Source organism: Mixophyes fleayi, chromosome 4 (genome assembly GCF_038048845.1).
Source record: "Mixophyes fleayi isolate aMixFle1 chromosome 4, aMixFle1.hap1, whole genome shotgun sequence".
NCBI lineage: Eukaryota > Metazoa > Chordata > Amphibia > Anura > Limnodynastidae > Mixophyes > Mixophyes fleayi.
In genome coordinates, this window is record NC_134405.1 from 62,293,722 (window position 1) to 62,365,810 (window position 72,089).

A 72,089-nucleotide genomic window follows, 5' to 3' on the forward strand; every position below is an offset into this window, starting at 1 on the left:
TAATTTAAGAGAAATGTTTTCATCAAATACTATAAAAGCACAAATGAAATAGATCTTGACCTGTATTATTAAGTTGTATATTTAGTGTTACTCAGGCATCTACAGTATGACCAAAGGAATGGGCTGATAACCTAAGTACAAAACTGATTTGCAACTTTTATAAAACGCTCAGTCGCGTCTATCTCAGGGTTGTTTTACTGTAATGTTACCAGGACTTTCACTGACATACATTTTGCTTTCAGTTCCTGCCATGTACAAACCGTGACTAACAGAGACAAGTCATACTGTGACACACCGTCATGACTAATGTCTTCTACATGCCGATACCTATAGTAAGGTTATTTTAAGGAAGGGTCTTTGTACAGTGTCAGATCTCAGTGAATGACTGTCACAAATTGATTTATTAATTTTAGCTCCATAGATAATCGCTTGTAAATAATTATCACAGAAGTTTTTTTGTCCATGATTACTTTTCTTTTGTTCTGTACCTTTGATGCAGTTTTCGGTAAATGGACTAGTTCTGTATGTATGGATCACTGCACACTTTAGTGTTCTGGATGCAATTCTTACTATCTGTGCTTATCCTATATGTAGGGACAATCGCACCACAGACAGGGTTATAAATTTGGACCCTATAAAATGCTACAAATGTCCTCTGTGCCATACACTAAAGTCAATCCTGAAATACACAGTACCACTTCCCTAGCAGTTTGTTAGAAGCAGTTCCGCTATTTGTTCTTATTGTTTGATGGTATAATTGTGTAAGTAATGTAATGGCTATTCATGTATGTAGTGTCCAGGTCACAGTATTCCGCCCGACATGAACAGTGGACATGATCATTAAACAATGTTATAACATATTCTCAACTTCAATGTTTAAAATAGAGTACAGAATAAGAGTAGATACTGAAAATTGTACCCCACATTTACAGAATCAGAGAGATAGAGAAAGTAGTATTGTGTAGTCAATTAATATGAAAAATAAGAAAAGTACTTACAGGGACAAATCTGAACAGATTTCCTAAATATTAGATTTTACCTGTGCATGGTTGCCCACTGTTTCTATCAATGCTGAGCAAGTAACATAGGTTTCGGCAAACTGTGGTTCTCCACCAGCGATAGAGCAACAAGTACCAGCATGCCCAGCCTGCCAGAGACTGAAGAACCACAGGTCACTTACTTGTTTTGAAATATAACAGAATTGTATTATGAGCACGTCTCCCAGATGTGACATTAGCAGGTAAGCCTGCAAAGCAGAAAAGTGTCCCTGCAAATTGGGTTTGTTTTGGCAAACTTAAAAAACCGCTTGCTAAAAACAGACAAGTTGCAAAAATAGTGTTTTATTATACAATATTTGTCTTTATAATAGTAATGGAAAAAAACAAGCAATTAACTGCTCTCCCCTTAAGTGTCCCGTCCTCAGATGGTATTGGTGTGTTTTATGATCCTTCCTGTTGGTTTATGTAATGTCCATCTGATACCTGTATTCATGTGTAAATACACATGAGATGCTGCAGTTAGTGTGAGGTTTTGTGTGATGTCCCTGTGTTTAGGACACTAATTGCAACAGTGTGCTGGTTTGTGGTGCATGGCAGTGGCCATCTTGAAATAGTCCATGAGGCAATCCAGGGCTGCTGAGAAGTGACTTTAAGATTTGGTTTCCTTCTCAGGTATGTCCTGACCCTTTATGACTTTACTATATACATGAACGCCATTCTCCTCTCTTTTACCCATCTCTTTATCTGCTTCCTGGAAGGTCATGTTATCGTATACATGAACGCCAATCTCCTCTCTTTTACCCATCTCTTTTTCTGCTTCCTTGAAGGTCATGTTATCGTATACATGAACGCCATTCTCCTCTCTTTTACCCATCTCTTTTTCTGCTTCCTGGAAGGTCATGTTATCGTATACATGAACGCCATTCTCCTCTCTTTTACCCATCTCTTTCTCTTCTCTCTCCTGCTGCTGTAATAACACTGCTCGGTTGACGTTAGGACCTGCGTATGAACAATGACCACAATCAGTCACATAATGGAATGCATGAAGGTTGGATTCTTTTTTAACTGTATGTAATTAATTTAATATCTGTGGGTCTAGCAGTCGGGGTGATCAATACTTAGCACCATTTGTACAAATTTATTGACTCTTTTGTTTTTTACTCTTGCTACTTACTGTCTTTAGGAATTTAGGAAAGTTTAGAAATCGAGTGAAAGTTGACAGAGAACACATGTGGCTTTAACAAGTTAAACCTCCCCCCCCCCCTTCCCTAGATCTGGGAACAATTGCATATGCACCCCGAGATACAGGCCCGGATATATAAATGCTCTATAAACCACTTTTCTCTGCTGTCCCATAACCTCACTCCGTCTACCATAATCTTCTACAGTCTCCACACCTTCTATATCCCATGCATATAAAATAAACACATGGGAATCATTTAGCCCTAATTTAGTCCATAGTTACATTTTTTATTTAATACATTAATTAATACTTTTTTAATAAATACATTATTATTGTGAAAAGATGAATAATGGTGTATTTCACAATTAATGCTTCAAATTAAATAAAAAAATATATATGGGAAATAATAATAGAAAACACGATTAGTGCTCAAGTGTACACTGGCCTACAATGTATACAAAGTTTATACTATTTTATTGTGTACGTATTTTAATATACTTTAGGAATAAAAAATAATCTTTCTATACGATTACTGGCCCTATTTATACCTTTATGTTCCTGAGCTATTGTGTACCATACTTCATATACTGCGATGCTCCATACACCCAAGACTGTAGAATACCATATAAGTCATCCACTCAGAAGAGTATATAACAATTTTATATCTGGTACATTCAGTTGGTGGTATTATTGGGCACATGATTTACAAAGTAGAACCTTACACATAGAATAGAACCTGACACGTTACAGAAGATCCCGATGAGGGAGTGAAGAAAAGATTTGTAGGTTTTATTGCCCATTATTATCTAATATGTTCCGGCTAATGGAGCGTCTGCTGTTAGATACACAGAGGAGGGCTTCCTATTTAGGGCAGTGGTAATCGGTATCCCGATGCTTGGGATACCGACACCGAATACACCTACAAAACAAACCCGAAACCTTAAATCAACTACCTCTTAAAATCTACACTTACCTTCTCACCGACGGAGGACATTACCGGAACAACGGGTATGCGACTGCTGCACAATCCGACCATGCTGGTTGCCAGCGCTTCATTGTGACATCTCTGAAGACAGCGACATGTACATTTAAACAGGTATGTTAATATTAAGGGTTAGGGTTATGCTACAGCTGCGTGAAAAGTTTGTGACGTCACAATGAAGCACCAAACTCCAGCATCTTCGCACTTTGTACCAGTCACATACCCGTTGTTTCGTTCATTTCCTTGGTCGGTGACAAGGTAAGTGCAGATTTTAATAGGTTATTGATTTAAGGCTTCGGGTTTCTTTTGGAGGAGTATTGGGTGTCGGTATCCCAAGCATCGCGATACCGTACCCAATCCATTCAGGACATGTTATTACAATGCCTATTTTAGCTCCTCTGTTAACCCAAGTGTATCAGTTAACCTACTAATCACACAGCCAATACTAACTTACCAAAGTAGCTGAGTGCGACGGGCAGGAAAATGAGGCCATGTACAAGTCCCAGCAAAGTTATGGTCAGATTAAGACGGAAGAAGAAAATCTGAATTAGCTGAGCTTTGGCAAAGGCCAGGACGATGATCCCAGGGAGGTTGGTCATTGCTACTCCAGCAAACACCTGTTTTGAAAAAAGGGAGAATGAATCAGGGACCAAGATAGACATTGTGTTAGCCTATGCATAGAAGTGATATTGTCTGTGATACTTGTCCTGCATCTATGTCATTTCTCCTGAAACAGCCAGTTATATTCTCTCCCCATATGCTGGCAGCCTATAGTTCCTCTGAACTGTTTCCATATCTGCTACTTCCCGTGCCTTATAGATCTTCCTATCCGAGCAACCTACACCATGTGGCAATTTTTTATCCTCCCCACAAACCCTGTACTCCCCCAGTTTCATGTCACCCTCACCACATACACCACCATTTTGCTGTAGATTCCATCCCATGTACTTACAGCACTGCCCATATAGATAGTGGCGTCTTTTGCTCGAGCCACTTTGGTAGGTTTGTTGCTCATGGCAAAGGAACGAGTAAGATGGGAGACAAACTCGACTGAGATCCCAATGGCCTGAAGGGAAAAGACAAGAAATTAAGTCGGAGGGGAAGGAAGACATAAGTCATAAGTGAGAGACATGTTATGAGAAAGGACAGGGAGGTGAGATAGTGGGGGCCAGTCACTTTGAGAGCAAAGGAACATTGGAAAGGAAACACAGAGGAAGGGGAGAGGGGCATTCTGAAATAAACTGAGGAACAGTTGTAGGGGCAGTAAAAGAAAGAGACGTACATAAAGTGAAAGGTAACTGAAGAGTGAAAGGAATTAAATCAGGGGAACAGATGAATAAGAGAGAAATAGAGACAAGAAAGAGAGAAATAAGAAACAAACACACACAGGCATTAAAATACCATCACCTACACATAGTGGAGGCAGCCATGTTGTGGGTTAAACCAATATTCAGGAGAATGAGAAGTGCTCATACCTCAGTGATGTTAATAGTTCCTAGTAGACTGATAGGCTTCATTCTCATTCCCACACAATGGCTGCCTCTGCTGTTTATAGGCAAAAAGTGCACTAAAGAGTGGTTACTGACCGTCACCAGATTGATGAGAGAGATGGCATTATAATCTATGCCCCAAAGAGTCATAACGCCAACAGTGTCTACGATGATCATGAAGATGGTAAACAAGTTAATGAAGCCGGAGCGCAGGTCCATGCCCAGCAGGATGCAGCAGACAGCAAAGGTTGGCAGCAGGCAGAGGGCCAGAGTGAAAAGCCCCTCTTGTACGATGGTCAGATACTGCTCATAGAACAAGTATGTGATCCTGTGTAAAGAGGTGTTGTGAGTATCAGATCATGAGCACCACAAAGTATATATGCGTCCATATGTTTTATCCATGGCCCTGACACACGCAAATTAAACAATTTTTCCTGTTGTATGTGTGTCTTTTTTCCCAGTATGAATTTGTATGCAATTGCTCAAACACACCATTACAGTACTAGGCATACATTAGAACAGACCTACCCTCCTCCGTCACTTCTCTTCCATCGCAAAGAGTCATAAGTGCTAAATAGTAGTAGGTCTGCATAGCTGCCTTTGTACATGCACTTTCTTGGCATGCGCAGTGTCAAATACGCAAGATAAACTATGCAGGCGGGCGTACGTCGCACTCTGAATCACGTCCAATATGCCAAGAGAGTCACTGTTTGTATATTTTATAAGGCGCCCCCATAATTATGAATATTATACACTGAGCTTGGAAACAGACACTTTCTCCTACCAAACCAGTACTGATAAATAGATTATGGCACATTTTGTGCATGGAGTATATCACAGCCCTCCTTAACAACACCCTTCCCAAATTTCACAAGACATGGACCCCATGGTACAGACTTCACAGTTCTCTCGTTCCAGGCAGCATGTGAACACAAACTTCTGACCTTCCCCATCTCTGCTCCCCCCCCCCCCCTCCCCATTATACCTTCCACTCGCTTTTTTCCTGGCTCCTCTTCTGTTTTTTTCTAATTTATAATTTTATTGGAAAACCCGTTTTGTTGTATTTAACCTTCTTGATGAGACACAATGAAGAACCAATTCTATGTTATACTGTTTTATTCACTGAATGTTTTCTTCTTCTTGAAAAAAGTGTGAAAAATAAAGAGGTTTTTTAAAAAAAAAAGAACATTATACACTACAGAAACAACATACAGAGAAGGTACAAGTCAAGATGGATAGCAAAACTGAAAATGGTGCAAAAATATCACTCACGTGTATGGGAAGACGTAGAAATTCAGGTCTGTGCCATTCACCTTTCTTAAAGACTTTGTGATGTCCGCTGCCAGTTCTCGGGTGTATTTCATGGCAGCTGTATACTCTTGTGAGTTCTTTAAAGGAGAGTGATACGCCATGAAACGCGACGCTGCAGGAGAATTCCAAGTCAAAGTAAATATATGATGTGGGCTCCAGTGACAATTATGTTGCTTTATCCACACAACATAGAAAGAGCTACTTACCGATTATCTCTCCCTGATCGTTGAATTTAATAGCAGTATCATAAGCACCCAAACCCCTGCAGAAAAATAACATATTAGGTGCATATAGACTCTGCGGCACCAATTTATACAACTGCCCTTGACTGTGTGTAATACCATGCAAATCACAGGTATATTACTGTATGCACTCATTCAGAAAACTATAGTTCCACAGAGTGCCTCTGGGAAGTTAAATGCAAATTGTGTCGGACATTTTTGGGTGGACAGACTGCAAACTACAGTCCATGCTGCTCTCTAAAGCCCAATAATGTACTAGAAGGCTTCAGGGAGATTCTTGGGGAAAAGAGGAGGAGCCAAAAATGGACTGGCTAGAGAGATAAGTGATGTGTGTGACTGCTGGCTGAACTAATAAAGGATCTTCCCATAAAGAGCCACTAAATCTATGGCTGAATTGTTGTCCTGAGGGATGTTTGCAGCCAGCCCAGAAAGAAGCACCTTTGCAGTATAGGAAAAGACCATGAGATGTCAGCAGGACTCATATGAAGACAGATAAGTTTATTTTACTTTGCTATGTTCAAGTTATTTAAGTGAGACATCAAACTGTGTTATTAAAACCTCTGATTTGGACTGTAATATTGCTATTGAGAGGTGTTATAGCACTGGCTAAAGAAAGAGTTTTTTCCAGACAAATCTGCTGTATTTATGGTTATCTACAAGCTGACTGAAACTGCCTAAAATGGTTGCTGATGAGAGAATTGCAAGTTGTTTAACCCTGCAGTTGCTAGGAGAGAGTTGCTTATTCCATTAGACGGATTGCTAAGTAGAGTACTGATTTCAACTTGTACAAGTAAATAAGCTTCATGTGTCAGCTGAAACTTCGCTTAAACCTGTGGATTATAATTTACCCCAATGGGTTATGTATATCATAGAGTGAACTAGAAACCATCTAACCTGAACAAGATGGATTAATCCTTGTTGCATCTCTGCTGATTTTTGTCTGATAAGTATAATCGCCATAATTGCACTTGAAGTATTGTGCTGATTTATATTTGCATATTGTTGAATCATGATTCCTAAAATGTGATTTATTTAGTGACATGTTGAATAACATTGCATGCTGATGGTATTGTGCTATTACTTCACAATACTTCACCTTCGCCTCTCTACCATACCACCGGGCCTGTAGAATCCTTCCTTATACTACTTTTGGGGTGCCAACCATCTGCCCCGTTCCAACTGTATGTTGGACATTTTTTGATTATACCCAAAATGTTAGTACTAAGAATGTGTCATGTATGACAGGCACGTGAACTAGATAGTTTCATAAAAAGCTGTATGTCATATAACAAATGCATATAAGTATTATCATGTAAATAAATAAGACTAAATAAGTTTTGGGACAGATGAGCGATACGTACTGTCTCCGGTGCGCATGCACAATGCGATCTGCCCATAGAGTCTACTGTGCATGCGCTATTCTACTTTCTTACTGCGTATGAGTGCCGTGGTACTGCACGTCCAACTCCTTGTGCAATTATCCTGTTTCTCAAGACTGCTTACTGCATATACAGACCTGTATCCTGTATACAATAAACCAACATTCTGGTTAAGTGACAACGTGTGGATTAACCTCCTTACTCAAATCTGCTGACACCTCTTACAATCTAGTACGCATCTGCCAATTGGTTATGTGCCCACAGCTACAAGTGTGAAGAACACGTTGAACAGGAGGCGCAACTTCAAATCAGAGGAAACTACAAGTATAGCAGTGCTTTATATGAATTAAGGTGAAAATGTATACTCCAGGTGAAAGCATGGGCTTTGTGAAATTGAGAGGATCTGAGAATTATTCCATGTGAAATTTCGCTATGGAGATGCAGTTAAATCCTGAGAAATTGTGGAAGGTCATAAGTGACCCAGGTGACAAACCAAATCACCTCTTTGTCTGTTTTACCCAGTTTGTTTATTAGTTTACTATGTTTGTCCCCAATTGTAAAGCGTTACAGAATATGTTGGCGCTATATAAATAAATGATGATGATCTTAATGATGTGGATAGGGGCCATTGAAACCATTGGCTTAGCTGTGGAACAGCTTGTCTATTCAAACATCAAAGGGAAAGCATCAGCAGAAGATATGTGGATTGCTCTGCAGACAGCTTATGAAGATAAATGAGAAGAATAAACCTGGGGCACATCTAGATCAACAGATGTGTGAGAGTTGCAAAGGTAAACAAACCAGACATCCCTTCCCAAAGTCAGCGACAAGAGCCGAGGTGCCTTTAGCATTGGTGCATATGGATATATGTGGTCCTATGGAGACTGAATCAATTAGTAGTTACTGTTACTTTACGACATTGATGACTATACGAGGATGACTCAAGTGTATTTTCATAAAGTGAAAATTGTGGTCATACACAAGATCAAGGAATACAAAATTTTGGTGGAGAATCAAACGTGTCATAAACAAAAAAAATTGAGATCTGATAATGGAGGAGAATACCCGAATAAGAACTTTGTTGACTGTCTACAAAATCATGGAGTTCAACATCAACTGACAATGTCGCACACGCCTGAACAAAATGGTGTAAGTGAATGTGCAAACCATACTATTGTTGAAAGAGCACGTATGATGTTAAGTGATGCTGGCCTAGAAAATACATTTTGGGCTGAAGCAGTACAAATAGCGGTTTATTTAAAAAACTAAGCACCCACTGTTGCACTAAAAGGCAATACACCAATTGAAGCATGGTCTGGAACGTCAGTCATCTTAGGGTGTTTGGATGCAAAAAGCATCCCTAAAGAAAGAAGTAAATTGGACTCACAAGACTGTATTTTGCTTGGATATTGTCTTGAGAGTAAAGGCTACAGGCTTTGGGACATTGTAAACAAGAAACTTATTAAATCCAGAGACGTCATATTTCTTGCAACAAAATCATCACCTAGTGGAAAAGCACAAAGTGAAGTTGAAGGATAGGTGGTGATACTTGATATACTCACATTCTCCAGTACATTGATGTCAGAGATTTTGAATTTTCACAATCAGCAATAGAGAAGAGCTTATGTGAGAAGTAACATAGGGAAACTACTAAGGAGATATAGTGAAGAATATGCCAACACTGCGTTCTCAGAACCACAAAATTTGCAGGAAGGAAAATCCAGTGATAAATAGGAATGCTGGAAATCAGCCGTAGATAAAGAGATGACATCTTTAGGTGAAAACAAAACCTGGACCGTTGTCACTAGTCCAAGCCACTGTAATACAATTAAAAACAAATGGGTTTTCTGTAAAAAGTTAAATACAGGCGGATCGATTCCCTATTACAAAGCCCGTCTTATTGCAAAGTATTTTACTCAAAGGTCCGGAATAGATTACAGGAAAATATTCTTGCTTGTGGCAAGGTACAGTACACTTTGTTTTGTTATTGCCATATCTACATTGCATGATTTGTTGCTCTACCAATTGGATTTTGATTCTGCTTTCTTAAATGGGGAATTAGTTGAAGAAATCTATATGGAGCCTCCAGAGAATTATAATGAGAACAAGTTTCCAGAAGGAAAAGTGTGTTCCTTAAAAACAATATTTGTACAGTTTGAAGCAAAGTGGTTGATGTTGGTACATCAAGCCAGGCACTCTGTTGACTGACATGGACTTTGTATGATCAGAGACTGACCACTGTCTATACCACAGATTAATAGATGGAAAGCTGTTTATCAGTGTTGTATATGTGGAAGATTTGTTGCTTGCATGTCAGAAAAAAATCACATAGACAGTGTAAAAAGTCTGTTGGGAGAAAAATTCAGATTGAAACACTTTGGTCCTGCACATCACCTGTCGGGAATGAGAACTTCAAAAAATTTGAATGCTGGGACTGTACTTCTTAAAAATGGGATGATAGATGATAAACCAGTAAATACTACTGTTGATAAAAGTACAAAATTAACCAAAAGTATGTCACCAACAAGTGAATCTGGAATAGAGGAGATGAAAGAAATTCTCTATCAGAATACAATTGGAAGTGAGCTGAGTGAGTCAATTTGAAATAAATCCTGGGAAACAGCATTGGATAGCTGTTAAGAGAATCCTAAGATATCTGAAATGTTCATTAAAACAATGTTCTCAAAATCCGAGTCTTCAGAACTAGAGATTTTCTGTGATGCAGATTGGGGAGCAGATAGAAATGATCGTCGTTCATATATTGGTTACCTATATGGATTAGCAGGCACAGTGGTCAGCTGGGCAAGTAAAACAGCCTACATCTGCTCTTTCTAGTACTTAAGAAGAGTATATGGCTTTAACAGAAGCAGCTAATCTATGGATTAAAGAGACTTTGTGTGAATTATGTCTTTAGGTACAGTTGTGACAACATCAGATGTGACAACAAAGGTGCTATTGATTTGTCAGCCAGTACCAAGCTTCATGGCAGCTTCTCGAATTAAATTAAATCTAATGACAATATGCTTAATAAGATTAATACTCTTGTTTTGAAACTGGAGACATTCCTAAGCATGGGAGGGGTGTTGGGACGTCCTGTCCATTCTGTGTTACCTTCCATATTTACCCATTTAACAGGCCACACATTGCTCTGCCCCTAGGTTTCCCACTTACACCTTGGTTGAAACATGTTATTTAAAGATTCGATTCAATTTAGCCCAGGTTAATAGAACCGTGAAATAGGCGAGGAAAGCTGTAGCAGAGCACAATGTCCTGGAATAAATAGGTCATGTTGGGAGTTATACATCATGTGCTATTTACAACTATTACACAAATAGTCAACATTACTGTGGGTGCATTCCCCAAATGAGTGCAATTCCATAGAATAGATCCCCTTGTGATCCACTAACTCAGACTAAACACCAAGTGACTGGATCTGTCCAATATCACATGTGTGCTTGAGCCTATTGACTTATGACCCATGATCTAACAAGGTTTCTTGTATTACCTTATGGAAGTACCATGTAATGTTCCTGTTCACTTACCCCTTGGGACATTTCAGATTCGGATAGTCTCCTAGAAAAAGTGGCAAATAACGTTCAAATTCTTCCAACGTTGGTCTCAGGGGCCCAGTCGGAGTTCTCATACACCTTCTTATACATCCAGGAACCGCTGTTTTGAAAGGAAGAGGATAAATATAAGCACTTTATAAGCACTTTATATTGACAAAACCAACACACTACAGGTCACGGAAATCAACACACCACAAGCGAACTTCACTGTGTGCAGATGGAAAGTTCTCCCTCTGTATAACAGCAAGTATACTACAACCACTCACCACTAAGCAACATCTAGTGTTAAAATGTAAGCAAAGATTTATACTTCAATGAAGAATGTAGTGCCTACCTCGGATTTAGTTTGAAATATACTGTACATTTCTTTAAATGCATACTGTCCAGCTACTTTACTAAAATAATATTGAGTTACATTTGTCTCCATATACGTCACAAAAACAGACTGATGGAGTTCTTAATTTAGCTCTGTTGTATAAGTAAATTGTACTATTAGATTATTTGTTCATAATGTACAATGTTAAGTGGTGTAGTATTCAGTGATATATTCTTTATTTGAAATAAGTTAATTTTTCAGGGAAAGCTTGACAGATTGCATAATGCCTCAATTACCATTATGCCCAATAATTCTGGATGGAATTATTATCAGACTTATTGGTAAATGGGGTCGGAAGATGAACGTACACAGGAGACCCGGTGATGGAGAAATAATCATCCTGCTGATCTGCTGGATCTCAACAAATATGTCTACCCATATGAGATCTACTTGAGTAATCCAATCACTCGGCTCTTGGTCTGAGTGTCACGATGGCTATCTGTGGATGTCTCCAGCAGTACTAAGTAAGATCTGGGGTGATTCAACAACTATGTTTTATATCTGAGGAAATTAAATGATCTATTGAAAATATGAACTGTTAATATTGCAAATGCAATATTCCACTTACACTTACATAACTATCACCAGTACTCAACACTAAAGAAAATTTTTGGGGGAAAATAAAGAATAAATTATATACAAAATACATGAAATTTGAAAGGTTTAAGAATTATGGAGCAAGAGCCAAAACTAAATAGAACTGAAAAAAATCATAATACAGCCTCTACAATATTATTTCAGCAATATAGATAGCTAGCTACATCATGTTAAATGTTGTTGTTGTTGTTATTATTTTCATTATAATTATTACGTTTGACAGTTTCAGTTTACATGTATTTCTTTTAATTAAAAAGAACTGAGCCATGATTTTTCATAGTGTTTCCTACAAAGGTCTGTAGCAGTGTTTGGAATGTGTGATACCTCTCTACAATGTCCTAGTACTTACTGCTGGTGGAGGAGCAGAATGTCCCATTTAATAACAGTCTGCAGCAGTCCGATGAGGGGTTCAGCCAGTCTATGAAGTCATCCACCCAGGAGGATGCTGTGACGGCCAAGTAAGATCTGGGGAGATAGTACATAGTACAAGAGAATGATGTGTGTGTTCAGACAAGAGAAGGACAACAAAGGCAGTAGCAAATCAGGAACTGTTATAGGCCTTATAGAATAGCAAGCATGTGAGTTATTTCCTATTTAATATATATTTGTATTTCTATTGCTAGACAGAAAGAAGATGAGCTGGGTTAACCACACTCTGACAGGATAAATCTTCTATGCCACCCTGTCGTGGTGCTGGGGACCTGCTGGTCCTCCCTTGCCACTGTCCCTTTTCTTTATTTCTTGTAACCCCTGCAGGAGGGGCTCTGCTGCCACAATTAGGCTTCTTCACCAGCATCTAGAACTGCTTCCTTCTAGGTAACGCTTGCTACTAGTGTACCCCATTGCTGGGCACCTGGGCTGGTACCCCTGACCTCTTCCTTCAGATCAAGGTTGCTGTGGATGATTCCCCCTGGCCTATCACACTGGCCAGAGCTGCAGGTCAGTGGGCAGAGCGTTGGTACTATACGCTGGGTCCCAACTTCAGAACAGCCGGATAACGGATTAGATTGGTCTAATCTGTAGGTCACAGGAATTACAGCAGGTAAATAGGCATTAAAGCAGGATCCTTAAGCAGTGATGTTTATTAGTTCAAGAAGTCCTGAAAGGGACAGTTACACACTGGTTTGAGGTACTAGTGATCATCTAGAAGTTTCAGATGGAACAATACATAACATGGTCAAACTGGGCTCTTTTTATACAGTTTCTGAAGCACATGTTGGCAGGGGGTAACTCGACCCCCTTCCCAGCTGGCACCACACAGTCTGAGATATTACATCAAAGTTTTAGCTTCAGGATGTAATCTTATCTCTAATCTTGGATTTAACAAAAATTACATCAATCTGTGATTTCCTAAATTACTTTCTGGTAGGTTTCTTATCACTCTAAGACACAGGATGAAAAACTACACAGAATAGAAAGGTAATGACCCCCTGCTGTGCATTCAGACTAAAAAGATACAGATGAAAATAATTAATTAGGGATTACCTGCCTTCAGAAGTTACAAAAACAATTTTTCTCCTATATGACATACAGCCTCAGTAATCAATACAATTCCAATACAAAAATCAGTACATTTGCAAAGATATACATTGGCGCACTGCGCTACTAATTAAAATTAATTTATACAATAAGTTATCTATAAGTGATCAAGCAACACATGCCTACCAACTGAAAAAATGTAACTACTAGAGTAAAATATTAATTTAGTTTGAAGGGACATGGTAAAGGATACAGCTATGTGCCAGTAACAGGTGGAGGACACTATAAAATCCTAGATAGGGACAAACATTTCAGTTAGAGCTTAAACATAATGTCTAGAAGGCAGGATAGATAAATAAGCACAGAGACAGGAACCAACATTTCTGGGTTAGTTAGAACCCAATAAAATGCACTAAACTGCATTATAAAATAACTCTTAAAATTGGCTTTCAAATTTCAACTTTTGGGGGTATAGCACAGCTATAAGGTGAATAATATTTTACTACATCCATCCCTCTGTGGCTTGGAAGTTGCAAGTTGGATCCAAAAAATGAATGTAATATACAATAGCACAAGCTAGATGGCCCATCATAAGGTTCAAAGACTATTTATGTATTGTACATAATCAAGTAGCATGATTAGATTAGAGTAACTGCAGAAAGGTGACAGGGCTGTCTCAAGAGATAATTGGTGACTCAGGGTGTGAATATTAGATAACACATGGGTTAAAGGAGGAAAAATGAATAACACAGATAAGGCAGAGCTAGCAATGTCAGATTGACATGTAAGGTGTCTCTACACCACAGATTCTCAGATTCCATTCTCGGTGGCTGAACACGCAAGGCTTTTGTAATATTCCCACTTAAGATCCTTTGAATTCACCAGCTCTTGATTATGATTTAGCCCCTTGTTAAAGAAGAAAATCTGGAAATCTGGTCTGTGCGTCGCCACAACTGAGAACCAATAATCATGATTGCTTCACCTGGACATGCCTTTATGGGTGGAGCCAGTATAGGGCTATCTTTTCACTAGCGTTGAAAAACTCCAGCATCCTGATCATCGAGCTTGTTCAATCCATAAGAACGGCCTATACTTCCGAATTGCCAATAAGACTGGCGTTCATGGAACAATCAATTTAAGTTGCAAACACAAATAATCTGATCAAAATCCAGTTGGGAGCTATCAGATTTTGATTGCTCTCGTTGGAAATTTTGATTGGTTGTTGACAACGATTTGCCCATGTATGGATTTTGCTTGTTGTACGTCTAAGATTATGTACTATTCCCTACTGTACAGCGCTGTGGAATTTGTGGCACCATATAGTCATTCAACCTCTCACCGCTCCACATCTGCTGCATCACTTTGGAAATCCTTACACTGGCTCCCTGTGCTCTCCAGAATCAAATTCAAATTACTCACCCTTACCTACTAAGTCCTCAACAGCACTACCCCTGCATACATCTCAAATCTCATATCAAAATACTCTCCCTCCCACCCTCTTAGATCTACTTCTGACCTGCGCCTTGTCTCATCTCTGGTAGCCACCTCTTACTCCGCCTACAAGACTTCTCCCGTGCTGATGATTTCCTACCACACTCAATCAGACTTTCCCACACCCTTCAATTCTTTAGACACTCTTTGAAAACCCCATCTCTTTTTTAGAGGTGACCTTATCTCCGATAACACTGTCCATACTAATGCACCTTCACAACAGTCCCAATCTCCACTCTAAACCACATTTGCTCCTTTTGTTTCAACTATGCCCTCTTCCACTTAGAATGTAAGCTCTCTAATGAGCAGTGTCCTCCATACCCTTTGTTTTCATGTTTGCACTTATTTTGTCTACCTTTGTGTACCCTGTTTTATGTATGTACTGTTTTCCCTACTGTACGGCACTGCAGAGTACTGTGGCGCCTTACAAATCTATGATAATAATAATAATAATAATAATAATCACCTACTCACGTGGAACTGCACTGAATTAGGAGAACTGCTGGTGTGAGGCAATTGTACTAAAGAAGTACAGTGTCATAATTAAATCACATACATTTTTAAACAATTAAAATAAATATAATTTTATTGATAATGAAAGGCTTAAAATTTATCAAAGAGTCCCGGTGTATTGCTGACCATTATTAATGTAAACTCCGTAAACAATGCACTACACATACAGTAAGAAAATATATATATAAATCATTGTGAACCAATTTGTATCCACTTAAAACCATCTTTTATTACCTAATGCAATTGCAGTATCTGGTTAGGGTGCTCACTACTGGCTGTTAACAATATAACAATGGTTTTACCCAAACTCAGTAAATAATATGTTGTATACATCACACTTGCTTAGTAGAACAGCACAGTTGGAATGGGTTGTCTTGGGACAATGGGTGGCACTTACCGATCAGGATACTCAGTGGCATACCGTATCTTCTGTGTCATTGAGTTGTTATCGCAGCCAGCACTGGAGCAGATACCATTCATTCCTTCTATGCTGGAAAAGTTATACCCAGATGTGGTCACAAAGTATGTGGGGACACCAACCTCAAAATACAGGTTGAGATGGTTTAAATACTCCAGCACATAGGAGTCCTGTGGAGAGGTAAATCACGGAGCCATTAGCTGTATAGTAATTATCGATGTATAAATGTATATGGCTTCCATGTGGTCATGTTTACCAGGGAAGATCCCTTTTTTTCCAACAAAACATTTAACGTACAATACTTATTTTCCCAAAATGGTATCTACTGATGAATCCAAATAACCTAGACAAGTGGGAATAGGCTCTTATAACCATTTTCTCCTTATCTGGGACATTAAAAGACACATGGAGTTTTGAGTTATGGAGTTTTATGGCCATAGGACACTTCATGTTATATGGGTGTCATGGTTTTTCATGTCAGAATTGTGGGAGCCCTACAGAAGTAGTCAGGAGAGGGCTGCCAAATTTTAGCTTGGGGGGCAAGACTCGACTCTGCAGCCTATTAGGGATATTTTAAAAGGAAAAAAAGGCAGGTGGCCCAGTGACCCAGCCCAAGGTGGCTCACTATAGGACCGGCTAGGGGGGCACATGCCCCAGCCCAGCCTGCTCCTGGAAGTAGTTAAACAGAACCGCCATATATAAAGAGATACAAAAATTAACATGTCGCACCAATTGTTTAGAACTCCATTCCCAATCATTCAATATTTCTCAGAAATGTATTTCTTTCTTTTAATATTGTCTGGGGTGCAACCTTAAAGAGTATAACATTCAAACAAAAGAACAAGATTTTTGTTTAAAAGGTGCACTGGAGGAAAGCACTCTCCAGTGCACCTTGTAAATAAACTTCTTGTTCTTTTGTTTGAAAAAAATATATAAAAGGAGATGTCATATTTACCAGGGGTACAGACAGCTCCTGATTTAGACCCACACGAGAATGCATCATAAAATATATCCCACAGCAGAACAGGAAGATGAAAAGCACCATCTGTGGACAGAGGAGGAGACACCGGGAGATTAGTGGATGAGGACATGATGTGTACAGAGGATCAGCCAGAACTTGTGAAAGATGGTATAATAATTGACGAGGAGTGTAAAGTGATTTAAGGTAAGGCTTAGGTGATTTGTACAGCAGAGAACAGGGCATGTGTACAGTACATTCCACGGTAGGAATCATGGGTGCAGCAGTAAATTTGATAATAAAGGTCATAAACTGAGCAGTGGATTATACAAATAATTGCATGAAGTGGATAAAACAGTAAGGAACAGTAGCTGAGTACTGAATTACACAGTATCGGATATGAACTGTTGTGTAGTGGATTACACAGTATGGGATCTGAGCTGTTGAGCAGTGGATTACACAGTATGGGATATGAGTGCAGTGGATTACACAGTGTATGATATGCGCAGTTGTATAGTGTATTGCACAATATGGGATATGAGCTGTTGGGCAATGGATTACACAGTATGGGATATGAGCTGTTGTGCAGTGGATTACACAATACGGCATATGAGCTGTTGTACAGTAGATTACATAGGATATGGGTTATGTGGACTAGATTATACAGGAGAAATCACTACTCACCACTATGACCCGGCTGACAGGGTTGAGTATAATGGGGCAATACACCTTCTTCATGAATGAGACCAACAGCCCCTTAGACTTCTTCTTCTTCTTGGGTTTTTCACTCTTACTCTTGATGCAGCAGCAGATATCAAATCGAGAGCCCTGGTGGATAAGCACATGGAAGACATGGTCCCTCACACAGTAAGTGGTATTGTATGAAACACTTAATATAGCAAGTGCATAAAGCAATGAGGTATCCCCCATATCTCCAGATCACTTGTTTTACCTCTTGTCGCTTTGTATCCAGTGACACAAGAGCCACAAACATGGAGATTTGGAGAATAAAATCAAGCAGGATGGCAAGGGCCGCATTCAGGGCAAATGTTCGAACAGCGGGCATCTGTGTGAGGGCACCTGCAGCCAAGGTAAACAGACATTCACAATTACAATTAATGCACAATTACAAAGCAACTTATGGTTTTGTTGTGTTTAACTTGTGAAAAGGGATGGAATGACAGAAAGTATTAGTGGGCTGGACTATGCTAGCAAACATTTGTTAAAATGGGCTCTCCTGCATTTAATAAAACAGCTGCGGGATGTATCCACTGTACACTCTTCAACTGGCCCCCACTAATGTACTTGGTAAGCTGTGCTACCAATAGACTGATGTAGTTACCCTGTGAATGATGGAGCCCTTTGTGACATCATTAGACTGGACAATGTGTTTTTGGCTTCAGGCCCATAAACCAATTTGGACTGGTGTAGTCCATATGCCAGGACTGTTTTTGAGTCCAAGTCTAGCCCTGTTTGTCACATACAAACAGTAATGTCACTGGTTGTTAGTGAACTCTTTGTTTACTTTTTCAAGAATTTTGATACACCCCACTACATTCTCCTTTAAAGGAAAAGTATGGCTTATTTTAACAATTTTATATATTAATTATTAGACAGATTAAAAGTTTGTTTAGTAGTGAGCTATACTATTGCATTCTGTAGATGACTTTAGTGTTTGATATAAATACTTCCTACTTCCTGTGTAGCACCACCTACTGTCCGTCAGGTGACTCTACACCCCACCTATAAAATTAAATCAACAGCTATTGTAGTGTTATGATGCTGCTTCTGTGAATGTATTACCTAGAAAAAAACAAAGGGACTCAGAGACACTGCAAAGCAACATGCTAGGGGCCACTTGGCCAAGGACTCTTCCGATATGCTCCTCCCTTTGCTCACCCTCCTTCCGCTCATCTCTCTGAAAAATGAACAAAAAATATAGCAAATCACCAACAAGAATATAATGATGGAAACATGTTCATAATTGATATATAACGCTGAACCCATGCTGCTGCTCAGCCCATGTAAGATATCTGCATACAGGTTTGACAACATCAAATATCTGTTTATATTTCTGTCCACCTAATAAATTCACATACAGCAACTCCTGCCATGCCAGCCTTCACCCTGCACAAGTGCTGCTAGATGTACTTTACACTTTACAGGGACAAGTGTACATTGCATCCACTGGATCATCTATAGGTATATCTTGTAGGTGGATAAATACACATGGTTGTCTATTACAAGCTCAGACAACCTATGGATCTCTAGTGGTTGTGGAACCACAAATCCCAGCATACCCTGTGACTGGCAGGACATACTGTGACTTGCAGTTTTACAACACATGGAGGGCCAGATGACAATGTGAACCTCTGCTATGTAACAGCCACAGATAAAATATGACGGAGCGCTCAAACTTGGTCTTTGATTGAATCGTCGTACCTGTAGTTCCAGCACAAAAATGAAGATGTTGTCAGCTCCCACAGCTAGAACCAAGAACGGGACGACCTCCACAATGACAAGGGAGGATGGTATACCAAGGTAACAATAGAAACCCATTGAGGACAACACTGACCCCAGGACAACCAGTATTCCTCCAAGGCCTAGGGTCACTTTAGAGTCCACCTAAGGAGAAACAGGAGTGATTAAAGAACACAATCTGGGGCTTTTATCCATAGAGGAAAAATGGATTTGTTTATTATTTGGAAAGAGTAGATTGCAGTTGTTATAATGGGTGTGGCTGCCATCTGATTATTGAACTTGTGGTTTGGTTGTGATATGGGGTTTTGCTGTTAGTTAAAGCACATTGTGTAGGTACAGTGCAATGGGATCGTGCTAAATGTTTCAAAACACTTACTCTGTTAAAGAGAATAATTAAAATATTTTATAGTTTAGCAGTCCCCATGGAAGGAGTGTCATTAAGTCTATTATCTACAAGTATACCTAGCTCTTTATCCTAGCTTTATCCTATTCATAACAGACTTGCTCAACAATGTGTCACCTAGGATGTAAGCTGCATGCATATCTTACTCTCAAATGTGTGACCTCAAATTTATCCAGATAAGGACACCATAGGGTAGAGCCATTTTGAAATGCATGTGGACTTTATGTCAGATAGCTCTATGATGAATTAATCTGTACTTTGCATTTAATAAAGGAGTCTCTAAACAATCAAATTTCACAACAGGTTGAGAACAAAAACAAAATCGCTAAATTGCCATCTCTCACCAGTACCCTCCGGCAGCTGCTGTACTCCCCTAGAGCCAATGCTATGTACAAGAAGATCACCAAGTAACTGATGGCAAAGATGGGAATGTCTTCTGTGGTGGTTCGGCTGATCTCATCCTCCAAAGATCGCTATTGAAAAAACAGATTTAGAAACCAGATAGAGTAGAGCAGAAAGAGGAATAGGATGGGGTGCTAGGTAGAGTTAAATTTAAACAAAAAGAAATTAGGTAGAGTGGGGGAAATAGAGAAAAAGCTAGTAAACAACCCTGTAAAAAATGGTAAATAGAGAATGCATGTCACTTACCTCTGCCATATATGCAAAGGTCAGTTTACTATTTGGGTTACTTCGATATTCTTTCAAGATATCCAGAAATTTTTGTTCCCAAAGCAATGCGTAGTCAAACCGGGGGTCCGTACGGGCAAAGTTGTTAAGAGATATGGTCAAAATCAGAGCTTCTGATTCAGAGTAACGATAGTCTGTGGGGACATAGAAAGAGGATGGAGGTTTGTCAGACTAGCAAAAGGGAAGCAGCATTCTTTCTGACAGTCAGTTCATTATGTCACTGTTATTGCTGAAATGTCTGTTCTTTATGTGAATTGCCATTATGGGGAAGCAGTACATTTTATTGGGGATAAATGTGGCTACGTTTTGTTGCTAGTTATTCAAAAGAATGTTATAAACCATACACCTGGTGGCTGAGAGAAGGTACTGCACCCATAAGTGACATCTAAGAAAAAATCATACAATACAAGAAAAAACTCAGAAATTATTACATTTTTAGCAGCTCAATTACATTAGAATTTATTGACAGAATTATATGGACAAGAAATGTCAGTAAAACGACAGTAATTATGATAAAAGAATAAAACATTGATTTATTGGTCTCTTTTTCCTAAATACATTGCTTTATATAAACTGCTTCCCTCCAATCTTTTCAGCCACATGTTCATATTGACCAGCATAGTTATTTATACTTGTTGTCCTTGGATATTACGCAGCTCTGCTGTCATCTGTGCATTGGATACAATTTTATCCAGAGAACAGCTCTGTGTTGTATCCAATGGCAACAAAATAACAACCCTACATGATAATATAAATATAAGGCTACAAAGCACCAAAGAAACAAATAAAGGAATGTAGTAGTAAGTAATATTTACAGGAGCTCATGCACAAGTCAATACATTTTAGTAATCTAAAAGACCCCCTTTTAAATAGGGAATGCATTTAATGTGGATGGAAAGGAGAAAATGAACAATCTCATATAATAAGGATGTTTTACGTGGATGAGGAAATGTATAGGTGATAAGCAGAGGACAGACATGTGATGTGGAGTAGTGACTGACTCCAGAGGTTTATAGTGTGTGTAAATCGGATAGAAGTGAGAATTATAATACATAAATATAGAATGAGCTGCTTTTACCATCATAGCCTCCCACAGCAAGGAAGGGGAAGACAGGTGCACCATACTCAGATATGCAGCTCAGTTCCAAGTCTGTTATGTCCTTAAATGACAGCGGGGTGCTGCAAAGAGAATTCACAGAGATGAGTAGCTGAAATTAGATCGGGAGTTGTGCACCGATTTATTATAGGCCGAAAGGCCCTATTGCCGCCCAAAAAAAACCTGCAATACTGGTTATCCCTAGGATGGCGATAGTGGACAAGAATCATTAATTCTTTGAACAAAGTAAGTTTTTTAATGTGTAAAGGTTTTTAAATAATTCATTTTTTTAAAAATAGTTCATCTATTTTTTTAGCATCTTCTTTTCAGGTCCACTGCACGTGTGTGAAACAGCCAGCTAAATTACGCATTTGCATAACTACAGAGACTTGCCTGGCAAAGTGGTAAGTTAACCCTTACTGCTCCGGGCCAGTCTTAGCAGAACAGCTGGATGGACCATGAGGGCAGCACGACAAATTGCGGCAATAAGTTCAGATAAAAAATCATGCTAGTGAAGGTCTCTTTTTACTCAGTCAGGACAGATATTTCTAATAGTTCTCAGCCTTAGTCCCCCTACTCCCAGGCTCGTCTGTGACTTCTACTGCTGGAGTTCCTGCCAACCAGTTGTTCCCACTGCACGTACATTCCTTCCAAACAAAATGATATCTGTTTTACGACTATATATATATTACATCTGTGTCTATCTATATTTGCAAGTAAGCAATACACTATTATAGCACTATACCAATAATAAAATAATGATAATAACAATAATGATAATATACCACGTAGCCCTACTTGTCTTCTTAACCATCCCACCATTGCAAGAAGCTGCCTTCAATAAATGAATACACAGAGAGAGATTGTGCATAAGGGGGTTATAATATGTAACCTCATTTTCACCTAGAATGGAGGGGTTACATTCACACTGCAAAATGTCACACTCAAAGGTTTTCTATGAAATGTTCCTGCTAACATCAATCCCACTGCCAAGAAACAAGTGCAATTAAAGTGATACTATTCAGAAGCTAGATAAACAGATTCCAGCTAGAGACTTTCAAGATTACCTAGTATGGTATGACATGACATATTAGTTAGGCAATACAGGTTATTACCCAATTTCACTTTATTTCCTGCTTTTGTCAATGTACACAGTACAGTGTTTTGCTGCTTGTACTCTGATCCCAGTGGGAGACAGGCATTTACTTTTTCTAAAGGGAGTCGTACAGTTAGTACACATGGATATTGTTTGTGCAACCATGATACAATCTGTCTGTGCATTTATAGCTTGGTGAATACAGCATGACCAGCAATTCGAATAGATTATCACTGATCCCTATGAACACGATCAATACTTACAAGTATTCACCATGAATTTTGGTTGGACCATGAGGGCAACATGCCTTATTGCCTTGGTTCCATAGTCTGTCCATTTTTCACTCTGAATGTTCTGTTGCTAGTATGTTCTGTGCCAAAACCAGGAGGTGAGCCAGAAAAACAACATTTTTGTATTTACCATAAAATGTCTTTCTCTTAACTAGAGATGGGCGGGTCCGGTTCCCCGAGAACCGAACACACCCGAACTTTGGGTATCCGAGTACCGAGCTGAGCAGCTCGGTACTCTCCCGCCCGTTCCGAATCCAAATCGAGGCCGAACGTCATTGTGACGTCGGATCTCGGGGCTCGGTTCTCGCGATACTTCAACATTATAAATACACGCCTCCACAGCAATCCATCGCCATTTGACAGAGGGAGAGAGCAGGGTGTAGTCACAGGCTGATTAGAGCAGGGACAGAGAATCCAATATTCTTCTTGCAATTGCTCTAACAAAAATCGTTAGAGAAGAGAGGAGGATAGAGGTTTATTATTTTTTGTTAATATTTGGCACTCCCCAGTGCTTTTGGGGTGTCCCCCATAATTGTGCATAAATATTTCTGGCTGTCAAAAGTCATATCTGTCAGCAGTATCTACCAAATAATTTTTAGCACTCAGTGCTTTTGGGGTGTCCCCCATAATTGTGCATAAATATTTCTGGCTGTCAAAAGTCATATCTGTCAGCAGTATCTACCAAATAATTATTAGCACTCCTCAGTGCTTTTGGGGTGTCCCCCATAATTGTGCATAAACATTTCTGGCTGTCAAAAGTCAACTCTGTCAGCAGTATCTACCAAATAATTTTTAGCACTCCTCAGTGCTTTTGGGGTGTCCCCCATAATTGTGCATAAATATTTCTGGCTGTCAAAAGTCATATCTGTCAGCAGTATCTACCAACTAATTGTTAGCACTCCTCAGTGCTTTTAGGGTGTCCCCCATAATTGTGCATAAATATTTCTGGCTGTCAAAAGTCATATCTGTCAGCAGTATCTACCAAATAATATTTAGCACTCCTCAGTGCTTTTGGGGTGTCCCCCATAATTGTGCATAAATATTTCTGGCTGTCAAAAGTCATATCTGTCAGCAGTATCTACCAACTAATTGTTAGCACTCCTCAGTGCTTTTAGGGTGTCCCCCATAATTGTGCATAAATATTTCTGGCTGTCAAAAGTCATATCTGTCAGCAGTATCTACCAAATAATTTTTAGCACTCCTCAGTGCTTTTGGGGTGTCCCCCATAATTGTGCATAAATATTTCTGGCTGTCAAAAGTCATATCTGTCAGCAGTATCTACCAACTAATTGTTAGCACTCCTCAGTGCTTTTGGGGTGTCCCCCATAATTGTGCATAAATATTTCTGGCTGTCAAAAGTCATATCTGTCAGCAGTATCTACCAAATAATTGTGTAGCCACTGATACACAAATTGAGGATGCCACTTTGGAAATAGAAGAGGATGAGGGGGAGATTTATGGAGGTGACGAGGGCGCTAATGAGGATGTTGATGATTATGATGCAGACAGATACCAGATTGCCTTTCTCAATTTCTATTTATATTCTAGATTATACAACGGCTGAATAGTTTTCTATTTTATTCCTAGTGGAGAGGGGATCTGATGCAGACAGATACCAAACTGCCTTTGTCCATTTCTTTGTATATTCAAATTTCTAGTTCTACAGTCTATGCAGGCTGCTTTTTTTTTTCTCTTTTACTACACGTGGATGAAGGGGGGGTCTGATGCAGACAGATACCAAACTGCCTTTGTCCATTTCTTTGTATATTCAAATTTCTAGTTCTACAATCTATGCAGGCTGCTTTTTTTATATTCAACTACAAGTATAGGGCGGGAGGGCATAGATAGCCACCAAAGTACCGTGGTCCATTTAATTCTACTTTCTAGCTCCACAGTCTGTGCAGGCTGCTTTTTTTTTATATTTAACTACAAGTGGAGGGCGGGGGGGCTTAGATAGCCACCAAAGTACCATGGTCCATTTAATTCTACTTTCTAGCTCCACAGTCTGTGCAGGCTGCTTTTTTTATATTCAACTACAAGTGTAGGGTCTAATATACACCCAAAGATGATGGCTACATTGCCAATAATCAAAGATGGAGGAGGTAGACAACCAGGTTTGACTGTATAATTTGCAGACAAGTGTTCGCATTAAGGACGGCCTACCAGGGATTCAACTGTTTTTTCATAATTTATTAGCTTTAGAATGACCTCACTTATCTAAGAAACTGGTGGAGCACTAAATTAGGTTATTTTAGACCCAAAAAATTGTATTTTTTTCAAAAATAGCAAAACAAAACCAAACAAAACCAAAACCAAAACCAAAACACGCAAGGGCGGTTTTGCAAAACCAAAACCAAAACCAAAACACGAAGGTAATCCAGATCCAAAACTGAATACAAAACCAAAACACGGGGGTCAGTGACCATCTCTACTCTTAACACAGTTGGGGGACACTGCTCACTATGTGGTATAGAGGTGGCTGTGTGGAGTTAGGCACTAAAAAGACCTGTTTGGCCTGATCCCATCCCCTCTATGCCCCCTCTCACCAGAGATATCAGTTATTTATCTTACAAAGCCACAAGAAAGATGCAACACAATCAACAGAACACCCATGAACCGTTAGAAACAACAAACAAGTGTGGGATCGCAGTGTCCCCCAACTGTGTTAAGAGAAAGACATTTTACAGTAAAAATGTACAGTTGTTTTCTCTTGAACATACAGTTGAGGGTTACTGCTCACCATGGGGACGTTCCAAAGCTGCCCCTCATGGGTGGGAACACGCAGCCTGACCTGCGCACAAAACTTTTTCGGCCAAAACTAGTGTCTTTGGAGGCAAAGACTTGGAAACGTTAACATTTAGTGGATAAGTGGACAGACAACCATGTGGCTGCACAACACAACTGCTCGACTGAGGCCCTGTGCCCTGCTGCCCAGGAAGTACCAACCGACCTAGTAGAGTGAGCTGTGAGGCCCTCAGGAATCGGAGACACCTGAGAAATATAGGCCTGCCTAATAGTAGCCGTTTTCCACCTGGCTATAGTTTTGTGGCTGGCCAGCCACGTTTTCGAGCATCATACAGAACCAAGAGACTGTCTGTCTTGCAAACTGAAGATGAGCGATCCACATAGGTCCGTAAGGCTCTGACTACATTCAATTCCATTAGAGAGCCCTGACTGTTGGGTGAAGGATCTCTAGAAAACGTCGGGATCACTATATCCTGGTTTCTATGAAATTTGGATACAACTTTTGGTTGAAAGGAAGGCAGAGTCCTCAAGAGAGCCCTGTCATCATGAAAAACCAAGAAGGGAGCTCTACAGGAGAGTGCTGCCAACTCTGACACACGTCTTGCCGAAGAAACTGGGAACAAAAAAGCAACTTTTCAAAAGCTTGAAGGAAATAGATTCCAGTGGTTCAAACGGCGGTTTCTGTAATGCAGTTAGTACCAAGTTAAGGTCGCAAGGAATTTGGTCCTAACCTAAACTTGGTTAGGACCAAAACTTGGTTAGGACTTTTCTCCAGGGGGTACAGATCCCCTGGAGAAAAGTCTGGCAGCAGAGCCAGACGTCTCTGAAAATAAATTGACAGGGCCGACACCTCTACCTTAAGGGATGCCAGCCGCAAGCCCTTAACCAAACTGTCCTGAAGGAATGCTAATACTGTGGCTAAATGGAAGGAAGAGGTTGACACACTTTTCTGCTCATACCAACCTATATATGTCTTCCAGACACAATGATAATTTCTGGAAGATGTTGGTTTTCTAGCTTTTGTCATTGACCCTATCTGAGAAAGTCTTACGTCGGAGGATTAAGGTTTCAACCTTCAGGCTGCCAAAGCCAACCGTGCTAGGTCCTGATGAAAAAACGGACCCTGGCTGAGCAGATCTTTCCTGAGAGGAAGGTTCCAAGGTGCATCCTTTTTCATGGTGACAAGATCCGCCTACCAAGGTCTTCTTGGCCAATCGGGTGCCAGAAGAATGACCTCGACACCTTCTTCAATACCCGGGGTAACATTGGTATTGGGGGGAAAATGAAAACCAACCCGAACCTCCAAGGAACAGTCATGGCATCCACTAGGTACGCTTGGGGATTCCGTGACCTGGCACAACACTTGGTGATCTTGCAATTCAACCGAGAGACCATCATGTCCACCTCCGACTGACCCCACCTTTGCACAATCAGTGAGAAAACCTCTGGGTAGAGGGATCACTCTCCTGTGTGAATGGCATGGTGACTCAGATAATCTGCTTCTAAATGGGGATTTGACCTGTTCCACTTCGAAAGGAGCTCTTGCTGGAAGAGGCGAGAATAGAATCTTGCAAATTGAACTACTTCGAAGCATGACACCATGCGTCCCATCATCCTCATGCATTGAAGGATGGATACAATATCAGGGACAACAGAGCTTTTACCTGTTGTTGCATGGTCCGGATTTTTTCTGGGCCAAAAAACTCTTTGGCATCTGGTGTCGAACAAAAGGCCCAGGAAAACCATGTGTTGAGTGGGCACTAGACTGGATTTTTTGAAGGTTATAATTGCAACCATCACTGCCATGACTTTCATAAATACCCTTGGTGCCTTTGCCAGACCAAAGGGCAGAGCCAGGAATTGAAAGTGAGATTGGTCCACCATAAACTTGAGGAGGTTGTGATGTCCCTGCCATATTGGTATATGAAGGTAAGCATCCTCAATGTCCAAGGATGCTAAAAACTCGTTCGGTTCCATTGAATTTATTACTGAGCTGAATGATTCCATACGGAAACTGGGAACCCTGGATGAACGTTGAGGGACTTTAAGTTTAGAATGGGATGGTATGACAGGTCTGGTTTTTGTACCAGGAAGAGATGTGAGTGAAACTCCAACCCCCGTTGTTCTTTTGGTACCGGTACAATTACCCCTGACCCCAACAGGGAGAGAATAGCTTTTTAAAGAGCCACACTCATGGCTCCTTCTCGCGGAGGGGGAGTAACCATGAAACGCCACGGGGATGGTCCCAGAAGGTCTATGATATAACCCCTGTGAACTATTCCTTTTACCCAGGTGTCTTTGGTAGAACTGTACCATTGGTCCAGGAACATCAAGAGATGGCCCCCACCACCGTACTTCCGGAAGGGGGTGGGAGGAGTCATGCAGGTTGTTTGTCTGTTGTCTTTGGATTTGGGCGCCGCCCTGTCCAAGTCTGCCTACCTCGCTGTGCGCCTCCCCGGGGTACAGAAGAATAACCTCTGGTGGGGGTCTCTGGATTTCCTTGCAAAACGAAAGGAGCGAAAACGCCTACCTTTTGTCTTGTGAGCAGCCACTGGCAGTATTATTATTATTAATTTTTATTTATAAGGCGCCACAAAGTATCCGTAGCAAACAATGGCACAGTACAAGGTGAAACGCACCTTGTACTAAATGCGCAATGGGAGCATCCATGCTGGGGCAAAACCTTCTGGGTGTAACGCACTTCTTCCGCCAGTGGCCCGAGAGAATAATGCTGAACCATCATATGGTAATGCCTCCAAAGCCTTTTTGGCTTCAGCATCGGCCTCCCAGAATCTCAACTGCAGTGTGCGTCTAGCCGCCACTGCCAGGGAGGAGGTCCGGGATAATCCCTGACCTGTGTCAAGTACTGCATCTCCCAAATATTCGGCCGCTTCCTTAATGTGGTCGGCCAAGGAAGACAGTTCAGCTCTAGGAACTCCCGATTGAAGACCATCATTAAGAGAAGAGGCCCACCTTTACACCGTTTTATCACCCATGCTGCTGCCGTTATGGGACGGAGGGAAGCCCCTGAAGCAAAATATATAGATTTCAGGATGCCCTCACATTTCAGTAACATCTTTTAAGTTAGCAGCACTGGGTAGTGGAATAATGGTGGATTTTGCTAAATGCGCAATGGGAGCATCCGTGCTGGGGTGATTTTCCCATGACACCACTTCAGAGTCTGGAAACGGATAAATAAGGCAAAACATTCTGGGAATCAGATAGCTACTATCATTCTGGCCTCTTGCCATATCTCTGACAATTGTGGGGAGGATGGAAAATAAATTATTTGTTTCTTTTTCCGTTTCATCTCTTGGAGTTGCTGCGACGCCTGTCTCAAGGGAAGTGTGTCCTCAGATTGAGTCTCTAGGGCAAGAGAGTTAGGATTGTTAACATCTACCATCTCAGACCGTATGGTGTCCCGCTTGAGCTCCATAATAGAGATTTCCAGTTCCCTAGCTCAGGTTGGCTCCGGTACACCAGAGACCTCCCCAGATGAGCGCTGGCCCAGGTCCTCAGCCTCACAAGTGACGCATAGAGCATCCGGGTCTGACCATCCACAAGGTAATTTTGTTTGGCACTTTGAACAAGAAAAATATGATACCAAAGTGGTTTCGGCAGCCTTGGGCTTGGAACTAGTCCCTCTTTCTGACATGATGGCACCGCAGAAAGGAGAGAGAAATACAAAACACACTTTGTATAATACAATCTGACAATAATTCACACACACACTGACTTTTGTGTCAGAAAAATCAGTAACACAGATTATTGTATACACTACACAGTAATATTAGTACATATCCCAATATATATATATGGAAGTACTATATGCGATTGTGTGTGCGTATTTGTTTGAGGTAGTGCCCACTATATAATAAAGGTGGAAATATATCTATATAGGAAAATATAACATACAATCAATCAAGCCTATAAGGCTACCATTAGAGGCCGTATGATCAGCTTGGCCTCTCATGAGAAGAAGCTACATCAAAAGGCGGTTATTGATCTAGAAGCCCAAATACAAACTTTAATTAAACAACATCAAATATACCCCAAACGCAAAACTTATCTAAAACTTCTGGCTTTACGAGAACAACTTGGCAAGTTACTAGCTTCCAGAGCGGCCAAGACTCTTCAATGGTTGCAACAGCGCTACTATGAAAATGGGGACACAGCTGACACACTGCTTGCTCGTAGGCTTCAAAACAAACGGACCCGTAATCGCATTGTGTCCATTAAAGACCAAACACAACAATCATTATATGATCCCCAATCGATAGCTGATAGATTCAGCGCCTACTACACTCAGCTATATAATCTTCCCCCATTGGCAGGCTCTCTGGATGCTCTTCATGCTCAAATGCATGATTATCTTAATACTTCCTCCCTCCCCCGCCTTACTGACGCGCAGCTATCAATTTTAAATGCCGACATCACAATAAAGGAGATCAAGATGACCATTAAGACTCTTAGGAATTCAGCAGCACCAGGCCCAGATGGCCTTACGGCATTGTACTACCAAAAATTTGCCTCCGATCTTGCACCAATGCTTCTTTCTCTTTTTGAGGCAATTCTGAGTGGTAAAAAGTTTGAGAGAGACACCAGCAGAGCGGATGTCATTGTTATTGCTAAAGAGGGACGGGACCCTAGTCTACTCGCACGTTTGAACTTCTAAGAAACCCCGAAGCCATGTTCCCATTGTGGAACAATCTAGCTTTTCCGCCGGGACAACAATACTCCTCTTTCCAGCACTGGTCCCGTCAAGGCCTAAGGTTCATTACTGACATAGCGCCTATGTGGATATTCCCTGACTTTGCAGACATACAACGAAGATATAAAATCCCCCATGGCCATTTCTACCAATATCTTCAATTAAGACATCTATATCAATCCATGCCAGCACTCAAGCTCATATACCAACTCACGCCCTTAGAAACTTTTTGTAGAGGTAAATCCCTCCCCACTGGTTTAAGCTGTGAAAGATCGCTATGAACTGAAATGGAAAGAGGACCTTAACTTGGATCTGGAGGTAGAGGAGTGGGCTAAGATCAGGACACGAGTTGCCAAGAGCTCTATTTGTGTACGAACGAAAGAAAACTCGTACAAGATCCTGTATAGATGGTATTTGGTTCCAACCCGCCTGAAAGCTATATATCCCGGTTCCTCGAGCCTGTGTTGGAGATCATGTGGACAAGAAGGCTCATTTCTACACATTTGGTGGTCCTGCCCTAGGGTCGTGGGATTCTGGCGAAGAATTCATAATTTAATCCATAGAGTCACCTCTATACAAATTCCTCCCTGCCCCTCCTACTCCTTACTACATAGACCCATACCGGATACGGATAAATACACAATATCACTGGTGAGCCATATACTCAACGCTGCCAAATGTGCAATAGCAGCAAGCTGGAAACAACCAGAACCCTCCGCCTTACCTGAAATTATTAACAAAGTATGGCACACTTACCGTTGTGAACATATTACAAGCATTATTAATGACCGCCCCAACAAATTTCGAGCAATCTGGAATGATTGGCTCGTCTCTTATGAAGCGGACCAACCAAGACTTGATTAGAGCGAAAACTGATGTTTTCAATATCAGTTACGCACTATATACCTAGATGCCAGGCCAGACACCTGTTTTCCTTCCCCCCCTTACCATACTAACACTCCTTTCCCCTGACTCCTTCCCTTCCCCTCTCCTTCTTCGGAGAATTCCCTTCCTTCTTCCATTCCTATCCCCTGCTTTTCTCTTCCCTATCCTTACTTTTATTGTTACTACTCATATTGATCTTTTTTTGTAATCACTTTATATTTGTTGTTTGCGCAATGTGACTTATGCTATGTACTGTTTAAAATTTGAAAAATACCCTAATAATATATGTTTTTTTAAAAAAAAACATACAATCAATCACAGGCAAAAAGTATGAAATAGAAATTCACTCAGCCAGAGAATTCAAAAGTTTTTTCCCCTCAGGACAACTGTGACAGGCACCACAGAGACTGTGAGCAGTGTAAAATGGCTGCTGCTGTGAGGAAGGCCTGGGAAGGATTGTCTTCTTCCACTAGAAACTTCCTCCCGTTCACAAAATGGCACCTGTATCAGTCACAGAAAAACTGGTAGGAGCTGTGTGGAGCTCCCTGCCAGTGAACTGCCCCATGACTTGGTACCTGGCACCCCCTGCTGTCTGTCCTCAACGGAGCTGTGGTGCGCAGGTGTGGGCAGAGACCGCCAGCAGCTCCGTCTTAACCCAGCTGGAAATGGGAGACTGGAGCTGCTGCCGTGGCTACCGATGCGGTCCGTCTGCTGTCCCGGAGCAGCGCTGTGTCCCCGGTCACTGCCAGGGGTGTAACGCTGCATCACCATGCTTTGGAGCATGGTGATGCAGTGTTACACCCCTGACAGTGGCTTCATTTAAATCATCTGCTGTATTATTATAACTCACTTGATGCAGTACAGGAAATGATCCCTCCACCCCACACGACCAGTTTCTCCAGACATCGTCTGTGTCACCTCCAAGTTGAATCTAGTTTTGTTGTTCTGAAAGTATTGCATCAAGCTGTTCACACAGCAATCCTCTGCTGAGGGGTTTGAGGGATTCAGGGGCGCGTAGCAGATATCCCGTATCGTTATGTTTTTATTATGCTTCTCTGACCACACCTAGAAGGGAAAAAGAGAAGATTCAGCATGTTGCGGGAAGACCTTTCCAAGGTTGAGACATTGTGCACAGATGCGAAAGCTTGAAAATATTTCTTACTGACAATTGTATAAAAATTTACTGGCAGCTATAATTTGGGAGGACTCCCCGAAATTCAGGAGTCTCGCAGACATTCAAGGAGAGTAGGTATGAACAGCAGGCATACAAGCTACTTGCATAGTAAGGATTTTGAGACTTTTTTTCTGCTCATACTGTCCAACTGTCCTGACTTTCATGTGACAGTCCCTTGTTGTGGCAGCTAAAATGGTGTGGATTTTTGGGATTGGACTCTGGCATCCTGTGGAAAGCCAAGTCAGGGAGGTGTCTGGGTGGTCCAGGCAAGGGCTGGCTGGGCTAGGTGGCCGGGGGCATCTGCCCCATGTGCTGGTTCCATAGTGGGCTATCTTGGGCTGGGTCCCTGGGCCACCTGCATTTTTTCCCTTTAAAATAGACCGCTGAGTCGAGTCTTGCCCCCAGCTAAAATTTCCCAGCCCTCCCCTGGGTTCAGGCATGGCCTAATTTACCTGTTTTTAGGCAGGAATGTTGGGAGATATGCTTTCTATGTGAAAAATGACTTAATATGCTTAGCGGACATAATTATTAAACAATTATGTGCTGGTGCTGCTCAAAATACCTCTCTCCCATTATATTTAAATGTGAAATGAAAACATTTGAGAAAAACCTTTTTAAACAGAAACTATATCAAGCGGATGTATTGCCCAGCAGCTACAGAAAGTGGTCTGCACACTAAATATAGACAAAAGTAATAGTCAAATAAGGCTGTATCAGTTATGAAGCATGCTCAATGAAATAAATGTATAATAAACAACAAATAAACAATGACAGGTGTAAATGTATATATTAGAGGGAAAAGTGCTCCTATTTTGTCTACACTGTACATCACTTATGACGCTCCCTGGCAACAGATGGTTATTCCAGCGCACACCAAGGCGGCCACCTTCTCTATGTGGGAAATGCGTCTGTTATCTGGAAGAGCACCTAGATTTGTCCACATAGGCGCATTGTGCACTAATGCAAGCGTCACGGCAACCTAATCTACCACTGTAGAACCAGCGCTTTCATTGTATACAGTTTTTCTGTTTTTCTCCTAAAATACTTCTCAGTTTAGCTTCATTTATGGTTTAAATTAATCCCAAGAGTGAGGAGGGCATCGGGACAGCACTTTTGCCACATGTAATGTATATTTGTTTGACATAACCTGCCCTTCATGAAATCATGCTAACACTGTGTGTGTTCTGGAATTAATTTCTACAATATATTTCAGAATGACATACCCCACAATTTCTTCAAGCTATTTCCTACAATTCCCTAAATTACATAAATATAAGAAATAGTGGTTTACCAACTAGCATTTTAGTAGCCCTTCTCTGAGATTTTTTCTATTTAATTAATGTATTTTTGAAGATAGGGATTCCAGGACTGTACACAGTACTCTCGGTAATGTTTTACTAATGACCTGTAACATGACAATATAGCCTGTCTTTTCCCATACATCATAGTATTCTACTGATTTTCCCACTGCTTGACTAAAGTCTCATTTCTCTAAATTACTGTGCTTTTTTTTAGTCCTTCTATCAACCTGTTTGTACTATTTGCAAAATTACATACTTTCCCTTGTAAACCACAAGTAAAATGACTAATTAATATTTTAAACAAAAAACAGGACCCAATCCCCGATACCACTTTCTCAACAAAATCCTGGGTCAGAAATGGGAAAATGAACATGGTTTCAACCCGTGTTGCAACTCTTCACACTGAACTTTGGTCCTGGGTATATCCCGGGGCATTTTCAAGTTGAGCCCCTCCAATGAGCTGCTTTTAACTGAATCTAGCTCGAATAACCCGGGAACACCTATGCGATTTTTTGCTTTTGAATGAATTTATTGTGGACTTTGCTAAAATCTAAATAAGCTACAGCCACTGATCCACCCTGATCTATCACTGTACTTGAAGACTTAAAAATCCATTAGGTTTCTATGACATGATCTCCCAGCGGCAAAATTTTGCTGCATTGGTTCTTGCAATTAGTTTGAAAATTCTTTTTTTTAAAGTGACTCGTCTTTTTTAATACTCTTGGATGTCTACCAAAACCACTATTTTTGTCATCAGTTCTATTGGTCGGCTTTGGTCACCAGTATCTTAGTATGATGTCCTTATTTCTGTATTATCTTACCTGAAGATTTTACACCATTATCAGGAAAATTTAATAAGACTGTGGAAAGGCTTTATACAAGATGTATTTTCTCAGTGGGTGTGAATTGTGAATAAAAATGCTAATATATCTTAACTTACTTTCCAAATATAACAATTAGCATTTCAGTACAAATGTACAAAGATCAATGCAATTATCATTGTGAGCAAATTAAAAAATGAGCACTGAATATATTAGAGCGAAAAAGGCAAGATAATGTAGACGTTACTCACATACAGAATATAAGTGCTAAGGACTTTTAAAAAACGTATGTAGCTCCTAAAGTTGTTGTTGCTGGGTTGTGCTAGCTGCTAAGAGCAAAGATGGACGTGTTTTCACTTAGCTTTTCCATTGTCTTATTAAATAAGCATGTACTGTATGTTTTGCAATACTGGCTTAATGTGACATTATAAAACTGGAATTCACAGTGACAGAGTAGCTGCTTTTATTGTTGTATAATGTCACCTTCATTATTTATCACATCAGTCTATCCTCACTCCTTACATTTATTTCTTACTGCCCACCTCGGTTTATCTATCTACTGTAATACGTGACACACAAACTCCACAAAAATAATATTGCTTCTACTTTCGGAATATGTTGATGTGATCTCACTGGGCAAAGGCATTTGTCATCATGTTGTGCTTGTCTGTATTAACACACTTACTTCAATGTTCTGCAACTTGGTCTGAAGGTCCAGCATCTCCAGGAGGATATCTGGTGAAAGGATTCCACTAAAGTTCAGTTGCCCAAAAAAAAGAGAGTTATAGGTGTATGAAGAACGATTCGGCATTGTGATGATAAGCTGGTTAGTTCTGAAGAATGGATCAAAATTTGAATCGTGAAAGTCTTTTTCTTGTCTACCTCGACTGTTTGGTGCTGACCACAGTTCTACAGGGTCTGTAGTCAACTTAATTAAGGACATGCCGGCTGAAAGTACAACAACCACAATTACAGAGATACCAATGACTGTTTTAGGGTAAGTTGCCATGCGAGTGCCCCACCATTGGAATGTTCTCTCCATGGAACGGTTAGTCAACAAGCTCACCCTCTCGGAACAATTCAGGTCAGCATATACAACACGTGGCACTTCCTTCTTTTCGCCTTTTCTGCACTTATTTGTGGCACATGTTATGACCCAGAACATAAAGAAGAAAAAGATCAAAATGAGAAAAATGGCAATGCTCACTATCAAGTATCCATCAATATCTGCTAGCATGAATGGTTCTGGTAGAGGCTCTGGTGAAGGAATTTTTGGGCATGACTCTGTACAGTCCTGGCAAGTGCAGGCATTTTCTTCCTGTCCTCCAGGACCTTTGCTACAACTCCACACTGTGCTGTCATGTGGCACAATACCACCACCAACCTCAGTGCCACTGTCTAGTAGTCTGAAATCAATGATTAGAGGTGCTAACCCATTGCTGATGTCTCCTTGGAAGTCCAGCCAGCGCTGAGTGGTGCAAAGTTTTGCTCCATATTTTCCACACATTGTATCAAGAGCATATCCCCCTGTGGCAGGTAGACGCACATTAATGCAGGAGTCAAAGGTTTTGTCTGCAAACTGGCGCCGATAGAAGCACTCGTACTCCAGTATACCTAGCTCAGGCTTCCCATTTACAGTGGTGGAAAATGTACGGGTGACATTTATGAACAAGCTTTGGTTTGGGCTGCAGATATTCTGGCAATGCATGTTGGCAAAGTTTTCAGCACATGACGGACATCGACTCAAGATGGCCTTAGATAGTGCAAAGCTTTTCTGGATGCTCCGTAATTGATCGGGAGAACAGCAGGCATACGTATTATCATCTCCATTGTACAACATTGGGCAGATGTCCCTGAGGAGCAGTAGATGTGTCCCATTTAGCTTATTGGCCTTCTCGTTTGACACACAAGGGGTATTTGCTGGAATCAGGCTATTAGACACCTCCGGATTAATACCACACTCATCATATGTAGAACAATACCCCTCCTGGTGTATAGAGGTGAACCCTATAACCTGTATGGTAAAAACATAATGAAACATAAGGAGATATGTAATAAATTGTGTGGGGCTTAGTGATGTAGTAAGAATGTGTGGCAAAGTAGATAGAGGCTTTAAAAGCAAAGTGAACTTTATATATGGTTAGAGCGAGATCAAACCTATGGGGAAACAAGTTACAAATGACAAGTAAATCTGATTTCTCACTCTATAGTGAAAAGATCAATGGGAAGTTTTCACATATTTTGGTCACTGCTGAGCTCGAGGGATGGGTTTAGAGTCTGTACTGCACTTGGTCGTTCCTAATTTATTGATTAGTTAAACATCCTCTCCTCTATAAGGAGGGGAAAAATCCAAACAGAGAAAGTTAAAAACATAAAGCTATGCTGTACTTGCTAAGTGATCAGTGCAGTCCCAGCCCTGGCCCTCCCAAGTTACATACTGTAAATATAGCCCTTCAGCCTCCCTTGGAACAATGTTATGTATTGTGTGAAGTTATAGTCACAAAAGAAAATGGATTACCATTTAATAAGAGTACTCACCTGAAGGGGGAACACTGCCCCCAGTATTACCACTGTGATAATCCTGGGCAGCATCCTTCTCTCCTTAAAAATAGCCCAAGGAGGTGGGTGACAGGTAGACCGGATGGTAGCTGTGCCAGGAGCAGGGATGTTTCACTGTACAAGCAAAACTCACAATGTAGTATTGATCTGACTTTTTCAAGCTCTGTATTCTCCACAGAAGCCAATTGGGAGTGACAGATGTTATTAATCCTGCTTCTTATTAACTAGGAGAGGAGGGGGTAGGGGAGAAGTCCACACTTTGAACATGCTGCTTCCAAAACTATGAGAGAAGCAATTTCCCATCATACTCTCTGTGATCTGAATATAATAATTGTGCTTTATGAAATGTTTTCATATCGACTTACTATACTTATCAAACTTCAGCATTCAAAATATTAAGATCACATTATTGAGATGCCCCTAACATGGAAATCTATAAAGTAGGAATTCTGTGTCCGGGACTGGATGTACTTGCTCACCACCTCCCCGGGCTCATTTTGTGGTGACTCCTCGCTCTACTCATAAATACAGATTCCAATCTGCCCCAGGTTCCATATAAGTAAAGGAAGCAATTGTTTTCTATCAGTAAATAAAATGAGCAAGGCTTTTTATTGCTGGCAAGCCTGTGTACCCCCAAAGCACTAACGCTGAACCTCCAACTGCAGCCCCCAGCTCTTTCCTGTTTTATTGTTAGATTTGTTTGTTGTGGCTTATAACACTTGTTTTAAATGCTTGCTGTTTTGTTATTACAGTTAGGTGTCTTTTTTTATTAAATGTATTGTTTTAACTTATTACTGAAGTTAAGGATAATGTGTGGACGTTTTTTTGGAGGTTAAAGGGCCACATAATGTAGCCCCTGAAGTGTTTCAGGTTTGACTGCCTCAATGTCCACATTAAAGGATTATTTTTGTGTATACCATAAATCAGGTCTTCTTTGCTAGGCAGTATTAATAGAAGCATGCAAACTAGATGTAATTACATATTAGCCCCTAATGCCAAAATGGGTATGGCCTACCAAAATATAGGAGTGGTTACAGTAAATGGGAGTTGCAGATCAACTTTAACATGTTTCCACACTAGTTTGATAGAAGACTCACTTTAGTATTCTGTGCTGGAGGGACAGAGCCTGATAATCGGTAAAAGTCCTCTTACCGCTGCCGGCCATTTGTATGTTAAATTTCATGATAGAAGATTTCTTTAAGCAGAGATAGAAAATCTTCATAACAGCGGGCTCTTGTTAAATAGTCCCCTGAATACAATAGGTGATCTCAAATTCACCTAAAATTTATTCCCATTGAAACCAACACTAAAGTTGGTGAAGTTCTCACCTAATTTAAAGTAATGAATTGAAAATTGATGTCTGCAATGAAAAACATTGCACAATATGGGAATTGAGTCAAAACATACCATATTAGCAACGTACAAAGGTCAAAGTTATATCATGTTGGGACATCCCGGTATCTCTGGTCGGTTGAGACCTTTGGAGTACATTCTGATTTGTTTTTTATGAAGTTTCCAAGCCCAGAATTTTCTACTTGAATAGCAGAGTAGAGCAGAGGATATATTGAAAAACAAATACGCTTGGACATTATTTATTATTTTAGGATCAATACACTTGATCGGATTTTTATATTCTACACTGAGAAAATTCACATCACAATACACTATCAGTCATTCTTCTGATCTGACACCACCACATTTATTAGAGGAAGATGAGGAGCTTTGATTTCTCCTTCTATTTAAACAATTGTGAAGAGGAAGGACACCTCTTATCTTAGCAGCTTCCATACCCCCATTTCCACCCCAAAAGAGGGGATTGTTAATTAGTAACAGGAAACCTGGGGTTTATAATTATATAGGTATTATAATGATAAGGTACCATGAGTGAGCTGTGTGACACAGGGACAGGATTCCCCAGTGATGCAAGAGTAGACCTAGGGGTATATTTAGTAAACTGCGGGTTTGAAAAAGTGGTGATGTTGCCTTAAGCAACCAATCAGATTCTAGCTATCATTTATTTTGTACATGCTACAGAATAACATCTAGAATCTGATTGGTTGCTATAGGCAACATCTCCACTTTATTCAAACCTGCAGTTTAGTAAATATATATAGTATCAACCAATCATCAAGAACTTGTTAATCGTGTGAAGGCTATAGTAATTACCTGTCTCTTGTATAAATTATTACCTATATCTTCCCTTCCTATAATTAAATGATGGTAAATGCACCTACAACCTTGTCTGTTTATAGCCAAATAAGGTCTTCTATGAAATAGGTCTACGAAAATTACATATTAATCGGATATAAATGAAATAATTAAAAACGCAAATGTCTGCAAGCGAGATAATCAAGTACAAAATCAACCCTATTAGTGTTGATTGCGTAGAGGTACAGAGTTTTTAGTTAGAGGTATTAAAGGCAAAACACACATTTTGACTGAAGGGTGCACCAAGCCTCCCCTTTGCGAGAATGTAGTCCCAATGCTAGTAACCACTGCAACTCCGCCTGGTTACAGCAAGGCCAACCAGATTTCCACATCCGTAAGACGAGGCGGTAAGTTGGGTCGGCCATTGAGCTCGGCAAGAAAATAGACTTCATATGGATGCCAAGTCCTCCTCATAGATAAAACTTTGCTTCCTGGATGGATGTAACACAGCAAGTACCAGGCTGCCATTAAAGCCGGTTTCGGTGAAAGCCACTACCAGAAATTAAAGGCCTGCCAGCCAAGTGGGGCTCGATTTAACCCTCTACCCCGAAGACCTTCGTCAGGGATGTAATAGCCTACTGAACCCTGTCACCACACTGTGCCTATTCAGTCTATTCACTAGAAATAAGTGACATCACTGAGGCATGAGGCACAAAGTACCTTAGGTTCAGTAAATTGGCTGTACATCAATTCAGCTCACAAACTGTCACTTTGACCCTTTATCACTCCTGTTATTTAAGTGTAGTGCATGAAAAAATAAAATTACACCCACAGTTTCAAGGTCTAAGAGCCAGTGATATCTGTTCTGTAAATGACTATGCATTTGTAATTGTAAGTACCACAGAGTACAAACTTGTTCCATATGGGAACATACGACTTTCAAACTGTTGCTCAGCAATACTTACTTTGTTCTATGATTTCAGCTCTGGGTGGAGCAACTCTGAGGCATTCTAATTTCCAGGCTGAGATTGGAGGTCTGCGAAGATCACATAGGGTAATACTGGGTGACGTTGTATGGAGTGACTCTTATCCTGGAGTTCTGTTATTGATTGAAATGATATGTAAATTCCCATGTCATTGGGTTGTATTAACACGAACACTCGCTGCCTATCTGTCTCGTTATCAAATTGAGCTCTTTGTTACCAAACAAAGCTGATATTAGAAGAAATTGCAAGATTGACATGTGCAAAGGGCAGTGTAAAGTGGTCTATGTGTAAATCAGCTCAGGAATCTGGAGTGCTGCAGAAGTGTGTCTTTACTAGCTACAGTCATGCTAAAAGAAAATGACTGCAGGGTGTGTGGGTGTAAGACACTGTTCAGTTGTTGAATCCAGGAAAAATGTGCAACAAGACTAAACATAATCTCAAAGAATGGGAGGTTAAGTAGCATAGTCCTAGAATTTTGGATTAGGTCTGGAAATTCCCCCAGACCTGGTGACAAAGAAAGGGGTTGTAGTGTGTACAGTGTCTGAACAGGCTCACTATTGGGCAGGGGAATGGGACAGCCCTGCATCCCAATAGATGTTTCTTCAGGGTACTCATTGTCCATGATGAAAGGTGTTCTGACACCCTCAGTCGGTGTCAGGTGAGGTGGAGGTGTTGGCTCACACCCCCCTACGAGGTGACACCTGTTGTGCTCAAACAAAACACTATTGGAAAATCCCTGCACAGTCCCGACTCTGGATGGGATCCTGATGCGGACAGTCTGCCCAGGGGACAACAGTCTCAAACAATGGGATGTTAAGTGGCCTGGAATCCTGTAGAGTATCTTCCATGTTGTTCTTAACTTGTGGTTAAAGTTTGAGCTTGATTGTGGGAATGATTGTGTGGGTGCGCCTGGACAAAAGGTGCTGAGCAGGAGAAAGAAGTTCATCTCTCTGGGTATTTCTCAAATTGAGGATCGCCACTAACACTTCAGAATCAGTTCTACAACATTTGTCTTATAGGTGCCTCGCATAACATACGGCCTTTTCTGCTAATCCGTTGTACTGTGAATATGGAGGACTGCTGGTGACATGTGAAATGTCTCATTCATTGGTGAAAATCTGGAACTCACTACTCATGAACTGCATAGCACTGTCAGTAAGTAGCTTGAATGGTATGTCATGTGCAGAAAAGTGTAATTTTTTGTTGATGACTGTAGCACTTGTCAATTTGAGAAGATTATCTATCTCGAACCAACCGGAATATGAATCCAGGTGCACTTTCCCCCTCCATTCAAAGAGATCTACAGCAACAACGGACCAATGGAGGTCAGGAACCTCATGGAGAGTGAGCGGTTCCTTGGCATGATGGACCCGTAAAGCATTGCAGAGGGAAAAGGCAACCCGCTCAATGTCAGCAGCCATAGAGGGCCAAAATAGGGCATCCTTATGGATGCTTAAATAGGACATCCTTATCTGTATGGTGGCCTCATGCCCGGGGTGCCCCTAATGCTGTCATGCGATTTACTTTATCACTTTATCCTTCATGGTCAGAGGAACACGTCTGGGAGCACATATTGTGGGAGGAAAAGTCACATCTAGATGCATGTGATAGGTACCTGGGAGTTTTCCAATTGTATTGCAATTAAACAAATCAGCAAAATCTTTTAACTCTGGAACATTCTGTTGCACTTAAAGTTATTAGCCCTAGTTTTATGCTGTCCAGAAAACCTAGGAGCAGTTTGACATTACCGGCCAGTATATGAAACTGCAGCAGAATATTAGTGGAGTGCAGTGTGGCCACACCCTTGGTCTGGATTACTTGGCCACCATAAGCAATTAGATTCACAGTGTAGGTGCTTTGGGGTTTGTGCGCTGGAGGAGTTCACGTGACATGACATTAATTTTTAAGGCGTTATTTGTCTTCTTATCTATTATGGTGGTTAATATTGCACCCTTTTTGGCTCTGAGGTCAATATTTTCACAGTGTAGACCGATATCTGGGGTGTTGTTTCCGGTGAAACGTTTTCAGGTCCTTTCAGGTTGCAAGGAGTTAAACAATCGTGACCACAATGTTCAAATATCAATCTTTTATTGCAAACAAGTAAAAATATAATAATAATATACTTAGCTTGGAAAGTTCTTTTAGTAATATATTATCCAGGGCCCCACTCTCTCTCTCTTTAGAGCTGGATAGACAAATGACTGGCACCATTACAGACGGTCCAGGACGAGGCAACTTGTGTCGCAGCAAAACCAGCTTTTATAGAAAGGAAACTAAGGGTGTCAGATATTACTAACAAATAAGGTATAAACATAATTAAGAACTTCTTATTGGTACGGCTATGAGTAACAGTTTCACTTATTCTATGCAAGTGCAATAGCAGTGAAGTCACTTTTCAGTACATGTGCAGTTAGCACTGGGACAACGCCTAGCTGATATATGTATATCGACATATCCCAACTTTGCCTTGGATACTACAGCATTTCATAATACACACAATGAAAGTACAAAAACAATAAAATAGAGTTCAGTGGTCATTTTGTTTGGCCTGTCACCAGGGTCGCCGAGAGCAGGAGGGCGGGTACTAATTACCCGGGCCCGGCCTAGCGATAATGTGAGTATACAAATACTCACATGATCGCGGGGCCGGCGTCTCTCTTCACACTGAATGTCAGGCGGGACGTCGTAATGTCACACCAACATTCAGTGAGGAACGGCGCAGAGAGGACCAGGAGAGAAGGGAGAAGACATAAGAGAAGAGAAGAAAAGAAAAGAGATGAAAGAAGCCAATACGAAAGTAAGTAAAAGAATGGAGGAAAGCAGAAAGACACAGGGTGATGAAGAAGAGGGGAGAGCAGCATGGCATAGATCGATGAAGAAGAGGTGAGAGCAGCATGGCACAGAGTGATGAGCGGGGGGGGGGAAACAGCATGGCAGAGTGTGAAAAGCGGGGCAAAAACAGCATGGCAGAGTGCGAAGAGGGGCAAAAGCAGCATGGCAAGGGTGATGAAGGGGTGCCAGGAGAAGGAGGGAGCAAAAGCAGCATGGCACAGTGTGAAGAAAAGGGGGGCAGGTGAAGGGGGGAAAAGCAGCATGGAGGGTCTCTTTACTAAATGTGACTATGAATTATTTAAGGGCAGTGATGGTTGCGAGAAATAGGTATATTTATGAGATGTAAATACTATTAATATATTGCTGGGCACCATTTTTTTTTCCAAATAGGGCCCCCCAACATTCCAGGACCCAGACAAGCCGCAACTAAAGAAACCTGCAGCCACAGGTGGTGAAAGTGACAAGAACAGGTAGGAGAGAGCAGGACAGTTTGTGAAAAGTTCTGATTCTAGTGGGACAATCCCAATTTTTGGTGACAGTTCTGCCCAATGTAAGGTGCAGGCAAAGACTGTGAACTCTTTATGTACACACTGCATTATTTATATACTATACTGTGGTGCTAGATGTCCTGAAAGTCAGGAGTGTTTGGACATATGTCATGCTCTGGCGAATGCGGGGCCAGCGCTTTTCACCTGCTAACCATGCCCCAATGATGCATAGCCATGCCCCCAATAGTATGACCACACACAATCCGCGGCAGCGCATTTTTTTTTTTACCATGCTCAACTGTAAGGGGGGCCCAATGAAGTTGTACCGGGGCCCTGAATTCCTATTGGCAGCCCTGCCTGTCACAGATGTTTTCTGGTGGTGCAACTATAGCGTGGACTTGGTGCGGTGGGTTGCAGGAACGTGCAGTGTAAGGTTGTCTGTCATCAGCTTTGTGCTTGGACCTACATGCAAAATTATTATTATTATTATTATTATCATTTATTTGTTAGGCGCCACAAGGTATCCGCAGCGCCGCACACAGTACTAACAGTAGACTATACAGGGTGAAACCATACAGAACAATGAACAAAAAGTACCAATACTTCAGAAACTCCGGCTAGTCATATGCAGTAAAGACGGAGCGGAAGAACAGGTATGGAGACAGGAGGGGAGGGGGCCCTGCTCATACAAGCTTACATCCTAAGGGAGGGTAAACAGACCAGGCACAAGAGGAGCCAGTTGAGGCAAGAGGAGAGAAGGGAGGACGAGCTAAAGGGAGGAGATGGGAGTTAAGTAGATGGTTGGTAGGCTTTGAGGAAGAGGCGAGTTTTGAGTGCACGTTTGAAGGAGCACAGAGTAGGAGAGAAACAGATGGAACGAGGGAGGTCGTACCAGAAAAGGGGGGCTGCACGGGAAAGGTCTTGGATTCTGGAGTGGGAAGAGGTGATAAGAGTGGAGGAGAGGCGGCGGTCGTTGGCCGAGCGCAGGGAGCGGGCAGGAGTGTGAATGGAGAGGAGGTTAGAGATATAAGGGGCAGTAGAGTTGGAGAGAGCCTTGTAAGTGGTGGTGAGGAGTTTGAAAAGGATTCTGTAGGGGAAGGGGAGCCAGTGTAAGGCAAGGCAGAGAGGGGAGGCAGAGGAGCGGCGTGAGAGGAAGATGAGTCTTGCGGCCGCATTGAGTATAGAGCAGAGGGGGGAGAGACGGGAGTGGGGGAGGCCAGTGAGGAGGAGGTTACAATAATCGAGGCGGGAGATGATGAGTGCGTGGATGATAGTTTTGGTGGCATCCTGAGAGAGAAAAGGACGGATACGGGCGATGTTGCGTAGTTGGAAGCGACAGGCTTGGGCAAGGGAATGAATGTGGGGGGCAAAAGAGAGAGAGAGGAGTCGAGGGTGACACCCAGGCAGCAAAGTTGGGTGACAGAGGAGATGGTGGTGTTGCTGACGACAATAGAGAGGTCATGGTGGGATGGGAGTCTGGGCGGAGGAAATACAATGAGTTCAGTTTTAGAGATATTGATTTTGAGAAAGCGCTCGGACATCCAGGAGGAGATGGCGGAGAGGCAGTCGGATACCCAAGCGAGGAGGGAGGAGGAAAGATCAGGAGAGGAGATATAGAGTTGAATGTCGTCAGCATAAAGGTGATAATGAAGACCGAAGGAGGAGATGAGAGCACCAAGGGAGGAAGTGTAGAGCGAAAAGAGTAGAGGGCCAAGAACAGAGCCCTGCAGGACTCCTACGGGGAGAGGGTAGAGGGAGGAGGAAGAACCAGACGTGGATACAGAGAAGGCGCGATTAGCGAGGTATGAGGTGAACCAGGCATGGACAGAACCAGAGAGGCCGAGAGAGAGAAGAGTTTGCAGCAGGAGAGGGTGGTCCACGGTGTCAAAGGCTGCAGAGAGGTCAAGGAGGATGAGATTTTGAGAAAATTATTTTGTTTTGCCACAAGCATTGCAGTGTTTATTGAAAGCAGGACATTTGTGACCTTCATGGGAATGGCAACCACCACAATTTACACAGCGTGTTTGTGACTGCATGTGTTGCCGGAGGTTGCATATATCAGATTCTCTTTGGAACTCCATTGCACTTTTATGGGACTGCTCATGTAGAATGCATATGTGTATAGCAGTATCCAGTGTTAATGCCTTCTCACGTAGTAAATGTGTGTGAGTAACATCATTATTGGTCCCACACACAATCCTGTCTCTGACGAACTCACTTGCAAATGCACCATAATCACATTTCTTTTCAAGTAGTTTCAATCTGGCAGCATATAACTGGACACTCTCAGAGGGGCACTGCACAGCAGTGTTAAAATTATGTGTGTCTGTTATAACCATAGTTGCCTACTGTGACAGGATGGACCACCTATGCCACCCTGTCTGTTGGTGCTGGGAATCGGCTGGGCTTACTTTGCCACCGTTCCCTTTTGAAATCCCAAGTGCGCCCTCCTGCCGTAGTAGGAGGGGCTTACAATGCTGCCACCACTGGACTCCTTACCGGCATTCAGAACCAGGTTTCTTCTGGGTAACTGACGCTGCGGGTGTACCCCGTTAATGGTGTACCTTGGCTGGTACCCCTGACCTCTTTCTATGGGTCAGGGTAGCTGTAGATGGATTCCCCCTGGCCTATCACACTGGCCACAGCTGCTGGCTAGCGGGCAGAGAGGTGGAACTGGGTGCTGGGTCCAAACCTCAGAACAGCCGGGAACGGATTAGAGTTGGGTCTAATCTGTTGGTCATAGGAATTAGCATAGAAAAGTTTCCAAGCAGGTCTTTGTAGCAAGTGATGTTTGTTTGCTCTTACACTGGTTAAAGGTACCAGTGATCAGGTCAGATGAGACAAGAAGAACAACTTTTAATACAAAACAAAGCCTTTTTATACACATTTGGAGACTAGTCTTAGTAGGAGGTAATCCGTCCTCCTGTCCCTTTGACCAATCTGGGTTGATTCACGTGCAGGCTGCATGAATCAACCCAGATTGGTTTAATACCTTTAACATTGCTGCTAGAAGCAGGGGGGAGTATACATTCCCCCTGTCCACGAGCTGCCAGGTAGAGGGGGGCTCAGCCCACTCTCCTCCCCTGGTGCCTGTCTGGGGCGAGAGATTTATCTTTTAAATTTCCCGCCCAAAGTTACTTCCAAGGACCCTGCTCCAGCAGTCCATGCCCTGTCACTAGTTAAAGCTCTTTGAGCTCAAACTAGGGACTTAGCTTCGCAGGACCCCCAGGAGGCACTGCACCTTTTGGACCTAATTACTTCCAGGAGGCTGGTTGTTAAATCCCTCCGGCAGCCTCTGAAGCTAGCTGTGGCGGGGGGTTGAAGGGGATCCAGGGCTGCCTCCACAGCTCTAGCACAGGGTAAGTACTTTCTTTTTATTTTTACACATACACACTATCACTTTATACATTTCTAATACACATTGCACATTAAACCACAATATTACATTTAAACTATACATAGTTACAAAACCAACTAACACACAATGTGGCACCCAAAATTAAAAGATCATAAATATTAGGGGAAATGTCCCATAACGTCCAGCATAAGTCCATAATAAATAACAGGATAAAGGCACAACATAAAATCAGAAGTGTGCCCACACCATATAAACCAAAACAAATATAAAACATTATTTCAAACCACATCAAATCACCCAAAGAAACACTTCAAACAACCCCCAACCACCAAAAATCACAACAAACATACAAAATATTCTTAAGCAATGAAGAAATAAACTGAACGTTTAGATGTTTGCAAGCCATATATAAAAAATACTGGTAATTATTCACTCAAAATCGGAGGGAGGTGAAAAAATAGGCAGCCACAAATGGGAAGACATACTGGACCTTGGCCCGGTATGTCTTGGCCCGGACCCCGGCAGAGCCTGACCCAGTTTGCATTGGTCATCCGCCACTTCTCCTTATCCCTGAACTTCCACACAACGTGGAGAATGTCACCCACCACCACTTCACAGGGAAGTACCTTTTGTCTGATGGAAACCTGACACCTAGCGTTTCAAGTATCTAGGTAGCTAAACTAACTAAAGAAAGGTGCCAAAATCAAAAACCCGCCACCTATCCTTGAAAGCACCATAGACTCATTCAGGGTAACTGAGCCCCGAAAGGCAAGGGGTGCCCAAGGACCTGGAAACTCTCCTGTAAAATTCTAAGCTAAAGGGGCACTCAAGCAAAAAGTGGTCCATGGTCTCCTCCTTCCCCTGACACTCCTTCCATGGACAACCACGATCATCAGCACTTCTATACCTCAGGTTCCCTCTCACATAGAGTCTCCCATGGAAAGAGAGCCAGGCAATACTTCAGAGGAACTCTCCCGGAATTAACCAAGGAAAGAACCTCCGAACACACATCACCTGGGCAGTCACTCAGTGACAGCTGAACCCAGAAGTGAGAGTGCAGGATTCTCCTCTCCAACTCCCTCCTAGAGGAGTTCCTGACCTCCGCCGCCTCCAGGCCCCAACTCCTTGTCTCTTTCAATCCCAGAGACACATAGGTCGGGAGATACCCATAACGGACCCGGAAGGTCCTCACCCTGCCACCTTCCATCCAAACATTAAGAAAGGGATGCACCCAGACTCTAAAGTCAACTACCCATTGAGGAGTCTCAAGAAATAGACTATTTAGGTGCAACTTTAAAAAAGTTGACAGAACCTACAGCACTGGGTTAACCATACTCAGGCCACCATTCCTCCCACCTTGATCTGTAGGTCACAGTTCGCTTGATCAGATTCAGCCTATTCCCCCAAAGTAAAAGGAAGAAAACGGCATAAACCCTAGACCATACAGACTGTGGAAAAAGGCACACATAGCTAATGTACAGAAACTCAGGGATCAGGTAGGTCTTCACAAGGTCTACTGTTTCCCTAAGAGAAAGCTTCCACCACCTCCAGCTCTCCACTTTCCGAGAAGCTTCCTCCAGTTTTATCTCTCCGTTTTGCTTGACATAGTCACCAGGTCCGAATTGAATTCCTAAAATTTTGATCTTGCTACTGGCCCGGGGAAGGCTGTCCGGAAGGTCGAACTGACAACCTTCCTCCCCCATCCAGAAAACTTCACTCTTTTCCTGGTTTACTTTCGAACCACTAGCCTTGGAGTACCTGGAGACCAGAGTTGCTACCTCTATTGCTTCCGCAGGACACGACAGGACGACAGTGACATGGTTCGTGTAGGCCACTACCTTCAAAGGACACTCCAGACCCAACACCCCTCCTATCGAGCCGCCTTTGAATGAAAGGATCTATTGCAAACACATACAAGAGGGGGCTCATGGGGCAATCCTGCCTCACTCCAGAGTTGACCACAAAGGATGGACCTACCCAACCATTCACAAGAGGGAGGCTCTCGGCCTGTTTGTAAATAGTACGAATCCAATTCACCACCCGCACTGGAAGACCATACCTCAGAAAGAGCCCACAGGTACTCGTGATCCACCCTGTCCAAGTCCTTTGATTGATCCAGAGCTAAACGATACTTTCCCACTTCTCATCCCGACACCGCTCAATGGCCTCCCGGACCCCCAGGACAGCACTGAAGGTATTTCGTCCTTTCACAGTGCAATACTGTGAGGGGGAAAGCATTTGACCGGAGATCTGCATCAGTCTATTAAAAAGCATCTTTGCCAAAATCTTTCTGTCAGTATTGAGAAGGGCTATGGGGCGCCAATTTTCAATACACAACTGATCCTTCCCTTTGGACAGCAAAATAAGTGCGGAAACCCTCATGGAGGGAGGTAATAAGCCTCTCTCCAGGCTCTCACTGAAAACCTCCAGGAGGCACGGAGCCAGAATATCCACAAAGATCTTAAAGAACTCGGAGATTAAGCCATCCGGGCCTGGAGATGTCTTTTTAGACGACTCGTCTATGGCCATTCTGACTTCATCCACTGTTATCTCGCTGCCTAAAGACTCAAGCGATCTGCTGATATCCTCAAGACCAGGTGTCTCTCTCAGGAAATGATCCATCTTCTCTCTGTCTAGTGATTTCTCAGACAAGAGATCAGATTAGAAAGACTGCACAACACCAAGGATGCCCTCCTTATCCTCACTGAGAACACCCTCCGCATCGTACAGCCGCTCACCTCTTTCATATCTACCGACTTCCTACAGTTCAGGTAAGGGTTGGACGAATGGTACTTTCTGTAGTCCCTCTCCAGAACCAAGGAAGAAAACCGGTCATATTGCACCTCTCTCATCTGAGCCTTCACTTGGGAGATTTCCCCACCATCTCCCTGTTCAGAAATCAGGAATCCAAGTTTCCTTCTCCATGCTGAATAGGTATTTTCTCTTAGCAAGTTGTTTCTAGCTACCAGGTGACGGAAGAAACTACGGGTCCTCTTTTTAAATACCTCCCACCAATCTGACCTACTCCAACCTGCCTCCAAAAGTGTCTCTTGGGATTCAAAGAAGTCCCTAAAGGACTGTCATTTTCACCTCTTCCTCTAGGAGCTTAGAGTTCAGGCGCCAAAGGCCCCTAACTTTCTGAAGAGTCCCTGAAGCATTCAAGGATACACTGAGGTAAACGTGATCAGAGAACTCTACCAGCTTTAGCTCTGGAGCCAAAGTTTTCGAGCTCTCTTTAACGAAAAACCTATCTATCCTAGACCTCCAGCTACCTCTATAATAAGTGAAACCCCTGTTGAATATGCACATCCACCAGACCCGCCTGCTCCGTCATACTAACTAGAAAAATGGAGTTATAGCCCAGAGAAGTCCTGGAACCTTCCCTGTCTTTGGTCCTAATAATAGTGTTGAAGTCACCACCAAAGACTATCAGCCGGGCCAAAAAAATATGGCTTTATCTCTCTGGATATACACTTCCTTTCCCATTTGGTTTGTGGACCATAGATGTTGATCAATCTCAGGTTGTGTCCTCTCAGATTGACATCCAAAATCATACATCTACCTACTTGGAGTTCTATAACTCGTTGAACAATTATCATATCGGTAAAAAGGACCGCCACCCCAACGTATGGCTCGGCCACAAGAGAACAGTATGAAGGCCCACGCCTCCACTCTCTCTTAACCTTATGCAGGTCAGCTAAGCGACCTATTCTGGTCTCTTGCAAAAATAAAAAATCAACCTCAACCATGCAGAAAAAATAAAAGGCCATGTAACGAGCTTGTTCGGACAGAATGGATGCCACATTAATGGTGGCAAACTTTATAGGTTGGGAAGCCATCCTTCTGAGTTATAGAAAGTAGGATCCTGCTTACTTCTTCTTTACTTGTTTGATGGAATCCTCGTCTGAGAAATCTTTTCACACTTACCCCAGGTGGAATGTTATCATTTTCTAACAACACAACATCCCCCCCTTCACCCACCACCTTACCTACAGGAGCCATAGCAACCCCTGTCACCACATTATTACCCACTACCAACTTGCTTTTTACAGAAACCAGGTTAGTACCGAACATAGATTGAGAAATTTGAGAAGTTCCAGTATCCGGGAGAGGGGGAACCAATGGAATGGAAGGGGCCAAAGGGACTTCCACTGTGGGAACTAAAACTAGGGTCAACCTTGGAAGGAATGGGACCCTGGGAACTAGTGGATTCAAGTGCAGGTGAACAAAGAGAAAGGGAATAGGGACCAGCATTACCTACAAGGCTAATACTAGCTTTGGGGTCTGTCAATGCTTTAAGTAGATCTCTCCCTGGTTTACTGACCACAGAATCCACCACTCTGTTCTTTCTCTTATCCTTTGGTTTTATATACAAGAATTTTGGATCACAAGGGACTAAGGACTTTTGCTTCTTTTTACGTTTGTTTATCTTGGGTTTCAGGACTAAGCTACCATCTTCTTCCCTAATGACCTCACCTTTTGATTCTTCCTCACTGGAGAATACTAAGAACCTGTTAGTCAGTACCGGCTCCTCCCTTGCAGCCCTACCTGTGCTCTTTTTCTTACCCCTCTTATTTTGCACAACAAACTACTCCCCCTCCTGCACCTTAGGTTGCTGATTTACCAATGGAACTGGATCAGGCACAGAAAGAACAGGATCAGGTGCTTTAGATCTATCTATCACCATCTCAACCTGCTCTGCAACTCGAACCAGTTCACTGTCCGGGACCTCATTATGGAAAGCCCAGGGACACCGACTAAAAGGGTGGCCTTCCAAACCACACATATTACACCTAATGATGTTACATGATCTCGCCTCGTGCCCCAGGCCCCCACTATGGCCACACTTAGGCACCGGACAGTTCATGCTAAGGTGACGAAAGTCCCCACAGCGATGGCACATCCTAGGTTGGCCAGGATAGAAACATTGAATGCGATCACGGCCGATAAAGGCCGAGGATGGAATATGCGCAGTGCCAGCCTCCGTGCTCTTTAGTTTCAATGTGGCAAACCACCCGCCAACCCAGACATGCCGGCTCGATGTTAGAATATCTGCATACCTCCTTAACCAAAAATTCAAATCTGCAACAGATATTGATTCATTTCTCACTAATATAGTGATTTTAACCCTTTCATGTCTGGTAATCGGTACTGCCCTAAAATTACACCAGGGATCAGAATCTTTACAATTCAGCCGCTTAAGCAAAAAAGCTTGTAACCCATGGTATGTTTGAAAGCCAACATCGTATACTGGAGACCCTGTGGGGTGTATACAAGCAAAGAGGTCTTCTGCTCTGAACCCAAAACTATCAAATAAAGAATCCAGGAACTCAGGTCTCGCTGGTGGAGGGGAATCTTTACACATAAACCTTAACTGCACCACATTTTTTCTTTTGAAAGGTTGGCCAGACCCCATACCTGGTTGGGGACCACCTACTCTGCCTCCTGCCTGACCTGTCACAACACTAGTATAAGTAGATATAGTAGGTGTAGAAATTGGAGATATAACATACTTATCCTGCTCTGCTGATCTCACCACAGGTAATTTAATACCAGAACCGTCATCAGCATTACTCTGTCGAATTGTTTATTTTTGTCATCCATACCTTTAAATGAAAACATATTTGGCATGTTCTTGTTACATCAACTCCTATATAGATGTCCATATAGCTACAACATACAATAGTAGATTGATTGCCATTTTATGAATCAGCTGTCAACATTTGAAATTGTTACTAAAGGACTCATATATTTATAATTGAAAAAAGCACCTATACTCCTCAATGGAGGGATTGACATGTGCAATATCTTTTCCAATTCTAGTCATTAAAATGTACCGTGAGACGAGTCTCCAAACGATGATCGGTAATGTCGACTGATGTCTCAACCTCAAGTCCCGTTCTCTGATGTGGTTTAGAATCGTTATTTATCCAGGATAATGATTAGAAGAAATACATTTAATACCCAAGATAAGTAATATTTCTTCCGATATTCCTTCCGATGTGTACATTGTGTTTTTATATAAGTCTGTATTTGTCCATGCTCTGTTACTGAGTGCTGTAGAATTGAATTAACTGTACAGCGTTGAGACTTTGGGACAATCTCCCTACATGCTGCTCGTAGCAGGCTAAGTGTGAAAATTTGATTTGATCGCTTATCCCTATTTTTCTATATTTGGCATGCTCTTGTTTGCATTTTCTATGGCAACTATAGCCGCACAGCACCTCTCCAAGACTTTAATGGGACCGAAAACAGAATCTACAATAAATGCTTGTGTTTCTGACAAAGTGGTTTTATCTAATAAACATTCTTTACCTGGGGCTGACTGCAGAGACATTACTTTAGATGTTGACACATTACTGCCGATATCTCCAACCGGAAGTGACGTATCAGAGGGACCGGAAGTAGTCGCTCCGTCCCGAGACACAGACCCCACAGCTAACGGAACACCGCTTTTGCCAGGTACACACTGCACACCACTCCCCGTTACCATTGGCTCCTCCATCAACATTGCACCACACGCCCCTGCACCATCCGCCACCACAGGTTCATCGCGTACCGGATGTCCCACCATTGGGACAGACGTCTGGGCAGAGGGAGCTGATCCAGCTGTGTCTTTAGCCGCTGAACCTGCAACCCTCCCTCTCCTCACTACCCACCGCCTGCTCACCTGTCAATGGTGCGTCTCCCTCCAGAGCTCTGATAGAATCATATAACGGATTTACATTAGAGTCCTCTGTTATCACAGTCGGCATGTTTAGTGGTAAAGACACTGATGTTTCAAGCTGTGAAGTAGTCACACACACAACGGCATTTAAAGTTTTCTCTAAAGAACTTATGTGGTCAAATTTGCTTGCTAGAGACAGCTCAAGTTCCTCTATTTCTTTTGTGTATAGTACTCTATCTGTGCTATATGCGCAGTTCTTTTTCTTTTTTTTCAGACTGATCTGACAACGTACTTAGACACCTCCTGTTCCAGTTGATGAATCTCCTCTTTCAAAAGTGCAGGATTTGCACCACTGGATTCAGAAACAGATAATTCCATGTCCATGGCAACTTTTAACCCCTGATAAGCCACAGCTGATAGTTCAGATGCTGTTTCTGCTGAATCATTTATTTGGCTTAATATTACTGCCTCACTTGTACTTTTATCATCCACATTGCAGCTCACCGGGTCGGCAACAGCTTGCTTATTTTCAGATGAAATTACTATACAGGAACCTTTGTCTTCTTCCTCAATTTGCTTTGTGCTGGGGATCTTTGTCACTTTTGCAAAAACCTCTGCAGGGTTCTTGGGATCCTTATCTTGATCTTTAATAGCCAGTTCTGTACCAAGGGAGGACCCTCCTTTTGCCTGCTGGTCACCACTGGAACAATTCGGGTCACCAGTTGAAAAGCAGACTGGACTTTGTCCTATGATTTTCGAGCCTGAACTAGGCCCTGAAGCCTGGGAGTTCTCCCCCATCTCTTCCCCAGAGACTTGCTCTTGAATACTAGGGCCTAAGATAGACCTTAGAAACTGAGGCTTTCCCTTCACCCCTTCCTCACTGGCTTGTTCTTTAACTCTTGGGCCTGGAATAGGCCTTGTGGTATGGGGACTTTCCTCCATCTCTCTGCAGAGATGACTTCTGGTTCTTGGGCCCCAAAGCCTGGGGACTCCCCTCCACCTTCTCCCCACAGACTTGTTTCCTGGTTTCTGGGCCCGGAGTAGGCCCCGGAGCCTGGGGACTCCCCTCCTCTTCTTCCCTAGGATCCTGCATCTTTCCCTGGGCGCAATCCCAGGGGTCACTGGAGCACAGAGCTTGCTCTGACACAAACAGTCTTTGCAGCAGCTGGATCCAGAATGAGGCTGGATCATCCCTAGATCAAGCATCTCCTCTTTGTATATATTTTTCTTGGCCTCGGGTGAGACCCGATAAGCGGGTTGCCTAACCGGCCTATGCTCACCTGTGTCCACATGGTGCATCATCAAGGAAGTCCGAATGGGTCTCCTACTGAATGAGGCGCAAATGGCCACAACACTGCCTCAAGCTTCTCCCACTAAAGGGTACTCAACTGCTTATCCCAGCCCACTACCTCTACACCACCTTCACTTTTGGCATCCGCGAGGAGGTCAGGTAGTGAGTCACTTCCTGGTTCCTCAGTCGGTAAGCAGCAAACCGCCGCTACCGCCTCCACACGCTCATGGTATGCCTACAACATATTTATGTGGTAGGTCCGCTGCCGCCTACCGTCGCTATCAAATTACACCACGTAAGTGATGTCACTCAGGTGTTTTGAGACAGTGTATGGTCTAGCCCAGGCAGCCTGGAGCTTGCTCTGGTGCGTGGGCATAAAAACAAGGACCTTACCTCAAACACTATGGCACGCGCGCCCTGATAATACCAAGTCTTCTGTTTAGCCTGCACTTCCGCTAGGTTGTCCTGTGCAAGCCGCATGAGATTATCTAACTGATCTCTGAGCTTCAAAACATACTCCACCACAGAGACAATCTGGGTGGGTAGCTCCGCTTCCCAAGACTCCCGGAACAGGTCAAAAGGCCCACAGAATCTACAGCCATATAGTAGTTCAAAGGGGGATAAACTGGTAGACTCCTGCGGCACCTCCCAATAAGCAAACAGGAGGTGCGGCAGGTAGCATTCCAAGTCCCCCCACCTCCAAAGTTACAATGACCGTAGCATGTGCTTCAGAGTGCCATTGAACAGCTCGCACAGTCTGTTAGTCTGGGGATGGTAAGGGGCAGTACGGGGCACACGCCGCACTTTGCCCAGAGACACTGGACCAGTTCACTCATGAACTGTGTCCCTTGATCGGTTAGGATCTCACTAGGGAACCCAACTTTGCTAAATACTCATAGGCGCGTCCGCTACCTTTTCCGCAGTTATGGAGGACAGAACTACAGCCTCTGGATACCGGGTAGCGTAGTCCACCAAGGTGAGGATGTACCTCTTCCCCGATCTACTGGGCACAGTCAGGGGACCTACTATGTCCACAACCACTGGCTGAAAAGATTCCTCAACTATTGGCAAGGACCTGAGAGGAGCATGAGCACTGAGGCACCCAAGACACTGACACACATCACAGGACATATAATAGGCCCGGACATCATCTGACATTCCCGGACAGAAAAAGTTCTGTGTCAGGCACTCTAGTGTTCGGTCTCTTCCCTGGTGTCCCGCCATAGGCATTTCGTTGGCAACTGACATCAGTTAAGTGCGAAAGCCCCGTGGTACCACCAGTTGAACTTGCTCCTGAACTGGTCTATCCCCATCTACCTTCCTAGCAACAAGGTACAACAGCTCTTTACGGCAGGTCACACTCCCCACCTCCATCGCTGGAAGGCTGCCGCCAACCTGGCGCCCCCTTTGTTGTTGCAGCGTTGGGTGCTATCCAGCCAGCGCTGTAGCACAAGCATAACCATACATTTTTATTTACACTTAATACATTTATACACTTGGTGTCTAGCACCAGGGCTTTAACCTCTCCGGCGCCGGGTATTAACCCTCCCGGCGCCCGAGTCCATTTCAAGATGGTACTTGGGACCCAGCCACATCTACTCTCCCAGAATTTTTCGTGAGACTCCTGAATTTCTGTGAGTCCTCCCGCACTCCCAGGAGAGCAGGCAAGAACACAATAGTAAGGCTACAGAGGGTTGGGCTTATGACGTGGATCGCGCATCATTGTGGCCCCGCCCTCTGCTGTAATTGGTCCCAAAAATTGATTGATGTTAAGGAGGCGGGGCCAAATGACATGACCTGCCAAGCCTCCCCACCCCCCAACATGCCCACCTCCCCCGATCTCCCGGAGCACTAATTGCCAGTGTTGGCAAATATGGTTATACCATTTTTCACTGGTAGGCATATCCCATCAAACTTTTATTAGTATGTCTGGATCTTCCTGATTCCCCCCCCCCCAAAAAAAAAATAGACAAATGAGTCTGCTTTATTAACCGCTTCAGCACCAGATAAGTTGTGTAGGGTATACGCCTGTACCTTTTTCAGTTTGTCCAAGAGCCCAGCACAGCAGTATATGCGACATTCCTTCTTGAATTTGAGCCATGGTCCCGCAACGGTGCCGTCGAAAAACCAGCGGATCTATGCATTGGAGACCTTCACAGCCAGACTTCTACACATGTAGAGTGGTCTGTGTGAAAATCGCCACAGTATTCTGGAGAGTTTCAGAAGTGTGTCTTTACTAGCTGCAGTCATGCTGAAAAGAACATGGCTGCAGGGGTATCTCTAGTATAACAAATCACTTCCTGTAACAAGTGTATGGCAATGATGAAACTTCCACCACAAACATACAACATACTTGGACACTCCTAGCGGTAGTTGTTCAAGTGTCGAGCGGATTGTACCTTGTCTCTGGATGCTCTTCTTTAAATCACAACACGGCAGTAGGACTGAGAACCTCTTTGGGTCCCCAATACAAGTAGGACACAAACAAAATTAAGTGACATCAGATTTATTATGCGGGAAGAATACGTCACTGAAATCTGTCTGGACAAAGAAGGATTGGGAACAAATACAAAATTAATTCAGTTTTCTAATTATAAAGCAATAGTATTCACATACATTTTACTCTTAATATAACTCGATGCAAGCTGGATAGATGATGCACTCTACTTAAACAGAAAATATATTCGTACAGGAAGAATGGAGCAGACTGTTTGTAGTTGCAGAACTTGCTATGTAGTATTAGTTGTATCTGTCACCTTCAGTATAGTACTAAAGTGACATGTGTTACAAGGTCTCCGTCACAAACTTACTTGCTCCCGTGCTGCCGATTTGCCTGCCTCTGTATACAGCAGCATTTCCTGGTTTGGGCGGTCACATGATCGTGGCTGGGAGGTTGCATTTACTATCTGCAGACTATATAAAGGTCACCTGGACACTGCAGCCTTGTCAGAGCAACAAGTTACCTGTTAGCATCTGGCTCTCCTTATGTAGCCTGTGCTGCATTCTGGCGTTTTCCTGTGTATCCGACCCGGCTATCCTTATTGACTACACTGTACACTGCTGCCTGTGAACCTGTGTATCTGAATTAGCTGGTCGTGAACTCCCTTCCTCGTTGGATGCGTTAATTTCTCTATGTAATCAGATTGACATACGTTTCCAGAAACGTAGACAGAAAAAGGAAATGTTCCGTTGATCTGGATTTCACTTGGTTCCTATGTTCCAGAGTCAGTCCCCCCCTGTAGAGGAACCTATGCAATTGGGGAGAACACGTCTCTCTCCAGAGGAAAGAGAGAGATGATTCAAGAACCACTTATGCCTGTACTACGGAAAGCCTGGGCATATGCTTGGTAACTGCCCTAAAACGTCCGGGAGAAAGCAAGGCCTAACCACTTCTGAAGAAGCTAGGTTAGGTGTATCTGCTTCTTCTCCATCTGATTCCATTTTCTCTATCAGGGCCCTTCTTCAATATGCAGACAAACAGCTTTATTTAACTGCCCTCATTGATTCTGGAGCGGCCGGGAACTTTATAAGTGCCGCCATGGTCATGAAGTTGTCCTTACCCACACTACGCCTTGACCATCCCATCGCCATTACTGCCATTAATGAGAGTAGGATTGTAGGGAGATCTATTAAGAGACACACGACTGACCTTTCACTCCAGATTGGGGCTCTACATAGAGAGACTATTTTTTGGTACTCCTTGATGCTATAAATCTGCTGGTGCTGGGAATCCCCTGGCTTAGGCTTCACTCTCCAAGTCTGGACTGGCACAGGTCCCAAATACTATCTTGGGGGCCTACCTGTCACTCTCGATGTCGTCAAAGAGTAGTTTTACCCCAGGAGAAAACTTCCAATCTTAAGGTGTCTTCCAGTATCCCTCCTCAATATAGCTGTTTTTCTGATGTTTTCTGTAAACAGGAGGCCTCCAAGTTACCACCACACAGTCCTTGGGATTGCAGCATTGAACATTTGCCAGACAAGACTCCACCCCGTTGGCGATTCTACCTGTTATCTCTGCCTGAATCCCAGGCTATGTCCGCGTATATTGAGGATAATTTGGCATGAGGCTTCATCAGAAAGTCTTCTTCGCCGGCTGGTGCCGGGTTCTTTTTTGTTATAAAGAAAGACGGCAATCTTCACCCATGTATCAACTACCGAGGGCATAACACTATTACGGTAAAGAATAAATATCCATTACCTTTAATCTCTGAGTTATTTGACAGAATCAGAGGAGCTTCCGTGTTTTCCAAGTTGGATCTCAGAGGAGCATACAATTTAATCCGAATAAAGCAAGGAAACGAGTGGAAGACGGTCTTTAATGCTCATGATGGTCATATTGAGTATTAAGTTATGCCATTTGGGCTATGCAATGCTCCCGCTGTTTTCCAAAACTTCATTAATTACATTTCCCGAAACATTCTTCATCAATTCGTGGTTATATATTTGGATGACATTCTCATATTTTCTCCTTATATCCTCCCTCATCGAGAGCATGTATCCTTCGTCCTTGACTGCCTTCGGCAACACCAACTATACTGCAAACTGGAGAAATGCGCCTGAGAAAGAACAGCTTTCCTTCCTGGGCTATGTGGTATCAGGCTTTGGTCTTCAAATGGACCCAGAGAAGCTCAAGGCAACATTGGATTGGCCCTAACCTCTCGGGCTCAAGGCTGTTCAAAGTTTTTTAGGATTTGCTAATTATTATCGGCAATTCATCATGGGGTCCTCCTCCTTGGTTGCACCCATTTCTGCGTTAACCAAAAAAAATCTGCCAATTCCAAACACTGGCCTTCTGAAGCCTTAGAGGATTCTATGGTACTCAAGAAATCATTCACCTCAGCACCTATATTATGCCAACCTGATTCCACCCTTCCTTTCTTTCTCTAAGTAGATGCTTCTTCCATCGGTGTTGGAGCCATACTATTTCAGAAAAACCACTCTGGGAAATTTTGTCCATGTGGCTTCTTTTCTCGGAAATTATCTTTGGCTGAGAGAAATTATGGCATCGGAGATAGGGAACTTCTTGCAATTAAATTAGCCCTGGAAGAGTGGAGACATCCTCTAGAGGGGGCGCTATTTCCTGTAACTATCTATACGGATCATATCTTCATTCTGCATCCTGTCTGAACCCTCGACAGGCCAGGTGATCATTATTCTTTTCCCGCTGTGATATGATAAGCACATTCAGGCCTGGTTCCAAAAACAAAAAGCGGACACTCTCTCTCGCTCTTTCGATTCTGCCGATTCTGAAGACCTGGCTTGTAGAAGAACTATTATTAATCCAGAATGCATTGTGACTACTACTCCTACTCATCTAAAAATTTCCCATGGGAAAACCCTGGTTCCTCCCCATCTGTGTCCTAAACTCCTCAGATGGGCTCATGCTTCCTGCTTTGCCGAGCATTACGATAACAAGAAGACCAAAGAACTAATTTCCCGAAGTTACCGGTGGTCTTCCTTACACTTTGACGTTGAAGATTTTGTCTCTTCATGTTCCATCTGTGCACAGAACAAAGACCCTCGACAATCTTCTTATGGATTTCTACATCCACTTCCCATTCCTGATCGTCCTAGGAGTCATCTCTCTATGGATTTCATAACTGATTTGCCCTGTTCCAAAGGGTACTCTGTGGTGTGGGTTATCACTGACCGCCTTTCTCGTGCAGCTCATTTTGTTCCTTTAAAAGGTTTACCATCAGCCTCCACCCTTGCTCAGTTGTTCATAAAAGAGATCTTTTCGTCTCTACGGTTGTCCGGACGTAATGGTCTCTGACTGTAGGACTCAGTTTGTGACAAAATTTTGGAGAGCTTTCTGTCGTGTATGTGGGATCAAGTTGAATTTCTCATCCACTTACCACCCCCATCTACTGCGGGTATCTCTGCAGAGTGGGCGAGCAACTGAAATAGTGCTGCCACTGACTGTCCCAATGCAGTCGCCTTCGCTGCATCCCCCATCTGAGGGGTGGTCTCGTATTCATCTGCCCTAGCCATCTGCATCACAGTCCACACAAACTGACCCCGGATCCTACCATCCACTGGGTATGTTGGTTTTACATTTTGCAGAGGTAAAATATTCCACCTTGTTTGTTTTACCTTTGTCAAACATGTTTTGCAGTATTTATGATGCAACAGGCAACCTGCAACTTTATATCAATAGCCACAATTATACTACATTTATTTATTTTTTAGCTTTATATATAAATGTGCAAATGAGTATACATCACTATATATAGTTATGTGTTTATATAAATACACATATATATCTCCCAACTCTACAGGGATAAACCCAAAGTTGTACTTCCCAACACAATTTCTGTTAATATACATAACAGAAAAATCCTCACAATAGAAAGAATCTCAATAGTAAGACTCTGTGTGAAGGAATTAGTACAAGTATGTAAATATTCTACAGATACAGAGACACACCACATAGATAATAGATAGTATAATCACTTTTGTTTTGACCCTGGCCAATGCCTCAAAACAGTATGAAAATTAATCTCTGGATAATAAACTGAATGTCTCAGAATAATTTAACTGAACACTTGTGTAAAATACTGTCTCCATTAACTTTCTATAATAAAACTCAAAACTGTAGTATATATATATATATATATATATATATATATATATATATATATATATATATATTGTTATGCCTTCAGCAGTTATGTATTTACATATTTACATATGTATGTATTCTGTGTAACTCCATCTAGTGGTCAGCCTGGTATTAACTTAAATTGAACTCTCAGAGCCTCTGTAGTTTCGCTTCCAATGCACCTTGGGTAGCTACAGGTCTCCATTTTAGTTATTACATGCTAAGAAGCAAGAGTGCAGTATATCTCTCCCCTTAGCACAGCATCAATTGTAAGATTGCTCCCTAGTTATGCACTTTTGCCATGTGTTTCCATTACAATGCATTTGTTAATGTTGTAAATGTATTTTCTTATTTCTGTATTACAATTTTACCATTTGAATTATAACATTCTTAACTACTTGAATAAACAACATTGAAGTAGGAGTGGTTATGCTTTCTGTCTGATTATATTCAGGCTAAAGAAAAGACAGAACATATATATAGACAGTTTTCTCTTTATTACAACAAGGAACCTCATTAACTAATTATTCCTAAGTGGGGTACTTAGTAAGGCCTGTATGAGGATGAAGAGGGAAGGAGCTAGCCCTTGTAATTTAATAGCTGATGTCGCCATCTTCTCTGAGGTGAGAAGTAAACTGCGTCTGTCATTTAGGTTTTGTGGGTGTAGCCTCTCTGTTCTCACTTCCTGCACTGTTTGCTCACTTTTCTGGCCAGTAAGACCCAAGTCCCCACCTCCGCCTCAGCGAGGACTTGGTATGTTCCTGTAATGGCCGCTCACCAATCAGGGCACAGCGCTCCATCCCTGAGGCAGCGCGGACGTGTCAGGAGAAATCAGTGACAGCCTTGTCAACAAGTGCCTGTCACTACTTCTAACTGAAGAAATCTTCCAGCGCAACTGAAATGAATGGAGCGATGCTCCATTTAGTCCTATGGGCACTTACCCTGTCCTAAGTAAAAATAAACAATAATAAGAATAAATAAAAGAAAATCGAATCAAGCTAACAGCAAGTACTGCAGAGCAGTACTGAAAACAGCCCAACTCCTTGGGCACTTAAATAACACTGGGGAGCTACAGGGGTTGCAGTGGGGAGGAACTGTTTAAGTGCCAACTCCATGCCCCCGCATACAAACCCATAGTAGCAGTGTCCCCCAGATTGGATGAAAGAGAAAGGGGGGCTGTGAAGCGATTTGACCCCATGTTAAACTGTGAGGGAATTGTGGTACTGCAGGCAACTGCATCACAGGGCCCCTTGTGTAGTAGATGTGTCCAGTTGGGTAGGAGTTAAAACTTTGATCCAAACTACCCCTGGAATTATCTGTCTGCATTGGGGTTTTATTCTGAAGCTGTCCATCTAATTTATGGGAGGGGATGATGGCAGTTATGAATGAAACTCGAGGTGCGTTAGATTTGGTTCTAATGTCACTCAACTGCGGGGAGACAATTTGTGGGAGTGCAGAAAAATGAATATGGGTGTGCTAGGAGTATTTAATGATAATGTGTGGGTACTGGAGATGGAGGATGTGACCAGGAGATTAATTAAATTAGCTGCCCTTATATATGTTAAATCCGCTCTAACAAGCGGGACTGTAGTGATAGAGGGAGAGAGAGCGTGGATGTCAGTTGCAGCCGGAGATGTGCGCGCATGCGCAGTAGAGTCCTGTATGCTGTCAACGGCCACCGGATAATGATGGGATCCGGGCGAATGATGGAAGTGTCTAGCTTTGGCAGAGACCGAGCTCTGCCACTGTGCTGTGAAGGGGGCCTGGATCCAACGCCGGTGCTAGGGTCCTTGGCGCCCTAGGCACAGTGTGAAAATCGCCCCCCCCCTTTAAAAATCGCCGCTGCGCTTCCCTCCCCTCAGCTCCCCTCCCCACCCCATGTCTTTCTTTAACTTACCTGCATGAAGCTGCTCCTCTCTGCTCTGTCTTCTCCCCTCCACTCACAGACACTGTCGGGCCGTGATGATGACATCATCACGGCCTGTCACTGTCAGTGAGCGGAGGGGAGAAGACAGAGCAGAGAGGAGCAGCTTCATGCAGGTAAGATTCAATAGCCCCTTCCCTCCTCTCCTCCCCGTGGATTTCCTTTTTTTTAATTTCAAGGCGCCCTGCAGAGCCCGGCGCCCTAGGCAATTGCCTAACCTTGCCTAATGGGAGCGCCGGGCCTGCCTGGATCGCCACAGGGAACAGGGGTCAAAGATCCTCCACTCAACGCTGGGATCCTGATGGCTGATCGTCCACGTCAAGGGGCAGTAGAAAGAGAAGGGAGGAGGGGGCGATGCGGTGGGGGGGGTGGTTTGGGGTCTCTCTGAGGGAGAGCATTACGGCGGGGTCGGGGCATAATGGGGTGATGTCTGAAGGACAAAAAAGTAGGGGAATGATAGAAAAAAAGAGAGAAATTACGGAATGGGAAAACGAACGAACAAAAGTGACAGGAGAATTAAAGAAAATAAATGTATAAATGCAAAGAAAGGAACAAGAAGGGTAATGACAAAACTGAGAAATGAGAGAAAGGGAAGTATGAATGACAAAAGACAGCTAATTAAAAGAAACTTAGGGCTAGATTTACTAAGCTGCGGGTTTGAAAAAGTGGGGATGTTGCCTATAGCAACCAATCAGATTCTAGCTGTCATTTTGTAGAAAGTACTAAATAAATGAAAGCTAGAATCTGATTAGTTGCTATAGGCAATGTTTTGTTTATATATATACTTGTAAATCAGTTCATCAGGACACTGAAGCATGGGTGGGCACTGCTGAGCTCTTTATTCAGCCATTTGCAGACTCTGGGTACATTGCACACTGGCCACACCCACTTCCCAGCATTCCCCATGGTCTTAGGGACCATCACTAAAGATTCAAGCTTAAACATATAAGGGAGTGTCTACAAACATTAAGCATATCTAATGCAATAACATCACATCTTCTTTTCTTTAAAGATAAGCCCTGTATCCTTCAGTATAACAATTTAACAATATAACATTAAGAACATCATCTAACACGTTTCAATGAGTCTCTCAGGTCTGCGTATTTCTCTTATGGGTCTTTCACACAAAGTCTGTGTATCGTCAACCATGTTGGACCTTTCTTCCATCATGGTTTGTTCACCATTATCAAGTCCATCATACATGTCAGATGAAGGGTATTCTTCAGTCGTGTTGCCATCACTATGGTTGGGTTGAGATCTTAAATCGACCCGATTTCTTCTTACTTCTGTTCCACGATCTGTACGTACAATATAAGATCTTGGTGCTACTTGTGCTTGCACAATACCTTTCTGCATCCAAATGCCTTTCTCATGATCTCGGAGACGGACTTGGTCACCTGATCTTAGATCAGATAAGCTTTTTGCTCGCCTATCATGGTACAGTTTCTGTTTCTCCTGTTGACGTACCTTACTCAGTCTCACCAATGCTGAGTTATGCGTATTAAGCAGTTCGTCACTTATCGGAAGATTTGCTCTAATCCTCCTTCCCATCAGCATTTGTGCAGGAGAGAGTCCATTCTGTAAAGGTGTACTGCGGTAGATTAAAAGACTTTTGTAGAAATCTTCTTTGCCGTCTTGTGCTTTTTTCATTAGACTCTTTACAGTTTTTACTGAACTTTCCACCAACCCATTTGACTGTGGATAGTGGGGACTCGATGTTGCATGGACAAATTCCCACTCTTCAGCAAACTGTCTAAATTCAGCGCTGGAAAACTGAGGTCCATTGTCAGTGAACACTTCCATAGGAACACCATGCCTTGCAAAGATTGACTTCATGCAACTGATTACGGCTTTACTAGTAGTTGTAGGTAGAGTCTGCACCTCAGGGTAATTAGAATAATAATCAGTCACGACAATGTGTGTTTTTCCAATACAATCAAACAAATCTGCGCCTACCTTCTGGTATGGTCTCTCTGGCACTGCATGAGGACTCAGCGGCTCGACTTGTTGCTTTGGTCTGTACGTAAGACACAGTTCACATGTAGCTGTTGTCTGTGCTATGTCCTGGTTCATTCTTGGCCAATACATCACTTCACGCGCCCTCCGTTTACATTTCTCTTCTCCTAAGTGGCCTTCATGTATCTTGCACAGCATAATTTTTCTTAGTCGTGCAGGTATAATAATTCTATTGCCTTTGTAAATAATACCATTGACAACCGTAAGGTCAGTGCGGTACATCCAATAATCATGAATAGACAGTGGGCACGCATTTTTTTCTGCTGGCCATCCTTTCAGAATGATGTCTTGTAACACTTTCATTGTGATGTCTGTCTCTGTTTCTTTTCTTATCTGTTCTTGTCTTGCAAGAGACACAGGTAGAGAAGCTACAATCAAATTAACATATGCGTCTATCTCTTTATCCATCAGACTTTCAGAACCTTCACTTTTGTTCACAGCACGGGAAAGTGTGTCAGCAATGTACATGTATTTACCAGGACAGTACAGCAATTGGACATCATATTTCTGTAGTCTTATAAGCATTCTTTGAATTCTCATGGGACAGTCATGTAACGATTTAGCCATGATAGCTACCAATGGCTTGTGGTCAGTTTCCACTGTAAACGCTTGACCATACACAAATTGATGAAATCGCTCACATGCATATGTGATTGCTAGAAGTTCTTTTTCTATCTGAGCATATCTTGTTTCAGCACTTGTCAATGCTCTTGATGCATAGATTACCGGTTGCCATGTATCCTCATGTTCTTGTAACAACACTGAGCCTAGGCCAAATTGCGAGGCATCTGCTGAAATTCTTATACTTTTTGTAGGATCAAAGAATCTTAGTACCGGTTGCTCTGTGATGGTCCGTTTCAAGTTTTGCCAACTTTCTTCTTGTTCATGTGACCACATCCACTCATTATTTTTGTCCAACAACCATCTTAGAGGTGCTGTTTGTTCGGAGAGTTGAGAAATAAACTTTCCTAAGTAAGTAATCATTCCTAGGAATCTTCTCACGTCGTCTTTGTTGTTAGGACGTTCCATGTTTATTATGGCTGATATTTTCCTCGGGTCAGGCTTCACACCTTCCTCCGAGACCACGTCACCCATAAAGGTAAGTGTTTTCACACCAAATTCACATTTGTCCTTGTTCAGCTTTAGATTCACCTTCTTGATAAGTTCCATTACTTGTCTCAGTCTAGAATCATGTTCTTCTTTTGTAGATCCCCAGACAATAATGTCATCCATCATTGTTTCAACACCTGGAATGTGTTCAAAAATCATGTGTATCCTTTTGTGATATACTTCTGGAGCAGACAATATCCCATATGGTAGTCGAAGGAATCTGTATCGACCTTCTGGGGTATTAAATGTACACAGCATTGAGCTGGCTTCATCTAGCTTCATTTGCCAGAATCCTGAAGATGCATCCAATTTACTGAACCATTTTGCTCCCGCAAACTGTGACATGATTTCATCTCTGGTTGGTAGTTTGAAATGTTCTCTTTTAATAGCCTTATTTAAATCTCTTGGATCCAGACATATTCTGAGTTGTCCATTTTTCTTTTCAACAATTACTAAGGAGCTCACCCATTCAGTAGGCTCATCAACTTTCTGTATCACACCCAAAGCTTCCATGCGGTTTAACTCCTGTTTGAGTTTTTCTCTCAGCGCAAATGGCACTTTTCTACAGGGGTGTATCACTGGAGGAACTTGCATGTCTAGATTTATCTTATGCTCGCCAGGCAGACAACCTAAACCTTCAAACATGTCTCTGTATTCTGTAAACACTGATTTGCATTCATCTTCTACTTGTGATGTCACCATGAAAACTTTCTTTATCAAGTTAAGCTTCTCACATGAACTTAATCCTAGAATCGGTTGTACATCTTTATCCACAATCAGTAGCGATGTTTTGAACTTTTGTCCTTTGTAGCTCAGGGTCACTAGGCATGTACCTTTCACAGGAATTTCCTCCCCAGTGTAGCCTGTAACTTTCACATTGGCTGGATGAATTTTAGGTTTTACTCTAAAAGTCTTATAGTCTTGAAACGATATCAAATTCACCTGCGCACCAGTATCAAGCTTAAAGGGAATGACAATCTCGTTCACTGTTAAAGGAACAATCCATTCTTTCTTGTCTGTACTGCAAAGTTCAATACAATTCACAAAAAAATCTTCAGACGTAGCTTGTTCAACGGCATGCACTTTGTTTGTTTCACTATTGGTTCTACAGCATTTGGCAAAGTGATTAAGTCCACCACATTTCATGCAGGTTTTACCATAAGCAGGGCACATTTTAGGATTGTGAGTATTTCCACATCTACTGCAGATTTTCCTATTAGATTGCATTTTAGACTGCTTCATTTTAGAGAATGGTGGTTTGCTTGGCTCTGTTTTCTTCACCACATGTACAGTAGTATCAGATTCCTTGTGTAACTGTTTGGCTTGCAGTCTGGTCATTTCTGTAGATCTGCACATAGTCATTGCCTTGTCAAGTTCTAGGTCTTGCTCTCTCAGCAATCTTTCTCTGAGTCCATTATCAGGTATTCCACAGACAATACGATCTCTAATCAGTGAGTCCTTTAAATCACCAAACTCACAGGTTTTGCTGAGTGATTGCAGTTCTGTAACATACTGATCAAATCCTTCTCCAGACTTCTGATCACAGGTGAAAAACTTATATCTTTCATATGTCACATTTTTCCTTGGCACAAAGTAATCTTCAAATTTTTGCATTATAGAAGATAGCACCATATTCTGCCCTTCAGCAAACTGAAAACTGTTATAAATGTCCAGCACATCCTCTCCTATCACATGGAGGAAGATGGATGACTTTGTTTTATCCTCCATTGCATCAGCTCCACATGCAGCAAGATATATATTAAACCTTTGTTTAAATCTTTTCCAGTTTTCAGACAAGTTGCCAGACATGAGCATGCCTGCTGGAGGAGACAGCCTATCCATAGTTACTCACTGTTTGATGTGACCAGAGCACAAGACAGATATTCAGACACTGCGTGTCACAGCTTTACAGACTTCTGCAGGATCCTTTCACACTCTGAGCTCTAGCAGTCCAGTTAAAACTTCTTCTGACACCATGTTTTTGTTTATATATATACTTGTAAATCAGTTCATCAGGACACTGAAGCATGGGTGGGCACTGCTGAGCTCTTTATTCAGCCATTTGCAGACTCTGGGTACATTGCACACTGGCCACACCCACTTCCCAGCATTCCCCATGGTCTTAGGGACCATCACTAAAGATTCAAGCTTAAACATATAAGGGAGTGTCTACAAACATTAAGCATATCTAATGCAATAACATCACAGGCAACATCCCCACTTTTTCAAACCCGCAGCTTAGTAAATCTAGCCCTTAGGCTTTTCTGCGACAGGTGTGTCCTTAAGAGAAAGAGAGGGAAATTGTCATGACCTATTCCTCATATAAACTATCTAACCCCTCCCATTAAATCTCATTGGCTGATTCAAACTTCTAGGGAAAAGACTAAACCCTTAAAGGTAAGTGCTATGGTATCAATGCAAGCCTGTCATTTAAAAGCATTCATACCCATTCGGGTCCTCATTTTTCCTTGTGAAAATGAACGCTGCTAGCACATATGGAGGCCTACCACAAGATGGAGAATGTCTCTGAGGTGACAACCACAAGATGGAGAATGTCTCTGAGGTGACAACCACAAAATGGAGAATGTCTCTGAGGTGACAGTTGGTTACAGTTTATAATGGAGGTTCTGTGTGACTGTTAGATAAGAGTCTCTGGACACACATCACACTTCTCTAGTGATTAAACATAACTTTCAGCAAAATATTCAGAATATTTCCTCATATAAACTGTGAGGAATAAATAATAAAACTGAGTTTTTACCTACAATTGACTCTGATGCTATATATAATTCTTATGCAGCTTTTTGCACAATTTCTGCTGTATATAAATATTTGAATCATATCTTGAGTGATAGTTTACTGATAATAAAAGCGGTTATCAGATATTCTGATAACTATATGAATCCATTTGCTGTGTTTTCCTGTCAGAGTAACTATCACTACTTACAAACAGGTAAATCATACTTGCCAACTTTTCCTTGTTGGCTTCAGGGAGATCCCGGGGGAGGTGGGCGTCTGGGGCGGGGCTTGACAAATTGCATCATTTTGGCCAGCCCCTAAACGATTGTCCCAATTTTGGTCAATTTCAGCATGGGGTGGAGCTAATATGACGCTATATTTGCGTCAATAAGCCCCGCCCCCGCAACTTATCTATTGTGGGGACGAGAACCGGTAGGTTGCCGTGCTCTCCCGAAGGTCTCCCAGAAATGCAGGAGTCTCCCGGACATTCCGGGAGAGTAGGCAACTATGCGTTAAAGAGAAAGCAGCTAATGAATCATTTGAGACTGAAGTGTCTTTTACATTTCTGTCTCCGTTACTGAAGTCACGTTATCTTACCTGTCAGTCTTTGATTAAATCTTGGTCTCCATGAAAATGGCCACCTCCATAGGCATCAATACATGGACATAGGACACAATTTTTGAACTGTGTCATCATGTCACAGATGGCGAAGCCAACCACGTCTTGTACTGGCTCAGCATCAGGGAGAATGCCAGACTCTTCAGGGAGTGAGGGAGATCACCACTATTTCAGGGAGTCTCCCTGACATTCAGGGAGAGTTGGCAAGTATGAGGTAAATATACCTCACTGTCCATTCATTCACTGTCTCATCCTCTTCTGTTGTTATCTCTATCTATTTATATATTTCTGTTTATAATGCCATATCTCTCACACTTTTTAATGTCAGATTTCCTTCCCACTGTGTCTCACCACTTTGTTCACTGCTGCTCCTCTGTCACGCTTTCAGTTTTCCTGTTCTTGGGTCCTAATGCCTCACCTGTATTACCCTGTGATACCATCCTGCTCCACAAGGTACTAGTGTCCCGCAGTTTCCGGTTATCCCAATACATCTACAGGCAGCATGATTTTAAGGCACGTGGCATTCAGCCCAAGTTTTTGTATAGAAAATATTTTTTTTACCAGATCAGACATGCAAATCCAGATATACTGAAAATATACATGCTGTATGGAACATTACAACTAGTTCATTGCATGGCTGCATAGTCAGGGTCAGTGCAAGGTTTTGTGACACCCTAGACAAGCCTTCAGCCAACTCCCCCAATACCCAATTCACAGCCCAACCCACTCTTGACTCTTACCTCCTCTTGTCTGGCTATCCTGCTCTTTCCTAACGTTACTTGCAGCTTTCACTACATGTGGCTGCTGGTGTCTTGCAAGCCCCAAAACACCCCCTGTGTTAAATCGATACCACCCACGTATAATAATTAGGCCTCCCTCCCTGCAACCAGACCCTACAATTAAATTAAATTTCATATATATATATTCATATATATATATATATATATATATATATATATATATATATATTATAAACAAATAAAAGATATATCTGGCGCTGATCACCACAGCGTGACCACTTCAAATTGGTAAGATGGAATATGTATATATATATACAATATATAGCAATTAAGTCCCGTATCCACAGTACATAAAAAACACTTGACTCTTATAAGAGTGGCAGCCTCGATAGCTTGACGCCAGATGGTTAATCCGGACGGAATGGATTACTGCAACAGAAGAACAAGCAGGGCGCCTTTCAGTGATATATCAAATATACAACGTGGAATAGAGCAATAAACATGCGTACCGTGAGGTAAACAACGATGGGTCTTTTTAGGAGATAGTGGAGTAGTCTTTGCTGTACTTGTAGTCCTCCAGATCTCCACCGATCAGTACAAAAATGCGGAAAAAGCAAACATAGTATAGCTCTGTGGTATTCTTAGTGAGGGCAATATCACCAATAACCCCACTATCCTATGGGGTGTGTGGGAGTGGTATCCTGATGCTGATGAAGTCTTGAGTTGTGCAAGACGAAACGCGTTGAGCTGTATCCAGTGTGTTTTCCAGTACCTCATGTGAGTGCTTTTATTACATTTTTTATATGCATATCAAAATATCTTCCTTTTTTTCAATCTTATGCATTTACGCCATCTGGATGAGGTTGTGACTGTGAAGTCATTGGTGTTGCACATGTTTTAATATTCTCCAGAAGTGGGACACTTCATGATATCTGGTACGCAGATTAAGACGTTTTTTTCTTTGCACTTATATGGGTGTCATTTAATTGGTAATCTTGGGATACCACTCCCACACACCCCATAGGATAGTGGGGTTATTGGTGATATTGCCCTCACTAAGAATACCACAGAGCTATACTATGTTTGCTTTTTCTGCATTTTTGTACTGATCGGTGGAGATCTGGAGGACTACAAGTACAGCAAAGACTACTCCACTATCTCCTAAAAGACTCATCGCTGTTTACCTCACGGTACGCATGTTATTGCTCTATTCCACATTGTATATTTGATATATCACTGAAAGGCGCCCTGCTTGTTTTTCTGTTGCAGTAATATATATATATATATATATATATATATATATATATATATATATATATATATATATAGTATTCAC

The 72,089-nt window shown here is 42.2% G+C and overlaps 1 protein-coding gene across 1 annotated transcript; it reads right to left on the reverse strand.

The window, feature by feature from the left end:
• Positions 1–1,320: 1,320 nt before the first annotated feature.
• On the reverse strand, positions 1,321–37,410 carry LOC142151514 (NPC1-like intracellular cholesterol transporter 1). Its single transcript, XM_075207244.1, has 20 exons — positions 37,215–37,410; positions 35,362–36,690; positions 32,231–32,445; positions 21,636–21,736; positions 20,519–20,691; positions 20,215–20,343; positions 19,429–19,611; positions 18,790–18,904; positions 17,939–18,066; positions 17,671–17,814; positions 16,984–17,073; positions 16,008–16,198; positions 12,477–12,592; positions 11,128–11,254; positions 6,171–6,226; positions 5,926–6,076; positions 4,750–4,981; positions 4,116–4,229; positions 3,618–3,780; positions 1,321–1,997 (listed from the first exon to the last, which is right to left on the reverse strand). The coding sequence occupies exons 1-20, from the start codon at positions 37,266–37,268 to the stop codon at positions 1,648–1,650; spliced, it is 4,161 nt and encodes a 1,386-aa protein (XP_075063345.1). The 5' UTR covers positions 37,269–37,410; the 3' UTR covers positions 1,321–1,647.
• Between the last annotated feature and the right edge of the window lie 34,679 nt (positions 37,411–72,089).

Bases quoted from the DNA above. Each gene is read 5' to 3' on its own strand.
- LOC142151514 (XM_075207244.1), bottom strand. From the start codon at position 37,268: ATGCTGCCCAGGATTATCACAGTGGTAATACTGGGGGCAGTGTTCCCC. The intron at 18,905-19,428 runs GTACGACGATTC...TTCATTTTTCAG, and splicing joins TTTTTGTGCTGGAACTACAG to AGAGATGAGCGGAAGGAGGG. The intron at 16,199-16,983 runs GTAAATATGACA...ACCTCTCCACAG, and splicing joins AGGAGCTGTCTGTACCCCTG to GACTCCTATGTGCTGGAGTA.